The following is a 72,089-nucleotide window of genomic DNA, read 5'->3' as shown; positions in this document are numbered from 1 at the left end:
GTGAGCCACAGCTGCACAGGACACAGCAACAAGGGCAAGCCATGGACTTCTGAAGCTCCCAAGTGGAATCAGTGATCTCAGGCATTGTATTGCCCCACACAAGTGTGGAAAAGCCTCTGGTCTGCCATAGTTTGGTTATGGTCAAGGCAAGAGCAGCACAGGCCTCTACCTGGGAGAAATTTATTTTTTTTTTATGAGAGGGAAAGGGCTGGCTTCATTTCTAAGGGAAGTGCCAGGTTGTTTTGTGGGAACTCCTAAACACAAGGTTACTCTATATATGTACAGTTTGATGTCCAGGTTGCAAGTTTATCCAAATAAAAAAGCACAAACCTCTAGTTCTTACACAGTTTTATAAGGAAACTGTCCCACATGAGATTACCTTGCAGAGAGATTTCCCACTTACCTTCTTCCCTTGTGTAGGAAAGTAGGAAATAGCATTTCTGGCTTTAAGAAATTACAACACGTTTGACTAGTTTCAACTGTGACTCCCTGAGCTGCAGCTCCAGTACAAGGAGTACCCAGCCTCCAGCTTCTCAGTGACTCTGCAGCTTTGGAGCAGTACCAAGAAGCTCAGGGATGCTTTTTCAGGGAACGGTGAAATCCTCCTGCGTTCCAGCAGTGAGCTAAGAGAAGAAAGGTGTGCTTTGAAGGAGGACGTTCTGTAGAACCCTTCATAAATCATGCTTTCAGCATATTTTATTCTTCATGACTATCAAAATGAAAAAGGAAAGAAAATCTTAGTAATAATCTGGCCTTCAGACTGAGAATTGTAAACAAATTCACTGGTAAAATAGCCCACCCATGCCCTGGCACCACACATCAGCACGCTGGCTGAAAGATGTGGCCAGTATGGCCCAACAGGCAGTTTGAAACCCAGAACTTCAACTGACGTCAGTTTTGCTGCACTTGAGTACCCTTGTCTTAGTTCCTCACTAAGCAACAGTTATGCAGGCCTGACTAAACACTATGGAAACATTTTTGCTGAAGTTTTCCCCAGTGTTTTTTGCACAACACCTATCTCTAATTGCTGGCAAGCAAAATCACTTTGAGCAATGGGAAAAAAAAACAACCAAACAACCTGAATCAAATTGGAGAGAGTAATTAAAAGAATCAGAATACTCAAGAGAAAACCTTTCTTTTATTTTTATTTTCCATGGAGATAGAAAGCAGGGAAGAGATTCTCTGATCTATTTAATTATGAAATAATATTAGAAATGAGACCTTAAAGGATTCAAATTAAAAAATAAAGATATATTAAAAAAGTAAAGATTTTTTATTATTAGCAGAAACCAACACTACAAAATGCTAAGCTTCCAGTACAGGAAACCTGGACTGACGAACTGATGATGCCTGGGCAAAGCAATGGTTTAATTGCTTCATTTTTATAATGAAGGTAGTATTTTTATATTTACCTATTCATACAATAACATATTGTCTATTAAAAGCTACAATTTCATATAGATGAAAGCATGGCACAAACATGAGAGGTGTGTAAGGATCAAGATTTGTCTAGTAAGGAAAGGATGAGTGTTAGACGGTTCTGCTTCTCAAGGAGAATCAGGTCACCACTTACAGAGAAGAAAGAGAAGTAGGACTGGTGTGCTAGAGAATAGTGGCTGTCAGTGATGGTCCCATTTTACTCCTTTTCTATTTCTATATATGATGTTGAAAGTCTTTGTATCAGATGTGGCAAACTATTGATGATACAAACATCTTCCAGTGGAGTCAAGAAACTTTGGAAAGGAAGGTCCTGCTAGACTAACCTGATCTCCTCTCATGATCAGGTGACCCATCTAGTAGATGTAGTCTACCTGGACTAGAGTAAAGCCTTCAATACTGTCTTCTACATCATTCTCCTGGGGAAGCTGGCAGCCCACAGCTTGGACAAGTGCACTCTTTGCTGGGTTAAAAACTGTCTGTAACTTGGGCCCAGAGAGTGGCGGTGAATGGTGCTACCTCCAGTTGGTGGCACGTGACTAGTAGGGTTCCTCAAGGCTCAGTATTGGAGCTGTGAGATCTCAAGTCTTGAGCTACAGACTCTCTAAGGGGTTTTACTTTAAAAAACACTCAAGGCTCCAACAATATCCACCCTCCAAATATATTAGAAGAGCCCTCCATTCTTTTAAAACCTTCAGAGGGTGCAAAGGAGAAAAGCTCCACATGATTACCGAGGGTACTTTTACTGGTAAATTTTAGAAAATAAGGGAACCTGGCAGAAGTTTAAAGGGTAACATACAACCAAAGTAAAGCATTCCACAAAGCAGTGACCTAGCACATGCTGACACATACAACTTAGCAAAATCTAGTGCATCTGGTCCCAAGTTACTCAAAATACTAAGAAAGGAGATTAAGAGAAGAAGAGCAAGTAAAGAAAAAGACAGAAAAAAAAGAAATATAGCTAGCATCCCTAGATCCAGCATAGGTCCAGCTAAAGGAGTCTAGAAGATGGAGGCTTCAAACATGTAGAGACTACATGTCTTTGGTTTTATCTGCTCTGGCCCCCTGTGGCCCCAAGTGGGACTTCTGGCCCACCAGCCACTTTGGAGGCTCTAGGGGAATGGGGTGAGGGGTGGTGCTCCCACTCTACCAGCCAACCAGAGGCTAGGTTAGGGACTCCAAGAGGCTCACAGGGGCTGGGATATGGGACAGGGCATCCCCATACCTTCCTGAAATTCAACCTATCCCTTCCCCCAACCTCTCACCACCACCACCTGAGATTGTCTGAGCCCATAATTAATATAATAATCTAGTGTTTCATAGGAGTCACTCCTGTTAATGTCTTTATTGACAATCTCAATGAGGGGATCAAGTGCAACCTCAGTAAGTTCACAGATGACACCAGCTCAGATGGGGGTGTTGATCTGCTGGAGAACAGGAAGACTGTGCAGAGAGATCTGGACAGGCTGGATTGATGGGATGAAACCAACTGTATGAGGTTCAATAAGGTGAAGTGCTGCAGGTTCCTTCACCTGGGCCACAGAAACCCCATGCAGTGCTACAGGCTGGGGGAAGGGTGGCTGCAAAACTGCCTGGTGGAAAAGGACCTGGGGGTGCTGGTCAACAGTGGCTGGACATGAGTCAGCAGTGTGCCCAGGTGGCCAAGAAGACTAATAGCATCCTGGCCTGTATCAAAAATAGTGTGGCCAGCAGGACCAGAGAAGTGATTGTCTCCCTGTACTTGGGTACCTCACTTCAAGAAAGACATTGAGATGCTAGAGTGAGTCCAGAGAGGGGCAACAGAGCTGGTGAAAGGTCTAGACAGTAATTCACATGAGGAGTGGTTAAAGGAGCTGGGGTTGTTTAGCCTGGAGAGAAGGAGACTCAGGTGAGACCTTACTAGTCTCTACAACTACCTGAAAAGAGCTTGTAGCAAGGTGGAGACCAGCCTATTCTCCGAAGCAACTAGCAACAGGACAAGAGAAAATGGAATCAAGCTGCACCCAGGGAGGTTCAAGCTTAACATCAGGAAGAATTTCTTTATTGAAAGAGTGGTCACTCATTGGAATGGACTGCCCAGGGTAGTGGTGGAATCAGCATCCCTGGAGGTGCTCAGGAAATGACTGGACATGGCACTCAGTGCAATGGTTTAGTTGGCATAGTGGTGTTTGGTCAAAGGTTGAACTTGATGATCTTGGAGGTCTTTTCCAACCTAAATGATTCTATGAACACTTAAGATGAACACAAGCACTTATTCAACAAGAGGACAGATAATGAAAAAAAATTACAACTCTCCACACACACCCCTCGACCCTCTTGAAATGAGAAAAATCATAGGGCCTCTCCCTAGGACAAAATACCTTCCTTTGGCAGGCTAAGCCTTCTGGCTATTTGAGTAAATTGCACTAGAGAGTAATACTTACCAATACGACTGTCCCTCAGTTCCTTATGAAGGAAGTCCAGAAGGTAACAAAAGACAATTTCCACACCCCCTCCCAAATCTCTTACAAGGTCCTTTATGATTCATTGTTGTGTGCTTCAGCACAGGTCACAGCTGTGAGGTCACAGGCTGATTCCATACATGAAAATGTCAGGAATATTAATTTTTCTGCACAAGAAACTCAAGAGCCAGTATGTTTCATCATCAGTCACTATTGGTTCCTGTTTACATAGGAGGTTTAAAGAAACTTAACAACAAACAAGATATGATATGGGATCAGTTCCTGGTCCCTGAGTGAAAAAAAAAAAATTGGGGGAAGTTAAAAGACTTCAGAGGAAGATGTTGTACCTCTGAGAAACCACTTGCAAAGTGACTTCTGTAGCTGTCTCCAGTTTGGCTGGAGAGTGTTTCTGGCAGAAAGTTAGGATGTATTAAGAGAAAAAAAGTAGTCTTAAGGATATGGCAATGAAAAATATATTTGCTAACTGACAATTTCAAGCATATTTTGATGCCAAAATTATTGAATGCTGCCTAACCCAAGGCATTCCAAGGATAAAAAATGCCCATGACAAACAATGTTATTGTAAGTACTCACTGCCTGTGCAAATCAGAGTATTTTTTAAGCAACTGAATACCTAAACATAAACTAAATACACATGTGTAGAAAAGCTTGCAGGTCTACAGTTATGTAGAACCTAATTCTGCCAGTCTTAATGATGAGGAGTAGTAGCTGAATACATGAGTCATCTTATTAAATAATTTTTGGTTTCAGTATGAGTTATACTCTTAGGATCAGATCCAAAGATATTACAACCAAAATATCAACAAATATTTATTAAAACAGAAGAGCATACAGAGAAGCATCTAAAGCTTCTTGTGTATTTGTAAATGGACATGCAAGGCAAATGAAAACAAAACTAATCCAAGCCCAAAGGCAAAACTGGCTTTCTTATTGATACAACAAAAGTAGTGACTAACAAGCCTCTACTCTGGTCTTTCATTTCTAGAGCATTTATTTCTGAAAGCTTGGCATTACTGAATTGCTCACAAAACACTGAAAAATAGAACTTGCCAAGGAACAGTTTGCTGAAGTGGGTTTGGGTTTTTTTCTTTCTTTTCTGTATTACTGATGAAATAAGCCTACATCAATGACCCTGCTATCTTGTAATCCTAGATGTGTTACCAGGCAACCATTATAGGCAGCAGCACCTGGCTTGCCCCCCTCTAAAAATAACCCAAATCCTTTCACTCCATGCACTAATGAAAGGGGCATTTTTCTACTGCTAAATGCTTACTCAGATATTTCCCTTAAAAAAAATCAGTGAAAAAATGCTAGTTATCCTTTCCTGAAGGAATGTGATCAGTTAATAGGCTCTGACTGTATTACTTATATTTTCACTCAACTATATACTTCAAATGATGCTATAGATGGAAACTGAAGTAAATTATTTAAAAGCTAGAAACAATGTCAACAAATGTAGCAGGAGTGAAAAATGTATGAGTTCTGGATGACTATACCAGAAGATTTATCACAAGGCAAATATACTTTGGATCTTCAATGCTATACAACTCTGAAACAATAAATTAGAATCATAGAATGGTTTGGCTTGAAAGGAACCTTAAAGACCATCTAGTTCCAAACTCCCCACCATGGGCAGAGACACCTCCCACTAGACCATTTTGCTCAAAGCCACATCCAACCTGGCCTTGAATGGTTCCAGGGATGGGGCATCCACAACTACTCCGGGCAACCCATTTCTGTGTCTCACCACCCTCACAGTAAATAGTTTCTTCCAATATCTCATCTAAATCTCTCCTTTTACAGTTAAAGCCATTCCCCCATGTTCTATCACTCCAGGCCCTTGTGAAAAGTTCCTCTCCAGCTTTCTTGTAGGCCTCTTCTAGGCACTGGAAGGCTGCAGTGAGGTTTCCCTCAAGCCCTCCCTTCTCCAGGCTGAGTAGCCCTCTGATCACTACTGCGGCTGAAATTTATGTGTGGCTTTTCTGAAGTATCACCAAAAGACATATATTTACCATTTAGACAATGAAAAAAGGACAGAGTAATGTTTTCTGTGTATTTTTTTATGGCAGATGAACTACTGAATTTGGTGGATCCAGTCTAAGAGTATGCACAAGAAACTGCAAAAGTGTAACTAGTGATGGTAGAAGAAATAGCAACTAATGGTAGTCAATATTCTTTATGCCAGTGCAGGGAGTCCTACGTACAAGGAGAACTTTCCAACAAAACTGTCGTCCTGCAACTAAACACATATCATCCTAAGTTTCTAAAGATAAGCTCTAAATTTTAATGCAGAGGACAAAAAACCCATTCCATCTAGGCTTGACCATAAGACTTTATCCAGACTGGAAGATAAGGTGCAAGAGACTTCTGTGTACACTGTCGATCAAAATCTGAAACCACTGTGCAATTAGCAGCTACCAGCACAGTCTCTCTGATGGAGTCACAGCTAGTGATAAATCCAGCACAAGCAGAGAGACTGTGTGCTGGTTTAAAGATGAACCAGCAGGGGAAATGAACTCACCACGAGAGAGATTATAAGTCAGAGCTAAAATTTAATAATAATATTACAATAACAACACTGACACACAAGGGAAATTGCTTTCAACTCACAAAAACCCAGCAGTATAACCCAGTGTCCTGGGGCGCAAACCCAAGGGGGTTTGTTTACCCTTGTGCTGAGACCCCTGTGGTTCCCCCAAGTCCAGAGCAAAAGGAAAAGAAAAACCTGTTGGTGCAGGTGAGGGCTGTGGTCTGGGTGAGAGCGGTGATCTCCTCCTGTCAAGGTCCTGCTGCTGCTCTGGATCCAACAAGAAGTTCCTGAGGTCTTCTTACCCACCACTTATGTACCCTCAGGGAGCACTCAGTCCCTCCCCCTGGGTGGGGACTCACACAATGGGTGATTAACTCTGGGAGCCAGGGGGTGTTGAACTGTTGATGGCCCCTTAGCAGCTCCGCCCCCCTCAGGCTGGGTGTGAAGGTGATAATGGCTCCCTGGGCAGCTGCTGCTAATGGCCCATTGTCCTTGGGGAATGAATAGAGGGGGTAGAATACACAGCTTTGATCACCCCCACACAGGGTTAGCTGGTCCCTCCTGCTGAACTAGGACAGACTGCCATCTATGCTGGGCAAAAAAATTTCATAAGAGGAGAGCAGCATTGCCATACATCATGGTTTTTGCACCCTGAGTTGAGCTTTTCCCATGGAAGAGTTTCTGGTTCCTGTGCCGCTAGGAACTCTTTACCTGCTTAATTTAGGGTTTGCGACTATAAGTTTCTAAATTGTATATGAATATGGATTTGCACAGACTTCTGCAAGCCTGAGCGGGGTGTCTTATCACACTAGAGAATGGTCTCAATTCTTGATCAGTCATTCCTCTTGATTCTTCCTCCAGCCAGTACCTGAAAGCATCAGTGGAATTTTGCAAAGCCAAAGAAGTTCAAAGCAACAAATGTCCTGCAGCAGCAGCTGCACTCCAGAGCAAGGAATAGCAATGCAATAAGCAGAGTACAGGCTTTACAAAAATCTTCAAGACAGCTAGCAATGATACTTCAGAGGCAAGTAAACATGTCAGTGGAATGGCAAGAGGGAGCTAAATGAATGACAGTGTACACTTGGAAGCCAATCTGCTTTATGTTAAGTTTAAACTCCAGGGTAGATTATCCAACAAAGAATAAAATTTTCGTTCTCTGAAGAAACTGCACAGAAAAAAAAACAACAACAACAAAAAAAAACCAACAAAAAACCAACAAAATGAATCACTAGGCACTCGAAGCTCTGCCACTTTTTTCCCCTGGTCAGTATTGCTCCATTTCTTTCCCTCATTAGCACATCTGTTAAGTGGATGGGCTTCTCAGGCAGGCATAAACATGAGCAAACTGGGACATTCACAGACTGGACTAAGCTTGGGTAAAAAGAAAAAAAAGAATGCTCTAGGAAACAGAGCTCTACTGCTGGGGTACCCTGAAAGATTACAGCTGGCTAAGGGAAGAGGAGTTCTGATTGGAAGAACCTGACATCTGGAAAAACACTGAATCCACTGTGTAGTACCGGAAGTGGAAAAAATGAAAAATAAGAAAATATGTCTTTCTGTAGAACAATCCCCCCCCCTCTGCCAAACCCTAAAAGCGTATCTAAAGTGAGTATTTTTTTCAACACCAGATCCTGTATTTCCTAAGATATGATTTGCAGTCTCTGAGCTCAGTGACTGCTCCTGATCCTTTTTAAATGAGTAAACAACCCTTTGAACGACTTTACTGCTCTGATTTTCTATGAATTTATGACAATATTTGGCATGACTAAGCATGTTGAGATTGGTTAGATTTCTAGCAGCTTAAAATATCCTCAGTTAAGCCCTTTTGCCCTGAATTTTGAGGTAAGAAGTTATTGAAATTACAGAATGATGAAGACAATAGCAAGGGGTTTTATTCATGGTAATACCTCCCTAAAAAGTGGAATTAATGTATGCCAATTGTTATTTAAACAACCTTTTATAAGAGAGTTTTTTAATTGTCTAATGGGAACACATTCATAAGATCTAATTGAGACAATGATAGAATTCTTCACTGTGACATTTTAATCTATGATAAAAAGCAGAACCTTAATTTTAAGTGTATTTGGGCTGAACTGGAGATAAAGAATTATGTGAACCAGAGGCATAAAATCTAACATGCAATTATCCATTAAATTTCTCAGTGGTAAAACATAGAAAAAGAAAGCATTTAAAATACTGACAACAGATTATGTCAGATCACACTAGCAGTTATCATATTGCAATTTAAGTAGCATAGCTGAACAAAAAGCTGGGCAATGAGGGCCCTGTCACATCAGGTTGAACTAAACTTTCTTAGCCTGTTACATGAATGTTTTACAGTAAGCCCAGGAAGCACAATTTGATGTTAGCTAAATAACAAATTATATCCAAGATATACTCAAGATCAAGCAGTGCCTTGCTAATAATGGTATGACCCAGCCAATTCCAGAAGTCAGCACAAAATATATAGTTTCTTATGCTATTGTCTACCACAGTTTGGATTTCCCCCTGAGAAAGGAGGATATAGGTGATTTCAGTAATGGAAAGCCTCTTGTATCCTTCATCTGATATACTGCCTCTAAGAACAGTAACTAATTTACAGTTTGAAGAAACTAAGTGCGTGATATGGAAGGGTGCATGAGTAGCCTATACATACATATACATAAAACATGTGCCATGGATCCTCCTTTGCTGATCTAATATCTACCTAATTATCAAGTTGAAGATCATCAGCATTGTTACAAGAGTATACATTCAATGGCTTAGCAAATACACCATCTAATTGTAAATGTTTCTCTAATTTGTAAATTGATAATATTATTTAGAGAAAAATATATACACTGTATATATGGCATAGCAGAAGAAATGTATTTGAGAATTTTCTTGATATTACTTTTTTCTTCTATGGCATCTTTTTTTTTTGTCTCCTTGAGACTTTTTCTAATGCCAAAATTTTTCAGATGGCTTTCTATTATATATACATATATATATTTATTATTTTACCATTTAAAAAGCCTTTGCAGATGGATGACAACCTGTATTCTTTTTTGTCTTCTCATTTGTTATCACCAGAGCTGGTCAAATTCCATTTTTTGACAAATTCTCAGCCATTCTCTTTTATTAAGCTTCAGTAGCTGCATCTTACACAATCAACTCTTCCGTTCATGGTAAATGACAAAGAGAAGAAATCACTTCTCTCTCATTTGAATCAACTCTGAATATTTCTTGTGGAATTGCTATGTATATAGATACAAAACTCTTCCAAAAGCATTAGCTAGAGTCTGACTCTCTAAGCTTCTGTATGAAATACTCTGATAAATAGGTGTTAATAGTTTCCAGTCAACTTTCAGTACTTACAACAAGTAGTGTAAATTGTAAAAAGCATATAAGTGGAATCCTCTAAATTGCTGTGAGTGCTATGGAAGACTGCAGATACATTTAAAATAAAAATTATTATAAAGTAAACCTACTGATGTTCCTCACACAGAATTTCCACTTTGTTGCTGTGATACGTGTTCAAATGTGAAACTTTCAGTGTTTACGCCTCTGTATCTAGTGCACATAGGTAAACATGTCTTCTCTTGTGTTCTTCCAAATAAAATGTCTTAGTATTTATAACCCTGTATAATACATAATGTGTGTTCATTTTGCTTCTTTTTGTCACTGTAAATCCAGTCTTTTTTAGTGAAGATCTGCTTTCTAATGAAATACACAACTGGAGCTTGTTAAACCCAAGGCATGGTTTAATTATGCCCAGTCACCAGGCAAAGACAGGGCAGATGCTGAGGAGAGACCATGCCAGTTCAGAAGCAAAAGCCACACAGAAGTGTCAATACAATGTGTGACCATCGCTAAGAAGTCCACATAGATTGGGAGACTGAGCTTATCTCCCTACTAAATGTTCTTTGTGTTAGGCTGGGTTTCAGTGTGAGCATACTCTAAGGAACCTGTTTGCCCTTAGCTTAAAGACAATTTTGCTCAATTAAGCAGAGGCCCCCATAACGCACAAAAGAATAACATTCCACAGATCCACCACAAGTTTTGTACTTTCATCATATAAGCCATCACCTAGCACAACCAGACTGATACTCTGGTATTTCTTAGATGCCCTGTATTCTTCTAAAAGAAGAAAAACTAAAAGAGAATGCAAAAAATGTGCACTTCTGAAATACCACATGGACATTAGGTCACATTTTGCTCTGGAACAATCTCACTGGTTTTGGTTCCCCAGATAATACTCTCAGAGTCTCTCTAGGGAGAGATTAAACATATTTGTCTGCTTTCCGGAGATGAGGGAATCTCTGGCAATAAAGCAGCACCCAAAAATGGAAAGCAGCATCCTCCTTGCTTCCAGGCCCACACTCTTCCTGTGGAGGCACACAGAATGATAGAGTTGAATTTATTAATGGTAATTGTCCAAAAATAGACATATGACAAGTTTATCAATATCTGAAAACCACAATGTGTCTTGACCAGGAGAAGAAGGGAGAAAAAAAACAAAGTGAGGGCAAGAAATTGGGCATAAGGAACAGCCAAGTTCACGGTTTCTAAAAGATTAGAGTGTAAATTGAAAGAGAAAAGAATGGATCGAATTGCTGGATCAAAGAACAAAAAGTTAAACAATAAATTAAAGAGATGACAAAGAAGTAAAAATGGCAGTGGTGTTAATCATGTGCAGTTATATGTGATAGTATGAACCTAAGTGAGTGAAAATGAACAGTGAAGTGGGACAAACTGAGAAGCCCTGAGGAATCCAGGATAAAACAAACACAAAAAAACAGGTTTTAATGTTATTTTTATATCTTTTATTGCACAGATGCTAGTTACAAATGAATACAGCTGGCTTGTGCATATCAAATCGATTAGAAGTGCTTTGCTGATCTGTTCCTCTCTAACCTCAGACTACTTAAACTTGTACTTCAAAATTATTAAGTACAGCTACATCCTGACTTTCTCCTCCTGCCAAAGTCCAAGTCAGAACAATTCATGTGCCATATTTGGCTCTGGTGTTGCAGAGTTCAAAAAACTGAAATCAGAAATGGGATAAATATCATGATGTGATAAAAATGGTCATCCTAAGAGAGGGAAGATTTCTGGAGACTGGACGACTGGCACTGGCTGTGACAGGTCTATTCTATTTCTATGTGGCAAAATCTATTCAATTTCTATTCTGAAACAGTCAGATATACAGATGGGACCTATACATTCTCCCCTATCTTAATAACAGCCATCAATTTTTTGCAGAGCTGTCACATCAGTAAAAGCAGGAAGCACTCATAAAGTAGCACATCAAGAGCCCTTAAAAATGGAGATGAAGAAGTTGAGGACAAACACACATTTAGAAAATTGTTTTTCACTTTCTGACTCCAATAAATAAATAAAATATTTCTAAACAGGCACAGATTGCCTAAAACCCATTCACTTTCAAACACCTATTTCTAAGTTCAAAACATTTCATTAACTGAAATGTTGTCACCATCAAGTTTATATTTTCCTCATTCTACTGGTCTTGTGAAATTATTTATAACTGTCATTAGTCTGAAACTGAATTAAGCCCTGATATTAAATCATGCTTTCTATCACACAGATGAAGCACACATGAGCTATCATGTAAAGAGTCCTCAATTAGGAATGAAAGCTTGCAGTGAATGGAAGCCACATGTAACTGTTCATTGCCAATGTGATTTGCTGCTTATCTGCACAACTGGTTGAAGAATTTGTGGTGACTTTCCTGAAGTAGCCTGCTGTTCTGGTTTTTTCCCTGTATGGGCTAATTTCTCTCTAACTTGTCATGCACCAGCCCTGGACCTTGTATGAATAAACAAGCAGACAAACAGAAAAAAACAAATCCATAAAAAAAGCATCCGACTCAAGAATTGTCTGCCCCCAGAACCTCCCTCAGGTCTTCCCCTTGGCTCGCCTCCCCAGAATTGGGTCAGAGGTCTCAAGATCCCTTACTTCTTCACCATCATCACCCTCACATCACATGCCTTCCTCGGAGCTTCTCCAAGGTTTCAGGGCCTTCTGCTTTGACTACAATGATATCGTATCATGTCCTTCTATATATGCGTCCCAAACAAGATATCCTTGCTAATTTTTTTTCCCTTGGAAAGAGCATTAAAAAAAATTTCAAGAATTCCAAGAATTTTATATAAAACTTAAGAAAGGGATTTAGTAACTGTTAACTGCTATTATAAAGTGTTAAAAACTATACAAATATATTATTAAAAATCTATATGCTACAAATCTTAAGAATCTTAAGGCATCCAAAACATGAGCTTTTCAAATGGTGCCAAAGGATAATGCATGTGAGATCATCTTTCTCTGTACTGTGTTGGAGAATTATTTCTATGCTCTAGCCTACAGTTTCTTACTGCTTTAGCTGAGTGGGATATGAGGAAGAACTGACAACCTGTAAGAAGAAGAAAAAAAACCATGGAGAAATGCACCTACCTGAGACTCGGTTTGTTTTTTTTTTCCTTAGGGTATCTTGACTCATGGCGTGTGCTGTTTGCCTTGGCTCAGAGAGCACAGATTGCTCTCTCCAGGATGTCTGTGTCCTCCTTATGCCCTTCATTAACATGGATACAACAGATATGATGTCTTTCCTCTTGCTCCAAGGTTTTCAGGATGCTCCCTGTCTTTCACAAAATGGGTGTGCAGCCTTGCTCAATCTAGCATCCAGTCCCAAACAATACCACCAAATGTGGATAGACTGTCAGGTCCTCTGAAGTCTTCCTATGGCTGTGGCAAAGGAGCCTTAATTAATTCCTTTTCCTTTATCTCCTTTCAATGTTTTTTCCTAGAGGCAATTCTGAGAAAGTCAGACAGATACTGGACACCCAGGAAACATTTCCCAAATAAGGCGATTGCAGCAAGATGCTCCCATAAGAGTTGGACTCAATGATCTTTGTGGGTCCCTGTCCTGGGTTGAGCTGGCAAAACGCCAACTGTCCAGGACAGAGTGAAAAGGGTTCCTCCTCCCCCCAACCAGCCAAGGGAAAAAGAAGAGGGAGAGAGGAAAAAAAACTCCAAAGCCAGGTCTATGCTAAAACTAACTACATGTATTTATACAGAAAAGAGAAAATTAAGAGGAAACTACAATGTAACACACACTTACACAAGTCATGTATAACAAGAAATAACTTCCCACTTCCCAGTAAACACAAATTCTACCATTTTAACTACAAATCATTCTAGAGAAGTTGGTTCTTCAGAGACAGACTTAAGCAGAGAGAAAAGCTAGGAACAAATATTTTACTTCCCTCAGATAACATGATGTTAAGCCGGCGCTCTGGGCTTGGGCCTCCCCATTCCTCCTGGGACAGCAGAGTGTCTTGCTGGGACCACAGCTGTGAAGCAACTGCCCAAGCCACACCCACACACCAGCTCTTACCCCTTTTGAGATGATGCAATATGGTATGGAATACAATATTATTGGCTAGAAGAAGTCAGCTGTTAGCTAGCTCAGCCCAGCTCAAGTCAGCTGACAATTCCCAGGTCTAGCTGAACTTTAAAACCTAAATTTAGGCCCACCTGGATAAACCCATAACATATTCCACCCCTTATTCCATACCATATTACATCACTCATATCTTCAATTTATCTATTCCCACGCTTAAACAGTCTTCGTTCTTTTCAGGGCTGTCTTCCACCCCTCCATATTGTAGGCAATAGTCCATTAGGATGGGGTAGGCACTTAAGGCAGGAAAAAACAGTTCATCATTGGACACCAACACCAGTTCAGCTCAGGTCTTCTTCATCTCATGGTTCATGTCCTACAACACAAAACTCAAAATCCAAGTTACCTTTTTCCTCAAGGTTAAATGTCCTTGAGGCACACATTGGGATTATCCCATCCCCTTCTTAGGGGTCACTATAACTTCATTAGGGTCACCATCCCCACACTGGGGGCACTATCCCCTTTTCAGGGGTCACTATCATCACACTGGGGTCTCCATCCCCTTTTCAGGGGTTTCACAATAGCGGATAACCTGGGAAATAATGTCCATGGTTAAATCCACCCCTCGGCCTCAACCACCTACAGGTGGTCTGAGGCATCATGGGCCCATTGAGCCAGGAACAACTCTCCCTTATGCTAGTCCAGGTGTGATGTTCCTTCATTAGCTCAGCCTTTGGGCACATGAGCATCCACATGATGAATCTTTACAGATTCTACTCAAGCAGCAGTGTCCTGCCACACACCAACAGCCCACATGGGCCTCTCTGTGATTCAATTAATCTTCTTTTATCGGTCCAGCCACCCTCAGAGGGGCACTGGCTGTCATCTACAAGTCAGTGTAGAGGTACAGTCTTGGCTAGTTTTCTGGTTCACCAATGTCCAGTAGACTTGGTCGTTCTCCTCCTCCTCTCGGCTGGAGGCAGGGTGGCTTAATTGTGGTTCTTGGCTCTGTTCTGGGATCTCTGCTTCAACATGTAGACAGCTTTATACCAGCTTTCTTACGTTTTGATTTCCATACCTGGACTTCAAGCACAGAAGTAGATGCACTGTCCCACCTCCTCATGCCTTTCCCCTGGTCACACAGGCAGGACGACAGTTCACCATGTGACTCACGCTTGGGGTTTGCTCTCTGGTGAGGTGAGGCAGGAGAGAAAGACAGCTTGCTGTGGCTGTAAGGCCTCTCCTTGCAGTGGCTGCATTCACAGCAGCTACGAGTTGAGCTGTCTGAACTCACAAAAACAGTCAGTACAAGGAATAAAACGAGTATCCAGTAGCAAGAGGACATTCTTATCTTAGTTGTTCTAGATGTACCATAACAAAGCAGAAATCAAGGAATGTTTCTACAACAAAGCTCCCGGGAACCCTGCCAACTCTCTGGGACACTTGCTAGTGGCCTTCGTTTCCCGGCCAATGCACCAATTATCTGTCCTGGGTTGAGCTGGCAAAACGCCAACTGTCCAGGACAGAGTGAAAAGGGTTCCTCCTCCCCCCAACCAGCCAAGGGAAAAAGAAGAGGGAGAGAGGAAAAAAAACTCCAAAGCCAGGTCTATGCTGAAACTAACTACATGTATTTATACAGAAAAGAGAAAATTAAGAGGAAACTACAATGTAACACACACTTACACAAGTCATGTATAACAAGAAATAACTTCCCACTTCCCAGTAAACACAAATTCTACCATTTTAACTACAAATCATTCTAGAGAAGTTGGTTCTTCAGAGACAGACTTAAGCAGAGAGAAAAGCTAGGAACAAATATTTTACTTCCCTCAGATAACATGATGTTAAGCCGGCGCTCTGGGCTTGGGCCTCCCCATTCCTCCTGGGACAGCAGAGTGTCTTGCTGGGACCACAGCTGTGAAGCAACTGCCCAAGCCACACCCACACACCAGCTCTTACCCCTTTTGAGATGATGCAATATGGTATGGAATACAATATTATTGGCTAGAAGAAGTCAGCTGTTAGCTAGCTCAGCCCAGCTCAAGTCAGCTGACAATTCCCAGGTCTAGCTGAACTTTAAAACCTAAATTTAGGCCCACCTGGCTAAACCCATAACAGTCCCTTCCAACTTAGAATAGTCTGTGATTCTTTGAAATATTTGCATTTGTATTCTGGGTGAGCAGTATCTTGGATCAGGCCGGGGATGGAAATAGGAACATACGAGATGCCCTCCTTGGACAGACTAGTGGTCTGTCTATTCCTGTTTCTGATCCTGACAGTGGCTTGTCAATTCCTCTTTCTATTTCTGACAGTGGCAATAGGGAAGGCTCTCTAAGAAGAACATGAGATGCTGACCCCTTTTTGCAGTCTATTCTAGTGTACACTTTGAGACACCTCCACATGCTCCTAATCCAAGCAGCAGACAGGCTCAAAATTACTGTTACCTCAGGGGAATGAAATTCAAGATTGAGAGCAAAGCACCATGGCACACCTGGAGCCACAGAAACATGGTAGGATTACCAGTGCCTCTGATCTCAGATAGCTGACTTGTCCCAGGGAACTGGAGACCACACTTGGCCACCCACAACTCACCATTCAGCTGCATGCAGCAGACATCTGTTTCTGCTTCCATTTGCAGTATTACACAGTTTGTAAGCTATAGTTAATCATTCATCAGTGTGGCAAATATAAGTAAGGCTGTATAACAACACGGCCATGTCCCAGTGGTTTCCCAGAGTGGCTGACTGAGAGAGCCACAAGTGAAGAAGGAAACACTTTTCTCTAGACACAACCAGGAAAGACACATACTAGGCATGCTCTCCAAGCTCCTCTCTGCTGTCACAGCACATCCATATTTTTGATGTAGGCCACCACTCATGTGTCACTAATTAGCTACCCTGGCTGAGCTGGAGAGTGCTCAAGTGATGTCAATTTGGTTTACACTGCAAAGGGCCACATATAACTATGACTCCCAGAGCTGACACATCTGTAGGAGGATTCCCTCCTGAGGAGCTAGATGAAGCTTTCCAGTACTTCACCTCTCTGTAGGTATTGGATACATTTGGCATACACTTGGCTGGATCTTTTCAGTCCCTTGAAAAGCAGTATCACGTTTCTGAACTCTTGATAGGGCCAAAGTGGCGTAAAGGAGCAAGGCTGAAGGCAGAAGGTGACTTTGGCTGCTGTTACTTATAAACACCTTTATGCCATGCCCTTGTAAAGTTTACTCCAACATGCTGACTTGTTAGATTGAATTAGGAACTTTTCCTTCCCAAAGGACAAGCATAGACACTAGGATTAGTACAGGAATTATTGTCATTGTCTTTCATCTGAAAAAAAGGAACAAAACTTCCTTTTTTGGACAACTGCTTTTTAACACATCTGTTTTGCTCTATGTCAAAACTAATGTGCAACCCTTATGCCTTACAACAATAGCTGTGTGTTCAACTACCTCTGTTCGTTAAGAGACTGACCTGTGTTCTATTAATATTTATAGATTTAAATTTTTAATACACAACAATTCTGCATTTTTGAATAGGTGACTTCCTGCATTTTAATGGTTATGGAGTAGGAATGGGCTTTTTGTAGTTAACACTGCAATAAAATTTTCATGATTAAATAAAAAGTTCTTACCTCTAACTTCCTCAAACAAAATCCTCTTGGACAACCTGTTGGTGCAATGGGGAAGAATTCTTTTCAGAGTTATATATTTGTGGCAATATTTCTTAAGGAATCTAGATTTATGGCAGATAAGGATTTTCTAATCTGGAATTTATTTTTTTGCTGAATTATTCAAACATCAATTTGGAGTTACTTATTCAATTTTTGAGACAACTGGATTCGTATTTGTAAAACTGATCGTCAGGTTTTAGTAGATGCATATTGACAAAATAGGAGATTAAAAATGTTCCCTTGAGTTGGCATCTTGTACTGGGGCGTAGATTCAGGTATTTTGAAAAGACTTTGATAGCTGCATTGTAAAAAACTTCTATTTTGAAGAACCATGTCGGATTTCAAGACTGTTGTGAATGTGTGTCTTAAGTTGCTCAACGGATCACTGGCAAAGGTATCAGCAAAAGCAGATTTAATATAGAATTGAAGGCATTACAAAGTTTATTGGCAAAGTTTTCTTTATTACTTATAGATGGTAAAACATAAAGAGAAAAATCAGATTTATTAAGGTAAAAATCAGTTTATTAAGGTAAAGCAAAGCAAAACCTTGTGCATGCAAACAGCAAAGTGAAAAATAACAAGGTTTATTCTTCACTTCCCATCAGCAACGATGCCCACCCAATTCCCAAGAAGTGACACTTCAGCATATGTAATGGTTTCTTAGCAGACAGCCATTGGAAACAACGAATACCCCCATCCTGCTCCTTTCCTTAGCTTTTATAGCTGAGCTGATGTCATAGGGTATGGAATATCCCATTGGTTAGTTTGGGTCAGCTGGCCTACTGGTGTCCCCTCCCAGAGTCTTGCTCTTGATTGGGGAAGGAATGTTACAGTACTGATGCTGTGCTCAGCAGTGGCCAAAACATTGATGTGTTATCAGCACCCTTTTAGCTACCAGTGCAAAGCACAGCACTGCGAAGGCTGCTCTGGGGAAATAAACTCCATCTCACCCAGACCCAATACAGGTCACAAGACAGTTGGCTTTTTTCATAGTAATTTTCCATCCTGGGAGCAATACGGGTTGGTAACTTTTTTTGGAAAGTTCAATAACAAAAATGTTTCTCCATGTCAGTGGTACTCAGACATGAAAAGTAACTTTTCAAGCCTGTTGGTTAAAAAACAGGACCTTGTTAGACAGCACTAGTTTTGGGGAGCAGACAGTGTTTCTGATAAGCTCAAGAGGAACTCAGCCCAGATGCTGTTTGTCACAGCCAAGGGGCTCATGAGCATTTCTGCAATCATAGTGCAGCCTGAGAGAAGGGGAAAGGGAGGATGCACCACCACAAAGACCTTGTAGGTGTTACATAAAAATATGAACCATTTGGAATAAAATGAAGTCAGGTAATTTCTTAGAAAAAAAACTGCATTCAATCACTACAGTCACTGAAATTTTTCTTCTTCTTGATTGACTGAACATTTTCAAGGTCTGGTTTTTGTGTTGATGTGGTAATAGCACCTTCAGTAGTGGCAGAACACAAAAACAGTGAGGAAGAGTTTCTCTGGAATAGTAAACCTGGATCTGCTTCATCTCCATGTGGGGTCAAGATTTTCACAGTGTCAGTCAAGTGAGCTGTTCTTGCGTTAAGAAGTACTTTGCTCTTTCAGTAACAGAGTGAATCAAATGAATTTTCATTTAAGATGAAAAGGATATGCAATTAGAATACAGGAATCACAGTCTAGTCTATAATCATCTAGTATAATTTTCTCACATTGGCTTTTTTTAATGTAAAATTTTATACTGCCAAAGACTTAGTCACGTGAAGGGTTTTGGTCTCAAAGATGTGAATATGATTTTGATTAGGGCTATTTGGACTATTTTAACAGTGCAATCCTCAACCTGCAAAAGCTGGACAAAACCAAAACCTGTTTCCATTATCTGCTTTTTTTTTAATATCTATTTCTTATGTGTAACTTTTGAGTAGAAAGAAGTCTAGCTCTGTTTATATTATTGTTGGAATACAGTTATGCCTGTGAGCCAAGCATTCAGCTGATGGATTTGCCACCATAATTCTTTATCTGCAGGATATTATGGCTTTATTTGCCCAAAATGAATGTAAAGAAAGATATAATTCTTGCAATCTGTGAAGAGGAGGTTGTGTTGCTTTGATAGTATCTTATACTAGCTGAGGGCGGTCCCGTGGTGTAATGGTGAGCACTCCGGACTCTGATCACAAGGTCGTGAGTTCGAGTCTCAGTGGAGACCTTACCGGGCAGTTCAATGCCTCCCTGCCATCCAATCCCGTCACATCTCGGATGCTCAGCAGGGTCAGCCCCGGTTAGTACCGGGTGCTGTAGTCAGTCCTCAGTCCTGAGGACTTCACTGTCACTGTCCAAGCTTGCTCGGCCGTGGCAGATGGACCTCAGGACTTAAAAACGGTGGAGCCAGTTCTGCGCACGCTGTGCCTCACCTAAAAAATCTACTGCGCAGGCTCGAAAGGCACACCCCCACCTGGGGAGAGCCCTTCCCAAATCTTCGTTCGCGAAGTTTGGCCATATGCATGCACTAGCTGAAGAAATTTGAGCACATATAAGCCCTATGAGCTATATTTCAATATTCAGGATGATCAGGAATGGTCAGTAATTCATTATCATGTATTCTGAATTTGGATCATGGTACCAAGCACACAAGGTGCATCACAGAAGATTTCTCCAGTTTTACAGAAAAACATGTTTACTCGTGAATTTGGAAGCAGGGTAACTCAAACAGTCATTTTCTATCCTGTGGTGTATCTACATCCTCATGACAGTCAGATGAATGTACTTGCACACAGTAGTTGAAACAGCCAATAAACATTTCATAGCCTTCAATGAAAGGGATTGTATTATTTTTGATTCCTTCCTGATTGTATTCTCATGTTGACTTCACTGAAAGCAATGTTTGTCAATAGACAATTCAGAAATTAAACATGTTCCTAAGGTAAAACAACAATATCACTCCTCCTAAGGTAAAACAACAATATCACTCCTCCAGCTCTGCTATACTTAAAGCAAATATAATTATTAATAAAATATTCAGTATGCAATGTTTCATTTTAAGCTCTGATTTCACAGCCCCTGAAATCCATCCCGTCCCATGAAGCTCAGTTTAATTTCAATTTTTTATCTTCACTTGTAAATATCTTGTTTTCCTTTTGCACGTGAGTCAATTTAATAACCTAATCAAAATCAGAGCTTTCTGCATATATGGAATATAATAAATGCATGCCATTTTCCTGAAATTTGTACCAAACCAGAGTAACACTTCAAGATACTGCTAAACTTCATATCTGAAATATAAAATAGTAAGACATCCATTCTGATTACATTGGTTAAAACTTGGTTGTAATAATGCCAAGGTCATGGGTTCAATCCCCTATGTGGGCCATTGACTTAAGAGTTGGACTCGATGATCCTTGTGGGTCCCTTCCAACTCAGAATAGTCTGTGATTATCTGTGATAAAGCAAATACCAGGCAATAACGTTATCTCCTTGCATCCTCAAAAATGCAAGCTGGCAAGCTCTCCTGGGATGTGATTAACAACTTGTCAGCTGGGGTTACTTACAAATGAAATTATTTCTTTCACCATTAACCTTTGACAACATCAGTAATTCCCATATTTAGGACAAAGCAGGGTTTGATATTGGACATGGAGGAGTAACATGCACTCACTCACATTGCAAACAGCCACACCAAAACAGAGTCTTTTGGGTGGGTTTAGCTTCCATGTCAACAGCTAAGCAAAAGCCAAGTTTTCAGTAGCAGTCAGGAGCTTATGGCTCCCATAGTCATGCTATGGGGAGATTTTCAGAAATATTCAGGCACCAGCTCCTCTGAAAAATCTACTTATTGCTTTAGGTGCTGGAAACAGCTTCGGTTTCTAATAAGTTGCCCCTTACAGACATTTCTCAGCCTCAGGGAACTGCAGTTCAGAGGCTCTGCCTTACTCTCCCATTTCTCTGCCGTTATTTTCATTTACTCCTTCCCTCACAAGGCTTCACTGCATGTGTTTTACTTCTGTCACAGCTTGTTCCTGTTTCAACAGTAACAGTAAATGTGGACTATTTTATTTTGTGGTTGCCCAGCAGAGTGGCATTCCCATCCTGCTAAAACCCTCTGGACATGACTACTACACAAGGGATGTCTGTCTGCAAATTACCCTAGCACTGGGAGACAATGATAGATGACCTTTTACAATATTGGATGAAGTATTGATGAAAATCATTGATCCCATTTTTGAGTGACTGTCTCACCCAGGTAGACAAGTGAAATGAAAGATCTGACAGAGCCTGCAAAAGCCTGGGCATTTTCTGAGACATCAGAAATTTTATAGGGTTTTTTGTTGACCTTTTGTGTTCAACGGGGTTAAGAGATATCACAACATTGTTCATTTGTGGGTTGAGGGTTTTTTTTTTTTATTTAAGAGGCTTCTTCTATGCAAATAACTTATTTGTTTTCTTCTTTTGGTTTCAGATAGACAAGAGACAATTAGATATCACACAGCCCTTTACTTGTGAACAGCACTCAGTGAAGGGCTACAGGTAGAAAATCCTGTTCAGATGAGTCAATAGGACTGTGAGCTTGTTTTCTAAGGTGAGGTTTACATATTACATACACAGTTTTCTGTCTTGGAAGAAGCTTTTCTAGGTTTTTTTAAATGTATGATGTATAGAAATCAGCTATTGTTTCTTTGTGCTATTTTACTGGGACATCATTAGTGCCTTGTTTTCTTAACAGACAACTAAGACTGGATCCCAAAGAGTAAGTGATAAAAACATATCAACTTGTTAGTCTGCTTCTAATAATTTCAGAATCATAACTGTAACATATGGTGTTACATGAAAATAAATGTTCCATAAAAGGGTTTTCATTTCTTTTTAAGCTGCAATGTATACACGTACTGAGAGTATTATTGCTGGTTAGGTGAGGTTATGAAATGACAATCTATTTCTGAGGAAGCACATAGACAGATTTCTGCCAATGACATACAAATAGTCATGAGAAATTTGCCTATAAACGATGGACTTAGCATCCGTGCATGATAAAGTGGGGTAATGAAGATGCTGGTCTTGGCAACTGAATTTGTGATAAAATGGAAAAGAACTCTATATTTCATTCTTGGATCTGTAAAAGCCATGCACATCTTGTATCATCTGGGCAGGAAGATACCCATCAGCATAGGTTGCTGTGAGGACACAACAAAGAGTTTAAATAGACATTTTCAGTCAGAGAACACAGCAGTTAAGGAGACGGCTAAGAAATTTAAGTATCAATTCTGCAAAAAATGTGAATTTTGAGAAAATGTTTTCATACTGAAACCAAACCAACCAATCAATACTGACTGTGCAAGAGGTTTCCCATGTAAAAGATGCTCAGGTGCCCAGAATACTCCTTCTCCCAAAGGAAAATTCTGCATTCCCTCTCATTCACAGTGCTTAGTGAGACTTGGTATACTGCTTACAAGACATGCTGTACAGTAGGTCCCCATTAGCAAATCAAAAGATACTATATTTCACTTTTTGTTGTCCAATATATTTCATTTTACACATTTAATATGGTGTAAAAAGTTCTTTGGCGGGGTCAGCAACTCCACAGTCAGCCTTCAGAAAACACTTCCCTTAGCCTTACTAGATACCACTGTGCCTCATTGTTCCCCTCACCAATAATTCAGACTGCAAAACACCACTTAGGTTACCTGAGGCAAACCCATCCCATCTTTGTGTCCAGTCAGCATTTCCCTTTTAACCTCATCACTAGGCTCCCTACTTCTAAATATTCTTGATTAGTTGATAACAACTGACAAATATTTTAAGGCCTGCAGCATATCTCATTACTTTTTTTAAAGGAAGTCTTACTTTCTTTATAATTCTCCACCAAGCACATCTCCCACTGCAGTCCCACAGTTTGAACACTCACATGTCTGGAAGTTAGCCATGAACAAGCACAGCCAGCACAGCCAGGTCTATTCAGGTTAGAATCTACATTCTCTCCTCTCTCCTGCTATAGTCCCCTAATTCTTGACAAAACAGACACAACAGAAGTGCAGAAACTGTGAAGTAAGTTTCTCTGATTTAGTAAATGGCGAGTCAGAGTTTTACTTACCACATAGTTAACAAAATGTTAAACAGAAATCTGGGACTCCTATATCCCTGAAATCCCTGATTCTTAGCCCTGTTGATAAAAAGACTGAAATGTGGCACAAGGCATAGTTCAGGCTGAGCCTCCCCAGCTGGGACATGGCAGTTTTCTCATCTCAGAGCTCTGGCTCCAGAGTAAAGCCTGGACGCACCCATTCTGCCTCCTGCAATGCTTAAGCATTAATGCCAGCTCATGCAACCTGGAGACTTCATAAAAACGGAGCACTCTGTCAACCCATCCTCCTTGGGAGCAACTGCAGACTTGCACTCACCTCTGCTGAAGAAGATGACAAGAGATTCCGTTGTGTAGACATCTCCAGGGTCAACAAACTCATCCTGGTCATCTCTCACATCACTGTCAGGGAAATATGCTGGCACCAAATGAAAGCAAAAGCCTTTCCTGATGAGACCAATAAAGTCTGACAATTGTCTTGTTGTGGATGCCATAGAGATTATGAATATTTTGGCAGAAATAACAGCTTTTTCTAGGTGAGAATCTGCCTACATTTCCTCACTTGGTCTGTAACCACCCCTTCGCAGCAAAGCAGTTCAGCGTTATCGGCAATTCTTTACATAGTTCTGAGTTTAAAATACTACCACTGCCTAAATTAAAAGGAATTTTAATCACAGTGCTCTGTTAAATGAAAGAGGTGGATGCCAGTTTGACAATTTAAGCTGATAGCTGAGATACTGCCTCTCCAGCATTTTTGGCACCTGGCCTAGGGAGGAAGTAATGAGAGGAAGGGAAGGGACAAAGAAGGAATAAAGGAGGATGACAGTGATCCAGTCCATTTAATATAATGACAGAAAGCCCTGGAGGGGACACTGATTTACACCTACTCAGAACAGGGCCAGTCTTAATAACAGGTACACAGTTGTACAAGTGATACAGCCACTGAGAGAGAGAATGTGATCAAAAGAACTATATCTCGCATAATAAAAATAATCAAGCCTGCAGGTCAGAAATGTAATGAAGGATAGTAACTTCTGAGGCCAAAATTACTACCTTGGCTAGCAGCCAAGTTAAAGAGTGAGTCCTAAGTCTATTTGCAGGTGAGGTAAAAGTCAGGTAGGAAATAGGCATTTCTGCATTCACACCTGAACTGAAAGCACCAGTGGGTGAAAATTGATTAGGTATCCAGGCAGGTATACCAAAGGCCTAAAAAAAAGTTTCCTGAGCCCTCTGCAAGAACAAGATCAGGCAAACCACCTCTTGTGGGTGCAGGTACAATTCCTGATTTAGGCACTGGAGAGAACTTTTTAAAACTCAAAACATTACCTTAAACTGAAGCAAGACTGTGCTTTTAGACTGAATGAAGGATACTGCTGCAGGGAAGGCAGTCAAGGGGTATCAAGCATTCAGAAAGTTACTCAGGCACAAAACTTGTAGGCACTGCTGGGCTGCCCAAGCACCATGTGAATACAGTTGGAGCAAGAACATTGCAAAAGCTGAGATACATGGGAAGTATATGAAAGTCAGCACACTTCAAATCAGTATTTAGCTCACAGTTACACCAAATCTAGCAACGCATTATGGAAAATCTAGAAGGCCAGGCAGCATTACCATTCACAACAAGGAGATTTGCCTTAGCATACTGGATACTGCAAGCTCTTCCCTCAGTGCAAACAGCCCTGTGGAATCAAATGGAAAAGCAGCAAAATATACTGAGGCAAGATCATATTTGTAAATGCATCAAGCAATATGTCTGAAGCTGAGGGAAACATTTTGCCACTGAACCCAAACTGGCCAATATAAAGAACTATCAATAACTGCGAAATACATAATTCAGAAAGATAAGTAAGAATTCCTCATGGATTATACTACCAAGACCAACATATTCAGGGCCAAGATGGCAAACAGGAATCATTTGCAAGTGATTTGGAGGATGAGGAGGAGGGGCAAAGCTCAGCAGCGGTTCCAGATTTATTTCCCTGCATTGACATAGACTTTTCATTTCCTATATGTAAGAATTAGAGAGGAAACAGAAGGCACTGCAGCAACTTTGGCCAAGCTATAAAAATTGCCAAGCACCAGCTGTGGTCTGGTCTTTCAGTTCTTAGAACAAATGGTGGCATCTAATACAACAAGTCATCCTGGTATTCAGGGCTTTCTTTGTGACCAAGTAGTGATGTCTCCCTTCTGGAATTAAAATGGCTTAAGAGAAACTGAGCTGTGGAAGAAAGGCTCATATGTAATCTCTAAGTAAAGAGGTTTTCCTTCTCAGCTACTTTAGATGTCATATATTCAGACAAGGTGTGCATTAACAAAGAGAGAGAATATCTTTCAAGCCATCAGTTTCCTCCAGAAATGCCCAGGTTTCCCCCTGTGATATCAGACATGCTGCAGTTGCTGAGCAGGAGGTGTGATTGCACTTGATTGACAGGGACATGATGGGTAAACACTTGATTCTTCTGGAACAGCCATGGCAGTCTCTCTATGTTCTTCACCCTCACATTCTGGGAAATTCAGGTAAACAGCTATCTTTGCTTTCTTAAAAATGTAATCTGTACATCTGTTACACACCGTGCACATCAGGGCAATTACAAAAACCCCCTCAAAATGTAAATTCAGTGAATGCAGCTGCTGCAGGACACGATGCCTCTGCAGACTAGAGCAAGCTATGCCATTTTCAATGACTTCCCCTTCTCTATTTGCTGTTATTTTGTCTTCTGGTAATTTCGCTATGACATTTTTTAAGAAGAATTAATCTCCCTGAACACCTTCCCTTGTTTTTACAAATGCAGATCTTCAGATTCAGTTTAAGCAAGCTGTCTGTGTGCCATGCAGAAGACAGATGATAAATTCTGTATCGTTACCATAATCTGAATCACTGTACACTAGTGATTTAATATTTTAATGTAATCTTCTACACACCTACAATCAGTAAATGCATTTAGAAATAAAAATTGTTTCAAAGTGCCACCAACTGTTGTTTTTGCAAATTGCAGTTCAAAGAATGTGTTTTTAAATGCTTCTACAGGATGTTAGAGCATTTCCTGGTGAAGCACACGAGTTACATTATACACGAGTTTACATTATACTTTTCCCAAGCTAGACAAACAGTGCATCCCATTACAATATCTCCCCTATAGCTGGGTTTCAAAGGCAACACAACACACCATACCAGACACACTTTATCTGTTGTTCACAGAATATTTTTTTCAAATCTGTTTTAATGACCAATCGATTTCCAAAAATTTCAAGAAAGCTCCAAAATTATGTGAGAGAGCCAAGCACTAAAAGTTTACTTTGCTTTTTAAATATGTCTGTTATTAATGATGTGTGAGTTCCTGAGCATTATGATTGTGCTGAAAACACCACGCTCCAGTGCTTTGCTTTCACTCCTCCAGAATTTAATTTTGACTTTTCTCAAACTTTGCTTTCCCCAGTTCCCTCACGCCCCATATTTTGATTTCTCCTGATTCAAGATGAACTTCCCACAAGAAGAAACTCTTCTATGATCTGCTGACAGTAAGCGAAAAAACAGGATCATAAAGTTTACCAAAAAGGCATAGAGGTACTAATCTCCTGGTGCCATAAACAGGGTAAATAATCACAGAAGTGTGTCAGTCTGCATTGCACATTAGTAATACAGCATAAGATAGCCTTCCAGGAGACTGAATGGTTACAATTTCTGAGCTGATCTCCATAAATAGCATCTCTAAATCAATTCTGTTTGCTTGCTGTGATCATATGAAATGCATCAACTGTTAAACAAGTCAGTGTGACCCCAAAGATTCTTTGGCTTGATATTTTATTATTTTGGGGCTACACACTGATTAGGCATTTAAATAATTTTCTGTGCTAGCATCTGCATTATTTGAACATGCCAGATTGTGAACACAAACCTTTAGATTTCTCCAGTGCTTTATTTGCCAGCAATAATGATAATAAAATTAACAGCTTTCCCTTGCTTTTGTTAGTACCATTTAACTTTTTTCAGAGAGGTCAAAGTAGGCATTTTACTAGTTTGAAATGAAACATGTTGTGCAAGGTCTGAGTTATTCAGCTATCGACTGGTGGGAGCATTAATTTCAGTGAACAGTAAGTTACTCCAATGTTCTCAGTCCAAATTGATCCTACAGAACGAGACCCCCTTTGAAGTCTGAATTCCTCCACAATTTTTCTATCGAAACTGCATTTCTGACCCCCCTGTAGATGTAGTGGGTAATTGGTGCTGATTGATTTCTGAATGTGCAGATGGAAGAATAGGGAGAGGAATGGTTCAGTGACATGAGAGGATGCAAAGTTCAGGATCATCATAGGCATGGGGCAACAAGACTTTTCATAAAAGCAATAGAATGACTGGATAAAAGCCAAAGAGGAAGAAAGAATTAAAGATACCGCTTTAAAGTGCAGCAAGGAGATTGTAGCCTGGAGGAAACTGTGGGTGAGATGGCTGGAGGAGGGAGTAAAACAGCATATGCTCAAATGGAGACAAAAGAGGGTGCAGAAGTGTAGAAGTTCCTAATCACATTGAAAAAAAATCTGCTCATTTTCCCATTCTGAGAGAGAAGGATCCCAAAGCAGCACATATTGACAAAACAGGCGATGTCTGAGCTGTGTGCCAATTCCTTTTTCTTAAAATAAATTTCAGAGGAACAAAATAATAGTTTCACTAAAAAAAACCCACTGCTTGCAATTTTCCTTACAACAGGAGTTCAGGTTTTTTTAGATTATTTCAAAGATTTGAAATATTTTCTGACTGTTTCAAATGAATAGCAATATCCAGATCCACAAAGCTGCCACTGCCTTATTGGTAGCCAGCTTTATCACTGAACTTCCTGGTATAAGAAAACCAAGAGAAACCAAACCAAACCACAATAAGAAATGCCTTTATTTCCATTCACTATTTTAAAAGTAACTGCACTATTATCAGCTACATAAATAAGTGCAGTGCATATGACTTTTTACCTTTGGCTGTTCTTACGCAAGCATAGTTCTGACTACATAAAATCCATGTTTGCCATCACCATATAAAAGTATTACATTAAACAAAAATAAGGCTGGATTTTGCAACTGGCATTGCAAAACCAATTGAGAACAGGATGACAATTGGGAAACAGAACAAATCTTGAAAATTTGCAGGGTAAAGTATCAGGTTTCTATGGCCCACACTATTGAAGTTGTACAGTTTTGTTTTCCCTTCCAGTTTGGATCTAAGAAAACCTAATTATGATTCCTTAAATGACTCTTCTGCTGTCAACTCAGGCAACAACAATTAAAATTATATCCTTTTCCTTAATAAGGAGTAAATCTGAATTTTGTAGAGCTGCAGCCAAAGCATACTGTACATATTTAACACTGCTTTATAAAAATTATGTCTTTTCAATGTGTCTTGTTTCCTAGTCAATTGCTTTGGCATCCTTTCCCCATTTCAAGATGAATACATCTCACCATTTCATTAACACAGTGTGGAATAGCAGCACTTCCTTTGTAACAAATGAACATTACTGGAATTGCAATATGGGTTTGTGTCTTATTTACATTAGGCTCCTTCATACTACTCTGACAAGAGAGACATTTTTATAGGGCAAATCTAATGTACACTGCAAATAGTTTGTTGTAGAGGCAACTAGGCTAAGCCAGCCTCCCTGGTTTTTGCTGCTGCAGCATAGACTGGCATATAGCACCAAATCCTGTCCTTCTCCGGCACAGGCTGTAATGCTTTTAACAGCATTCATCAGCACAGACCAGGCTTTCCACATGTATCGCTGGCTAAAAGTTGACCCCCACATTCCACTTACCAGAGGGAGATTTTGAGCCTTTTATTCTCACTAATGACGCCCAAGACAAGGTGAACGGGTTTGGGATTTTGCTGAGACTCCTATATGACAAAAATGCATTTTGCACCATGCAGTCACATCACCTGTCAAGGAGGTAGTTATCAGAAAGAAGCTGAACTCAAATGTGTTACTTCAAGCTAATTTCTAAGCTTACCAAAGACTCAAATTTCTGACTTGTCTTCAACAAATTACCTCATCACGCTGATTGTTACAAACCCACTTCTGCTGAAGTGGTCATGTGTCCTCTAAACCCAGTATTAATCTCATACTATAAACATCTTCATTTAACATTCCTCATGGTTATTTGAGGAGCAAATAAATATCCTTCTGCTTTTCAGAAAACTGCCTCTGCAATTAAACCTCTTATTAAATCCTTAGATTAGTAAGAGCTGTACTGTCATACAAATACTGTATGAGCATAAAAAAAAAGGCAGAAAAGAAGGCACAGAATGTTCCCACTAAATAAAAATTCTTATGAAGATCATAGAATCCACAGGGCTTGCCTAGCACAAAAGAAATCTTTATCGAATTGTATTGGATAAATAGGAACAATAATAACAGTAACAAAATTGTAACACCTTGCTTTCATACATGGGAAAGCAAAACTCTGCCTTGATCAATAATCTAAACATATTTGTTTTAGTCCATCAATTTTGCTTTCCAGCACTTTGTAGCCCTCCTTTAACTGCATTTGGACCAGTGAAAAGCTTGCTGTTTCCTTGTTTCCACTGAGCTTTTCCACGTTCCTGTCAATCCCTCTTATCTCTTACTTCATTAGCCCAACCCCTATTTTCTTGAATGCCCGTGATTTTACAGTAATTTGTTCTGAAAACCAAACAGCAGAATGCCAGAATCAGGTCACCCTTATTTTGTTAAAGTGGTGCTGGCCAGTGGCATGACAAGACAGGATCCAAATCCTGCTGGGATTTTAACACAAACAGTGATTCTCCCTGCTCCTGCTTATACACAATACTTAAAAGGGCAAGTCTATGTCTTCATTGCCTTGATAGCTAAAGCTACCTTTCCAAAATTCTTCACCATTATTTATTAATCCCTTGTGGCTATGTCCAGAAATCCTGCTGCATTAATGCAAAGAAGTATAGAAGTGCTGGTTGGATCCTCTGGAAGTCATCCAGCCTGACATCCTCTGGGGAGCAGACCTGTGCCAGCACTGGGTCAGGTCAGCCCGTGGCTTTGCCTTGTCAACGCAGCAAAGGTAGATGCAGCTTCTCTTTGAAATTGCCCCCCAACTTGCTTCCATGGATTAGTGTATAAAATGATAAGAGTACATCTGCAATTTCCTAGTGAGCAGCTGTGCTCTCTCTATATATATTTTAAAATAAAATATGCAGCTCTGATTTTAAATGAGTTCAGTTTTTTGGTTGCTGAGAAGTAAGACAGTTTAAGAGCTTTGCTATTCTCAAGGTAAACCAAAAAGTTTTCCTGACTGCAATTTCACATTACTTCTTCTATTGACCATCATGATCATCAACAACAGATTCTTCACTTCCATTTTGAGATTGCATTTCACATATATTTATATATGTCACATATACATATTTATATACGTAATTACATATTGTATCATATATATAATCATATTATATATGTATCTATATATAATTATATAAATGCATACCATATATCTGATATCTATCTATATTTGTATCTTTTGGTCTTCTTACACAAACTTCCATTAATATAAGAGAAACAATTTAGGAGAATGGTGTAGAAAGAACTAATGAGATAAGAAAAATATCACAAAAAGTAGGAATAGAAATACAAAGACTTTAAGACAGCAAGTCTGTTTAACCACTAAAAAGAGATTAAGAATGAAGTTTGATTGCAGGCAATCTGATTGAAAGCTATCAAGAATTATATTGGCAGAAGTCATTTGATACCAGGTACTGTTTAATTTAACAGACAAAAGCATGGAAGGATCAGCTGTTGAACACCAAAGTCATACAAGTTCATGTTAAAGAAAAGATGTAACTTTTTACTAGAAGAAGCATTTTACCAGTGGAATAGACTAAAGGGGGTTATGGAAGAATGAGTTGGGGTGGATCAGCATTTGAATGGGTCTCCTGACGAAGACATCTCTCTTGTGTTCCTGAGGATTTTTCTTTTCTTCCAGCTATCTCAGCTGGGCTGATAAAATACATTGCTTGTCTGCCTCCTCTATTGCCTGATTCTTGCTCCAGTCACGAATTCTTGAGTCAGAGTATGATTGGTAAAATTGTGTGGCCTGTGGTTATGGTAGGGACCCCTAAAACTCTTTGGGTCTTTAAAATCTGTTACTTTTTTCTGCCTTCAATAGGTGGATGCTCAAATTCTTTAACAAGTTTCAAATATTCAAAAAAAGCTATCCAGTATGTAAGTAGTGTGGGTGGAATTTAACCGTAGATGTACATAGTTACATTACTTAAATGACAGCAGGGTTTAGTTCTTATTTTGTCAAAATTTGGTCTTGGTCCCTGAGATCATTTGATGTTAACTTTCTATATTATCACATTTCTGGCTTTTAGAATAACCCACACAAACTTTTCCGACAGAGATACATCCATTTTCAAATCACCTCCATCTGAATATTATATAATTCATGAAGCTACTGCTTGTATAAGCTACTATTATCAAGATGCAAAGACTGAAATTATATAAAACTATTGAATAAATATCCTAAAATTTCTCTATTGCTTTCCTTCATCTGGCTGTGCCCACCAAGTGTTCTTTAAATTACCTAAAGTAAAATTGTGCCCTTTAGCTTCAAGTGTATCAAAATGTAGAAACTTGACTAAAAGAGCCCTAGAACCATTTAATTCAATCCTCCTGTTTCATGGTCATAATAAACACACTTATGATTAGACATCCAAGTAATTTGTTTCTTCATTTCTCTGGTCTTTCATAAATCTGATAGACAATTCATTGGAAACTGCTGAAACATCACTGGAAGTCAGAGGGGTTGAAAATAGTTTGACCTGATGATCTTAACAGCCTTTTCCAGCCTAAATGACTCTTTGATAAGCAGCCGTCTGACCCTTTTAAATGGAAGTAGAATTGAGTACAGAAGAGGGAGTTGAGGTACTGAGAAGACAGCAGATGATTTTAAAGCATACTTCAAATCTCCAAAACAAGCTTAAAGGGCTCCCTTCATGCTGTAATAATTTTCATGTAACCAATCCAAGAAATGGAGTGCACACAACCATCAGCTTTCAGGAATACCTCTCCTCATACTGTTTTAGCCAGATAATAATAGGCTGTCATCAAGTGACTGACCAATGTTTAATGACTCCTCAGAGGATGATGTCCCAGAGCACTTTGTGTACTTACTGGCAATCAAAAATGTCAAAGACTGAACAATGCTACCAAAATGCTGCTTTTTGAAAAGGGAACTACTGAACTCTTGCAGGGCTGTTTGAGAACATGAAACTAAAAATTCTTTTTTTTTTTTTTTGAATTTACAAAGTGTCCCTGATGTAGGAAGTGAGAGCATTGCTGAGGTCTTATCGAATTCGTATTGAATCACAGAGAAGAGCAATCTATATTACTGGGTTTATCACCACTGGTTCAAAGGCCATTGATAGGCCCCACAGGGGAAGATGAACACCTATATGTAACATTGTTACATATGTATGTATGGCCAAACTTCGCGAACGAAGATTTGGGAAGGGCTGTCCCCACGTGGGTGTGCCCTTCCAGCCTGTGCAGTGCATTTTAGGTGAGGCTCAGCGTGCGCAGAACTGGCCCCACTGTTTAAGTCCTGAGGTTCATCTGCCATGGCCGAATTGTTACATATAGTACTAAGACAATATGAAAGACTGCAGAGGTAAGAAACACACCCCTCTGAAAGAGATCTCCTAGAATAAATGCAAATATTTGCACTACAGCCAAATGAAAGAGGAAGAGTCTTGGAAAGTCACTGATAGTAGAGATCCTGTCTGCCATGACAAGGTGTCTAAAGCTTTATTGTAAGTGTGTACCCTTTAGGCAGAGGTTAGGCACAATCCCTTAAGATGAGACCCCCAATTCTTATAACCAAAGTTTGAACAAGATATTGTCCTTTGGGGTGTCTGGAGAACTTGATCTTTTAGGGCAGATAAGGAGCAGATGCAGAACGGAAAAGGTAATCAAGTTCCCCGCTTCTCAAACTTCAAGTCTTTAAGAACATAATTTGTACCACGTTTGGGTTTTTTCCCCCCCTTTTACCTCTGTGGCTCAGAATTCAGAGCTGCAATAGAAGCAAGCAACCACATGCATGTTACATTTTAATAGTCTGCTCTTTTACTTTCTTTTACTTCTGGTTAGTTGCATAAGGGAAATAAGGGACAGTTCTTGTAAATATAGCAAAGCTTATAGCAAAACTGCTTTTCTCAAATAGAAAATTAGGAATCTTTGCATTTTGTAGGTTCTAGTTGATCAGATTTCAAACTCTTTGCAGTGCTGATCAGGTCAGTTTATGTGTATAAATTGTATGTTTCTGTATCTGGTTTGCATGACAAGGTTTTGGTAGTGGGGAGACCACAGGGGGAACTTCTATGAGAAGCTGTTAGAAGCTTATCCTATGCCCCCCACCAAGAGAGGCCATGCAAGCTGGCTCCAAGACAGACCCACTGCTGGCCTGGTCAGAGCCCAACAGCAATGGCGGTAGCACCTCTCAAGATAAGGTGTTTTAGAAGGAAATAAAAACAAACTCTTGTATATACAACTAAAGCAGAGGAGAGTGGTGAGAATACACCAAGGTTAGTGAAGAAGGAGTCGGAGGAGGGGGAAAGGGGAGGGGTGCTCCAGGTACCAGAGTAGAGATTGCCTGGAGTGCCATGATGGAGCAGATATCCAGCTGCAGCCCCTGGAGGACCCCACGTGGATGCTGCCAAAGGAGGCTGTGACACCATGGGAAGGCCATGCAGGACCAGGCTCCTGGCAGGACCTGAGGACATGTGGAGAGAGAAGGCCATGCTGCCTCAGGTTTTCTGGCAGGAGTTGTGACCCTGTGAGGGACTCATGCTGGAGCAGCCTGTTCCTGAAGAACTGCACCCCATGGAAGGGACCCATGCTGGAGCTGTTCATGAAGAACAGCAGCCCATAGAAAGAACTCACATTGGAGAAGTTCATGGAGGACTGTGTCCCATGGGAGGAACCCCACACCAGATCAAGGAAAGATAGTGAGTAGTCCTCCCCCGAGGAGGAAGCAGTGGCAGAGGCAATGTGTGATGTACAAACCACAGCCCCCATTTCCCATCGCCCTGAGTCACTTACAGAGAAGAGGTGGAGAAATCAAGAGTAAAGCTGAGCCCAGGAAGAAGGGAGGGGTGGTGGGGAGGACTTTTAAAATTTGTGTCTATTTCTTATTAACCTACTCTGATTTGATTTGCAATAAATTTCCTCAAGTTGAGTCTATTTTGCCTGTGATGGTAACTGGGAAGTGATCTCTCTCTGCCTTTATCTCGAACCACAAGCTTTGTATTGTATTTTCTCTCCCCTGCCCAGCCAAGGAGGAGGGTGATGCAGCAGCTTTGGTGGACAACTGGCATCCAGATGCGAGGGGTATGCTTCTCATCATTCTTGGGTCTTGACAGTGATTTTTGAACTGTACAGATGAAAAAAACCACAAGAGAAGATGTTGTTAACAGTTACTATTGATACAGAAAGATTTTATAGCAAGCCACTCAAAGCCCAGAATCAAGAGACTCAAGGCTATTTTCATAGTTCTGTAAGAACTTGAGGCAAATACAAGGTCTCTGTTCTGAAAAATTGCAGTCTGAAATTAGCACTAGCAGAGGCACACAGGTGGAAAAACATCAGCAAACAAAATACTACCAGGAAGAATAATAGGTAGCAGTCATAGTTTAATCAACAGCCTGACTCTTGTAAATTATGTTTTGTAGGCACCGCAGCAAGAGAAGATTTTAGGTAACCTAATGAGGATATCTGTGCCTGCTACAGGAAGCTTGTCTCAAGCCTGGGAAGGCTGAAGAGGTCTGATTAAAATCAAGTAATACTCTAGTAGGGGCCAGCATCAGAGGCTAGTGGGAGGCAGTAATTAACCTCAATATGTGATGAGAAATGGATAAACTACCAGAGGCTTTGAAAGTCATGTAAAGAAATTTTGCCTGTTAGTGAGGTATTAATGGAGGAGTGAAATAAGGAAAGGGGTGCACAAAAAAGGGATGAAGAGAGAAGAGGGTCATGACCACAACAGCAGGCTATGGAATTCTGTGGTAGCATTTAGGTAGGTATAGTGCAACTTCCAAGGCCAGAAAAAAGTAAATGAAACATTATAGAAACCAGAATGGTAGTTTTAGCTACTAAACTTTCCTAGCTCCATGCCACTCTAAAGTAGGGGTGACTTGGGCAATAAGGTAACTTCACCCAAATGTTTTCTAGACTCCCAGATGGGGCTTAGGATTTTGGAATGTAGAAATCTTCTAGTATTTAGTGCTCTGTTTTAAACATGAAAGAGGCTGTAGGTCTTGAAGGATGTTCTCCCTTCTTCCCAAGGACAGGAGTGTGAGAAGGGTGGGAGAATAGAAGGTCAGGCTCCCATGCAGATGCAGGAGCAAGACATGGAGAAGGCATCCTGAAAGTGAGGGGGAGACAGTTCATCACTAGGATGAAAAGTCATGAACTAAGGGGATGCAAGGACAGATATGGGCCAAGTCCCAAGAATGTTTTAGATTTATGAGAAAGCCAAGGAAACCCTGAGAAAGCTGCAGATTTTTATTTTTTTAAAAAATAATATCTGCCTATTTTTATAGCAGTTGGTAAGAAGACTGCTTAGGCTTCAAAGTCTTGGCTTCCTCTTAAAGAGGTGAACTGTGCACTCAATATACCTTTGCAAAGCTCCTGGAGTGTAGAGATGGAACTATGAGGAGAGTAAGTATTGGCAAAGGGACATAGCAAGATTTTCCCAGGGAAAGAAAGTGATGCTCAAAGGTTTTAGCGTGTATTTTGTAGATTTTTAGAACTTCTAGGATTATGTAGGTTTTACTGGATTGATCACATATTAGAGATCAATGGGCACTTTCTCACAGATTCTTAAGCTATGCCAAGGACACTCTGTTTTGAAGAAACCACCTGCAATATAGCTTTGAGACAAAACAGTGGAGAGGCCCTAGAGCCCTTGAAGCTCCTCCAAGGGGCAGTTCTGAGGACCTCTATGGGTGGGGCAAGAGGGGAATTGGTACCCTGGGTTGACTATAGATATCGTATATGCTAATAGCTGGAAGATTATAAAAACTGTAGCATCCCTGATCATGTGAAAGGGTACCTCTGGTGTGCACCGTAGAAGCTTCTAATAAGTACTTATCTATCTTTCTCCACTAATGTTGTTTTGAGTGCTTTTTTGCAGAAATTTTGGGCATCAAAAGGGAAATCCATGAAATTCACAACTGAAATATAAAAGCTACAAATTACAATTATCTGATTCTGCTTCCACAAAGACACAATCATCTGGCAAAAACCGAAAAAGTCCCTATCTCAATTTTTTAAATCCACTAACATTTTAAAGGCTACACCCAGAAGCCAAGATACTTTTAAGATCATCTGAAAACCTCTATCTGGCCTCATTCTACCTGAGATCTGAATTCTTTAAGACTGACTTCTTCCTGTAATGAAAAGTAAAACATACCCTTTCTAAACAGAGATCAAATCTGTTTTTTACAGCTAAGTATTTCCTTTTCCAATAAACACCGTTCTACACAAGACATGAGGACCTGCACTTTTACAAGCTTCTATTGACCTGTCAGTTAAGCAATCTTCAGATAACAAAAAGATTGGGAAACAAGAAAATAATTACTAAAATATTGACAATTGTCATCCTTCAATGTCATTGACTATATCTACCCCAAATAATTGGGTCAGTGATGATCCAGGCTGCTGATCTGGCTCTGCAGTTCTACTTGGTTACTTTGAGAAAGTGAGACAAGACATATTCTGCTTCCAAGTAGTGGCACACATGACTGTCTTGTGTTTGGCAGAAGCTGCACATAGAGAACTGGTTGATATTGATGGCCTGTGCTGGCTTGATTATTCTTTAGTAGAGTGGATTTCACACTTTGCAACATCTAGACCAACAGTTTCATAACAGCCTCACTCCAAGACCAGATTATGTTGAATTTAATTGGTTTACAGAAATGGTCCCTTGTCACCAGAATTTCTTCAGCTGTGCACTGCTTTGAAAAGTGCTGCTGAGAATAACTGTATGTATCTCAAATCCCTCAAAGGGCTTCCTGACCTTGCAGAGGTCTGGTATTTGGATGATGCCACAGCCATTCACTTTTGCTTTAGTCTTGGCGCACCATGCTGCTGATGAAAGTAGGCCTACAAGATCTTTGTGGCTCTCAAAATTGCTTCTGTTCCTGAATTTCTGCATGTAGTAAGAAGCATGTGTCTCTGAGCCTCTTGCTAAGCAGAACAGACAACTAAATTTTGTAATTAAGTCTCAAACTGCAAAAGAAACTGTCAACTGGTAAACATCCTAAAAGGACTCAAATTAATGGATGATGCACTTTATTAAATTATCAGCGCAAATCTGCATGGCAGCAAAAGCTTCTAGCTTCTGATTACCTCTGGGAACAAAGAAGACTCTAGTCTTATAAATAGTGGCAGTGGGCTTAGCATATGCTACCTTCTTTCCTAGATAAATATTAATTAGCCATGCAGAAAAAAAGATCTTTAGTAGGAAGAAATATTTGCAGTTCCCCTTAAATCAATGTTGACATGCTGATTTCACAAGTAAAATATTTGATTCCTAATTTTCAGCAGTTTTACTTCTTTACAGTGATTCACTGCATTGCTTTTTTCATTTGTAGCTTGTTGCTTTAAAATGTATTCAGACTTTTTTTTTTAACCACAACATTCAGTGTTTCATTTCTGAAAACTTGATATTTGGGACGTCTTTGAAATTAACCCTGGATCCTGAAAGGAGACCCTTACAGATTTTATCCTCTAAAGCAGACAAAGATTTGAACATATTGAAGTGGGACAAAGCTTTAAACCTGATATAGGTCCATATTTGGAAGTGGAGAATTTATCTTCTGGCAGATCTAAACACAGAACATGAGACCTTTTTTTCATTTGAATCCCTATGGAGCCTAAATGGAGTGTCCTTTGCCTTCATGCTGAACAGGTGCTAAAGGTTATGCCATTGACTTTAGTCATGGTAGTTCTACCTTTCTATTATACACTCATGGCTATTTCCTAGAGATCATTCCCCAGTGGCTCTGCATATATTTTATAGTAGACATGGGTGGTTTTATAATCCACCTGTATTATGGCAGGTAGGTTAAAATCCATTCAAGTATATAACTGAGGACCGTCTGAACTAGAGGGATGGTCATTGAGCCAGATCCTGTGGCAGCAAAACAGGCAATTGCACTGATTTTAGTGTAAATTAGAAGTTTGAGGAACCTCAGACAGAAACCACAAAAACAAGAAGCCAATAGCCCTTTTCATACAAGCAATCAATTCTTCTGCTTTGTAATGAAGCTTTGAAATGGGCAGCATGTAAGGAGAGGAGACGGCAGCAGTTTCCTCTAGAGTATCTCCAAGAACATCATCAACAAGAAAACACCATGTAGATGAATGAGAAACAGTCACCAACTTCAACTTCTGCCTCTGTGAACTGAAATGTGTGAGGATGTGTGCAGTGTCTGGAGATTAAATGCTAGAGACAGTGTAAGGAAGAACTGGAAGGGTTTATTTTTGCTTGACCTCAGTTGCCTACTTAGGGTAATTGAATGCTCCTTGAAGGGTATCAGCAACAGTGCCTGACCAGTATGGGTTTAGAAACTTGATGTGTATTTGTGCCTATTGAGCCCATGTGCTTGTTTCTTCTTCTGGGTCCTTAGCATAAAAATCAAAAGTAGGCCCAGCTGTTCCTTATAATTAAATTTCAGTAACTCAAGCTGGGTGATTTTATTTTGACTAGTGACTTGAAAGTGATGGCATTTAAATGGCCTTAGCTGTATTTCAAAGTTAACATTGAGAAACTTCACACATAAATTAGTGTTATTTGTCTGTTGGCAAACTCAACAAAATACCACTGCGTTGATTTACATAGTGAAGGTTATCTTTGCTAACAGAAGGACTCAGAATTTCATTATTTAAAATATGAGTATGAATCTCATCACAGTGCAGGAGGCTACAGTTTCATTACACACAACTTACCACCTGAGTCAAGAGCAGAAGTGAAGTTTATATTGTGCACTGAGCCCCATGTTCAAATATACCAAAACCCAGAGAGCACTATCTGTGGCCAGGACAGATCCGATTGTATGACGAAGACTTTTCCTTTCTGTTACTTAGATTTGTTTCTATGTGTCTGTCTTCTCTGTAATTTATTTATAAGACATTTATGCCATACATGGGCAGTTTGTGAAGCAATAAACCAGTAATAGGCTCAGTTTTCATTGCAGTTTCTATATTTGGGTATTTTAGTACATCAAAATCTGGATATAAGAAGTATTAACAGTCTTATGCCAGCAGAAAGAAATTAATTTTATGCCTGCCTCTGCACAGAAGCCAAAAGCTACAGGAAATAGGATCTCTTCTCATAAGCATCTTTTCAGATCCAGTTAGAAGAGGGGAAAATAACCAATGAAATACAAGCTTCCAGGTGCCAGCACAACAGTGTGATATGATCGTCCATGTGATAATGCATATGATTTACAGTATGTGTCTGAGTAGCACTACAAGACTTCAGTACTTATTGATGATCTAGGTGGGACCTGGTACTTCTTTCATCAAGCTTTAGCCTGTGGAAGCCCAGTCATGAGAGGGAGCTACATGCAGTCTGGCAGATCAGAGAGGAAGAGCAATGTTTTAAAACCTGAGCACCTCTTGTTCTGACACTAATCCTGGCAACCAGCATGCACAGCCTAAAGAAAGCAGCAGTCCCAGTGCCTGGGTGAAGACATGTCTTCTGTATGCCCCCCCAGCAGTGATATGTGGCACTGTTAGGAAGCTGGCTTTACTTTCTTGCTGCAGCTGTTCCTAATCCAAGACTGAAGCTTTGGAGAGCAGCATGGGTAATGCTTACTGAACCTGCCCATGAAGATCATGTAGTCCTTGCAGGAAGTCAAGTGAAGTCACCACAGCTAGACCTGGTGTGCCCTGGATGAATATTTTGCTGACCACTTGCAGCAGTACTACACAAATGAGTAAGAAACCAGTGAGCACAATGGGAAGAAAACAAATGAGTCAGGAAAAAAGCATCTTCTTGGTAAGACAGGGAAGCAATGAATGATGATTACTGATGAATAATATCCCAGAATTAATGATGGGCAACAGCAAAGAGTGCACAGAACATAAACATTTTATCATGAGGATAAACAGTGACATTAGTAGGGTGGCCAGAACTCATCACCCATTCACAAAATACTTGTTTACATTACACAACACGGCTGATGGCAGTGGCTAAGGCTAGAACATTGCCCTTGGAGGCTCTATAATTTTATCAGAAGAGCCTTTCCACAAGCAGAAGTCTGTTCCAACACTGAATGAAGGGCCAGGTTTTCCTCTTGTTATTACTGATGTTTTAAATTTAAATCACTCTCAGATACATAGCCCTGTTTGGGAAGAATGTTGAGCTACAGAGGCTTGAGGGCAGTTGCCAACTTAAGCACAACTAAATTAAGCCAGAAATGTCGAGCAGAAGTGAAAACAATATCACAGTGTATTAGAAGCCAGGATTATAAAATCTTTGCCTATCAAAGAGATGTGAAGAATGTAGATAGAATTATTATTTTTAATGCAGTAAAGCCTAGAGGATCCAACCAATTACCATGCACCACAAGGAGGTGGTGCCTGCTTGAACACAAGGAGTCACCACAAAATAAAAACATGGAAACGGATCAAACACTCTTCGAGGCGCTTTTGGGAAAACAGAAAGGCTCATTGACATTTTATTATCCTGTCAGTTCAGTGAATGTAGGCAAACCTTGACTGCCACACTTTCATTAATCCAAGGCAATCCTCCCCCTACCTCACTTCTTGCAAGAGTCTAACTGAAGATCTGGGACTGATTTTACAATATCTCAAGAACTGTCACTGCTTTTTGATCTCAGGAGACCCGTGGGTGCTTAGCATATCCCAAGATCAGGGCACCTTGCCCTGTACTGAAATAGGGAGAGAAAGGGCTGTTCCTGCAGGGCTCCAGCTTTCCCATGCTACTGTGCATTCCTGGCTCTTCTTCAGTTCCATGCTTCTCTTCCTAGAGTTTCCTCACCCCTCTGGGCCACGATGGATCCTCTCCAGCCTCCTTTTGCTGTCTTTCCTTAAACTGTATCCTCTCAGGTGTGCAAGTCCCTCTTGCTCAAGGAAGACCAATATGGCACTGAGATTTCTCACCCTACCCATGAGCTCGATGTGCCAGGCAGAACAAGGCAGTACATGGCCCTGGATGATGCTGAGCACAACCCAGGAAGAACGGGGCCTCACAGAAACTGTTTGCCTTTCCACAACAGAGGAAACCAGCCAGGAGGAGATGTTCAAGACCGAAGCTCTGGGAGTTTACATGAAGTTTAGGCAGGTAGCAGCGTATGCAGCCCAAAAAGCCTTGCCTGCTCTTTACTGGGTTTGTCGTGGCATCTTTGGAAGATTTGCTCGGGCTGGAACACAGACGTTTCACCAAGCTTGGAATTACCCTGATCCAGCAAAAAGCAAGCTCGCACTTCCCTTTGTGTGCAAAACTTTCCTGCGGCTGCGGAGAACAAACGCTGGCAGGAGCTGCGGGACCTGGACAAACGTGTGCTCCCGGTGCTCCTCCTGCCCTCGCCTCCCGAGCGCTGGAAGAGCCTGCGGGGCACGTCAGGGGTGCTCAACCGCATGAACACTTACAAGCCCAAGTCAAATATTTTTTAAAAAGGGAGCGGAGGTGGGGGGGGGGGGTGCGGCGCGAGGAATAGCCAGAGCTCAGAAGACACAGGATTACTATAAAACAGGCGCGTGATGCGGTGGCACACGCACCGCAGTAGCGGGACTGGCCGCGCTGCGCAGCCCCTCGCCCACCGGGCAGGGCGGGCGGCTCCGATCTGTCTGTCCGCTCCGGCTGCGCCCGTCCCGCACCGTCTTGGTCCCCCCTAACCTTCCCGCACGCCCAGCTCCGGCACCGAGCGGCACCTGCAACGCCGCCGAGGGACAAGGTGGCGGGCGCTACAGCCCGCGGGCTCTGTGGGGAGCCTGCCATCACCCAGCCTCGCGGCGTAGCGGGCACGGTTCAAGACGGGATGGGGAAAACCGTAGGACCAGGGATGACAGGCAAAACCCGACACGGTAACACCGCGCCTTAGGCGGGAAGAAAGGCTGCCCCCTCGCTGGGGCGGGAAGCGAGTCCGAGCTCCTCCCGACGCCTGCAGGGACAGGGGCGGGGGACAGCGGTGGGGCGGTGCGCGGGACGGGGCGGGCCCCTCCGGCCGGACGGCTAGTGAGTGCGGGAGGGAGGGCCGAGGGAGGCGGTAGCAGCTCCTCCTCCGCGGACAGGCGGACAGCCCGCCCGGGAGAGGCACCGGTTGCTCGGTGCCGCGGAGCCGCGCCGGCCGCTATATAAGGGGCGGCGGCTGCTCGCCGTTCCCTCACACCGGCCTCTGTCCGCGGCTGCCGGTGGTGGGCGGAGGCTGGACCCCGACAGCATGGCCTGCGGCGGGGCGCAATGGGAGGTGGTCTCCCCCCCTGCCTCCCGCGGACCCTCCTCTTCCTCCTCCTACTTCTGCTCCTCCCGTACCCGCGGCGGCGGCTGCAAACTTGCTGCGGCGGGCTGCGTGTGAAGGCACGGCCCGGCGGGGCGGCTCCGCTGCCCTCGCAGCCCCCGCCGCCGCGCCGTCGCGCCCGCAGCCCAGGGGCGAGGCCGCCGCCCGCGGGCATGCGGCGCCGCCGCTGCGCCCGTCGAGACTCGGTGTGGAGCCGCGGGCGGCCGGGCTGCGCTTAGGAGTGGCCGGGGCGGGAGCCCCATGTCCGGGGCTCGCCGCGCTCCGCGGGCAGGCGGCGGGGCGATGAGCTGGCGGGGCGAGCGGGCACGCCTGGCCCCCGCTTTGCCCTGCTCCCTCGCCCGTGGCGAGTGAGCCTCCGCGGAGCCCGCTCGGTGCTCCCGGAAGGGCGGGCAAGCGGGCGGGAGGTGGTGCCGGCGCGGGGATGCTGCAGCCCTCCCCCGGCGCCGACGGGGTCCTGCCGGGGTAGCGGCCCCGCCGTGCCGCGCCGAGTCCCGCCGTCTGCGGGGGCGGCGGCCGCGGAGGGATGGAGCCGGCCGGCCCCTGCCGGGCGCAGCTGGTCCCCGCCAACGGCTCTTACCAAAACTGTAGCGCCGAGGAAGTGATCTACCAAGATGCCACCCCGCTCTCCGGGAAGATCGTGCTCGCCGTCGTCCTGGCGCTGCTCACCCTGGCCACGGTGCTCTCCAACGCCTTTGTCATCGCCACGGTCTACCAGACGAGGAAACTCCACACGCCGGCCAACTATCTGATCGCCTCGTTGGCCGTCACCGACCTCCTCGTCTCCATTCTCGTCATGCCCATCAGCACCGTGTACACTGTGACCGGCAAGTGGAAGCTGGGTCAGATTGTCTGCGATATCTGGCTGTCCTCGGACATCACCTGTTGCACGGCGTCCATCCTGCACCTCTGTGTCATCGCCCTGGACCGCTACTGGGCCATCACTGACGCCGTCGAGTACTCCACGAAACGGACTCCCAAGCGGGCAGCGGGCATGATCGCACTGGTATGGATCTTCTCCATCTGCATCTCCATGCCCCCTTTGTTTTGGCGGCAGGCGAAGGCTGAGGAAGTCTCTCACTGTGTGGTGAACACGGACCACGTCCTCTACACCGTGTACTCCACGGTAGGAGCCTTTTACTTCCCCACTCTGCTGCTGATAGCTCTCTACGGGAGGATCTACGTGGAAGCCAGGTCGCGGATTTTGAAGCAGACGCCAAAGAAAGCAGGTAAAAGACTAACGCGGGCTCAGTTAATCACAGACTCCCCGGGGTCGACCTCCTCCGTCACGTCCATAAACTCCAAGGCTCCCGAGGGATCCAGCGAAACGGGCTCCCCCGTGTACATGAACCAGGTGAAGGTGAAGGTCTCAGACGCCCTGCTGGAGAAAAAGAAGCTAACGGCCGCTAGAGAGCGGAAAGCTACAAAGACTTTAGGGATTATTTTAGGAGCCTTCATCGTCTGTTGGCTGCCCTTTTTCATCATCAGCCTGGTGTTGCCTATTTGCAAGGACGCTTGCTGGTTCCACATGGCCATCTTTGACTTTTTCACGTGGCTTGGATATCTCAACTCCCTTATCAACCCCGTCATCTATACAATGTCTAACGAAGACTTCAAACAAGCTTTCCACAAACTCATACGTTTCCGATGCACAGGCTGAAATGTTGAATGCGATGTGTTCTCCGGGGCAGTCCCCATGCACGCCCGCGCCCGGCGCCACAGGTAGGTCTGCGCTCCGTCGCCCCCTCCCCGGAGGTGCTCGGGACGCGAGGGGCTGGGGGGGCCGGGAAGCGGGGGGAGAGGGGATGCGACTTCACAAATTGCTGGTGTTCAGGCCCTTCGCAGGTGGCGGCGAGCAGCGGGGATGCTGCATGCTCCTGACATTTTACAGTGTGTGTGTGCGTTGTGTGTGCCCCCTCTCCAGCTCACAGGGAGTGACTCAACGGCAGTCTGCTTTTTACTCCTCCTTTTAAACCAGTCTGCCGCCATTTCGCATGCTAATGCCCATGGTTTGGCCAATTAGTGCTAAACGGCACTTGCTTTTCGAGCCCGCAGCGGAGCTCCCCGCAGAGGGCAGGGGCCGGGCCGTTGCCCGCGGCCGCGGCGGCGTTCCCGGTGCCGCCTCCCGGCACTCATCGGCAGGTGCGAGCACCGCTGGGCAGCGGGAGGTGCTGCTCCCTTGGCTGGCAGCCAGTGCAGCCCCGGTGCCAGCGGCGTGGCATTTTCTGTTTTGGTGGGGTTTTTGTTGTCCTTTTTTTTTTTTCTTTCCTTCGAGGAAGGGAGTTAGTACAGACCCCAGACCAAGGCTTCTGGCGAAGTCGAGCCCTACTTTCCGGCCTCCTCACGGCCCCGTCTGCTCCTGCGGGAGCGGATCCGGCAAGGAGCAGGCGTCCCGGGGGGAAAGCTGCCCCTTAGCCCCCGCGAGATGCTGGATATCTCGCTGTGTCTCTTCACACACGGAGGGACTCTGCCTTTCTGCGCCGCTGATAGCAGTGGCCGCCAGCTCGTCGTTAAACTCGGCGCCACGTTCTGCAAAATGCATACATGCCTTTATTGTGACACTTTAATAATTTTGCCAATCTTTTGCTTTTTGTCTGCAGAATCAAGTTGCTATTGTAAAGACCCACTGCTTGAAACTTCCCCAAGCCCAGTTGCCAGATTCATGATGCTGCAAAAACGTCAATACATACTGCCACCAAACTGCTCAGCTCTGCGTTTCAGTGTAATGACTCTGGCAGAGATGCTGTTCCAATAGGCACGCAGATCAGTTGCAAAAAAAGAGGGCAGCCTCGAATCAAGGTCTATAATTCATCTGGAATGAAGAAAAAAGTTTGAGAGTAAACTCCATTTATTTTGCAGGCTTAACTTCTTAATTTGTTCTCCGACCGGTTGTAGGGGTGTGCACAAGAGCACAGTTGTCTCTGTCCGTGTTGGTAGCATAGTTGTACTTCTGCACACCTGTAATTTATTTCTTTCAGTAGAAAGAGTTGCTCCCGTGACTTAGGAGGCCAAGAGGAGAAAAAAGCAGCTTTTAAAATAGGAGCATTGCAGTAATTTCTGTAAATGACTCCTTCAGCTGAACATGTGAGAGAAGTGACAGTGTGCAAAAGTTATATTTGTATTTCAAAACGATAGCAAATGCTCTAGAAACAAGAGTTGTAGACCTGTTCAACTGCACTGCATATCTGTAGTCTGTCCTCATAGTTGCCTTTATAAAGTAAAGACTTCTTGCTTCTGCTCCATAACTCAGGAGCAGAAATCAAGAAGTCCTGTGACCTTTCCCATAAACCAGCTGGGAATAAAAGTAGCAGTTTGATGTTGTAACCATGTTTCCATTTTCTGTCGGTTGCACACCCTTACCGCATGAACCACTGCAAAATTTATAATTCTCTAAATACTTACATTATTTAGTGTATTTTGTAAAGAAGTGAAGCAGTTTGCCCTTTCAGAAGAGCAATTTCACCTGCAAAATAAATACCCATGAATCATGAATTAACTGATGTTAGTGAAATTTCTTGCCTTCCTCCTTCTCCCATTTTCTTTTTTTTTTCCCCTTCCTCCTGATTGGACCTTAAGACAAGTCTACACATACTCAGCGGAGTTTCAGGATATGGTCCACCTGCTGTGATAGAACTGCATCGATTGTTTCTCTTATGTGTAAATGAAAAAGTATAAACAATAAAACGCTTGACTGTGTTCTCAAGAGTGGTAGCAATTGTGTGACTGAAAGGAGTATTTATTGGTTTACCTAGTTTCTCAATATTGACTTTTTAGGTAACACTGATTTGATGAGTCACCCAAGAAAGCAATTGATAGAGGTTGAAATTGTGAGCTTCAATCAGTAGTCAGTTTTTTAACAGACAGCTATACTTTCATCATAGCTAGTACTGTTAGGTATAATTCTTAATCTTTTCATGTTATGTTAGAATAAAATTTTTAGGTTTTTTAAATGTTTTTCTTACTCCTTTAAAACCAAACAACTTATTTTAGCACTTGGTGGATACTGTAATCAATGTTCTTTTAAAACTGTATGTGTGTATTCTAGATGAGGGCTGTTACAAGATTGAAAAAATCTTACATAATATATCTACCTGCTATTCTTTAGAGAATCTTTCAAGCAGCAAGGATTTATTTACCTAATTGAATAGTAAAGAAAGAACCTCACCTCTGTGTTTCTGAACTGTTCAGTGGCAGAAAGAAGTCTGCAAGATACAAATTAAAGCAGTGGAAAGTAAACATTTTCAATAACTTGAAGAAATAAAAAAAGCTTGCCTTGAAATTGCATACCTCTAAAAAATGCTATATTATGCTTCCAGAAAGTACCCTCTTAAATTATTGACAAATTTGATTAGAGAAATTTTTAAAAACACTATCTTATTTGCTTGAAATGCTTATATTCCTTTTAAATTTATATTTTTTTTTGCATATATGGGATAAAAAACCCAAGGAAGATAGCATAAAACTGTGCTTAACCTATTCTCATTTGTCATTTTCCAGTCATAGAATGAATTTTGTTAACTCCAAATTCTTTCTCAACAGGCTTCTTGCATGTGTAAAAAGTGGAAAATAAGACTGTAAAATGAGTATTTTCTGCATTTCCAGAGAGTTGAGTCTTCTGCCAGTTTTACGAAGTTATGGGACATGGAGATAAGGGAGGTTCAGGACGTGGACTTTGCATTCCTCATGCTTTTGGAATATACCTTTAGCAACTGGCAGCAAATACTCCCAGCTCCCTGTTGGGATGTAAGGATTTTGCTGAGAAGCTAATTTGTCGAGAACTTATTCTTCTAAGTTTATGCCGAGGCTCTGAACTTTCTGAACAAGCAAGCATTTTAGACAGCCATGCTCACTGTTAGGAAGACAGTCAGCATGGAAGCGACACTGAGTGACTTGGGGCCAGAGGAGAGGAGGCTGACTGGAGCCCTGCTGAGATACCTGCCTGTTAAGGGCCTTGTGCTACTGAAGCAGCAGCATCTAGTTCAGAAAACCATTCCCACAGGGAGATAGGTAGAGTGAGGACATGCATTTGTTTGCAGTGTAAGAGAAGAAATGTAGGGCAAACATTGCTCAGTGCTGGAAAATATAAATATGTAAAATGTGTTGCAAGATTCACGTAGAGGGTTTTAGGGCGGGTAGAGTGTTCCGTGTGAGTCTCAGTTCTCTGTGACTGGCAGAGTGTGTCCTGGTTGAACCTAGGTTTTAGAAGATGCTCAGGAATGTGGCAGAAAAGTTAAGATTGTCTCTTCTCTGAAGAGCTCTGAGGATATTGCTGTCCTGCTTCTTGCTCCCTTCCTGTGCCTGGTCACAGTGCTCTGCCTTTTGAAGTGTTTTTATTAGGAGAGACTGTTCTTTCTGTACACCCAATGTCTGTATTCCGATGGAAATGGCTCAGAGGACCCTGCCTCTTGTTTTTGTCACAGGAACCTCTTCATGACCCTGCAGGTAAACTCTAAAAGGTGCTTAAGCCCATGCTGTTTGTCTTTCATTACAGAAGCAGCATAACTTTCTCTTACTATTTCTCACCTTGAGTTCACACACTCAAATGATGCTTTTGAGACAAATCTCTCCTGGGCACTGAGGTTTGAAGTTGAATACACGTTTGCAAACCTTGTGCTTCCCACGTTTCATGGTAAGGGATATGTGCATGATACTGTTGCCGACTGCAAGTACTGTGAGGCATGTGACAGTTCAACAGTAGCTGTCCTTGTGGGAGCAGCAGTTTGCTGCCCCATAGCTGCAATATTTTCCTAGTATTCTTCAATTCTGTTTAAGAGGCATTTCTCACTCTTCCAATTAACAAAATGCAGATGTAGACTATAGGAATTGAGAGGGGAAATCCCTCACAATGAACCTGCCTACAGCTGTGTAGCAGGCTACAAAGTTCTCCCTTTTCTGTATGCATAAGAAAAAAATGCCTTGACTAACATGCCAAGGCTCCATGGGAAAAAAGAGATTCAGCTAATTGTCTGCACATTTCTGCTATTATTTATTCACTGCCACAGTGTTTGAGGAAACTGGCCTGGCCTTCAGCCTCCAGCAGGTCCATGTAGAGTAGGGATAACTCCATTTGAAGCAGCTGATTTCCACACTCCTTTGCCCCTTCCTGCAAAAAGCCATTTATCTTCCATTAGCAGAGCACTCCAAGTGCTTTCTGATTCAAAGGTGCTACTCCTCTGTTCTCTTGGTCCCTAAGACTAGATATTGTCAGAACTTTCACATGAAAATCCAGATCAATCTACAGCTATTCTTTCAGGGAACAAAGTGAAAAAAGTAGCAGTAACATTGCAGAACAAGCATTGTGATTTGTAGCAGCAACTATGGCTGAGCAGCATGGCTGAGAGCAATTCTGTAGTCAAATGGTAATATTCCATTTAAATTGAAATGTTAGTAGAGATTGAAGAACAGATTTCTCCATCAGAGAGCCTGTAGCAAAGAAAGAGGTCAAGGAAGTCATCCAAAATCTCCAAACCTTGACTAGGCTGTAAGGAAAAGACCCCAAAGCTACTGCTTCTGTGTCTTAGAAGTCCAATAGACAGGTGAGCACGCAGTTTCAGAGAAAAGGACTACACACACCCAGAGACATGTAGGAAAATAACAGGTGTGCATTTATGCAATAAAATACATACCAACTCCTCTTTGTGCATTGGGAACCACACATATCTGAGATATATCCTTAAAAAACCTGTCTACATTAGGACAGAAAGATTAGTGGCTTGTATTAAGAGTTTTTTTACACTCCAGTGGTTAGTACCTAAGACAAAACAGAAGCAGTTTAAGTGAACTCTCCTACACCAATGAGTCTGACTGATAATGACTTTGAAATATTTAAGTGAAGAATAATCATTGAAAAGCAAGAAGAAATGAAGCTTTTTAATCAATCATGTATTAAGCTTGAAAGATATAATATAATAGGCAACTCAATAGGTGAGGTGAAGAGGAGATCCACAGGATATCAAATTTACAATATAGAGATCAAAATCTCTTACTGAGTCATTTTCTAGAGCCAGAGAAAGAAAATCTTTGCTGTTCTTTTCACAGATCAAACTCTTTACAGTCATCCATATAAAGGAAAAAGTATTTTTTATTGTCTTTATACAAATAATACTTTGAAGGCTACAAATCAGATGGAGTTTGTGGCTGCAGGGCTTTCACTGAATAATCATATGTTCTTTTAGGCTGAATGGTTGTAGAAAAATAGGAAAGATGAGAACAGGTGATGATTATGTAAAACAACCCCTTTTTGTATTTCTTTCCTTATATGGAACCAAGGCAAAAATTAGAACAACAAGAAAAAACACGGTCTGGAAAATTAAGGCATTAATGATGTGACATCAGATTGCAGGAACATATTTATAGTAAAACAGAAAAAACCCAACCAACCAACCAAAAATCTCTAGAATTCAGAGACATAAAAATTAAATTAGAAGTTTCCTTCCATCCAGATACCTCAGGGGTCCCACTATCCTAATATTAGTTGTATAATACCATTTCTAAAAATCTTTATAATTCCCCAATATGTTCAAATTAACATTTTTTAATACATTCACATCCACTTTTGTTTTAAGGCATAAGCTTCCCAAGCGCATTCACTCTTTTTTCTGTAGATTTCAAATTTCCATTTGTGCTCTTTCCTACCTGTGTGGTGTGTTTAGAACATAAATCTCATTTGGACCCAGCCTTCTAAAATCCAGTCTCTATGAGAAATACTGTTTTCAAAAATTATTTAGGATCAGTACTTTAAGGAGAATTATTGCAAAAGCAAGCAAGGTTCCTCTTTCTTATCCACAGGAGAAGGCTGTCCTTACCTTAACTTGGTTCCTAGAAAAATCTATGTATTTGAAGGATGCAGATATGACAGAATCTGGACCATAAACCAGTGCAGGCACAGAGAACAGCCAGGTGTTTGGGCAGCAGAAGAAAAGCATCAGTGCTAACTTTGTAGTGGAATGGGTCTCTCTGACCCAAAAGGGACGTACCAAAACTCTGCATTTAGTTGAGTCCAGAAAGATTCAAAGGAGTGGTATGTATAGTTGAGTGATGGTGAATGAACACATTTTCCCTAGAGGTTCCACAGGCTCTGTCTCCTGTGGGTCTGTTTGGCCTTGGCTCAGAGCTGCTCTGACACAGGAGCTACATGGCCATGGAACAGTCTACTGGGAGGACTATGTTAGGGGAGGAGCCAAATCCGATAACCTCGTAGAAGTGAGGCTTCACAGCTCCATGCCCAAGGTCCAATTAGCAGTGAGGCTGAGCATCTTTCCCAACTATATGCATACATGTGTATATGTGCAACACAGCTATATATATTCACATTGCAAGCCACGTACATCAGCACAGAGATGCTTAGTACTCACACCAACACAAACAGTACCGATGGCCTCATAGAAGATTCTCACCTCTTTGGCTAATCAGGTTGGAGGTCCACTAGTAATAATTTTATACATATGTATGTATGTATGTGTATCTATATATATGCATATATATAAGCTGGATCCCTCCAGCAGCTGGGCTCAAACACTGGATCCCAGTGTCCAGTATTTTGCACCAAGACGTATGAGTCCATCATACTGTAGCCCCTCTCCAGCTGCCGGTACAGATCCTTACATATACACACACATGCACACATCCAGGCATGCATGCACATACAACCCATTAAGGATGCCACAATGACACACGTGCACACACGCATGCACCTGACACCCAGGGCACTTCACCCACTCTCCAACTACTCTGGCTTGATCTTTATAAGTCATCACATGCTCGCTCATGCTGGTCTTGCCAGTTTTTGCACTGCAGACAATGCAACTCCTCCCAATCACGAGCCCACTGCGGTTACTGGCTTTTAGACCTCCAGCCGCACATGTGCACATGAGATAGAGGCAATCACCCAGGAAAAGAGAAACAGAGTTTAATAAGAAGATGTGACAGACTTCACTGGTCAGGAAGAGGGTTATGACCAAGCAATCAGTACCAACCTGTCCTGGTTTACACAGGGCCAGTCCTTTTCATCTTCTTACAACTCATCCATTTTCACTTATACTTCCTCCCCAAATGTTCTTGAGCCTTCCCTTTCCCCACCTTTAGTTTCTTCACCAAACATCCCATTCTAAATCTTGTGCTGTGCCCAAGTGCTCTTCCCTTGTCTCTTACAATGCATCCTATATACCCTTAGGTAGTAATCTCCTACAGTCCTAAAGGTGCTCCTGTTGACTCATTTTGAAGGGGTTTTTGTCTGGACACAGGGGCTTGTTTCCCCCAGGACCACCTGTCATTGTGCCCCTGTGCTCTTCTGGGCATGTGGAGGTGGCCCTTTGATGGCCCTTTGGCCCCTCCATGATGGGTCTGGGAGGAGCTGAGGAAGCATATTATTTGGTTTCCCCACCTGCCATTGTCTTCATGCTCCTTTGTATGCAGGCAGATGAGCTTTTTAACATACAGCCTAACATTTTATCTCTTTCAGGAAAAAGTGAGAAGGGAAATAGCTGGCAGCCATGGTTCCAGATGTCAGAAGACTAAATGTCTAATTTAATTTGAACTAATTAGGATGTCAGAAACTACCTACCAAAAGATAGCAAGAGTGTCAAAAAAATCTTATGAACTCTTCATGCTGAATGAATGTACAGACACCATAGGCAAAGTGTGATTATTTAGATGACCACTAAGCAATCTTCAACAGCTCAAAAATGAGTATTTCAGACCTATTCTCTGTTTTGGGACCTTGAAGAATAATGTGTGTCAGGTCAGAATCAGATTTTTCATATCCCAAGTTTAGATCTTGCATTTCAGACAACTAGACCTGAAGCACTGTTTTGCAAGCATTCTGTACCTTGATGAATTCCACACTAATGGAAAAGATGATTGAAGGAGTCATCATTATAAGTTAATCAGTGTATTTCATTTATATATATTTGTGCTTTGGCTAAAATTTTAACAGGAACTACCCTTAGTTTCTTATGAGATAACCAGTAAGGCACTGGACAAGTATTGGTGCTTGGGCAATGTACTCATGTACTTAAATATACTTCTGAACAGTATATTTATATGTAACTAAATCAAAACACCAATAACTTCTGTGTTTTCAAATAAGAGTAAGATATGATCTCTCAGGTATGTGATTTGGGGCCTCAAGGAACCTAAGGGAGAGGCACTGTCCTGTTCTTGGACAACAGCCAAGGCTGACAGATGCATATAAGACATATAGTATTCAACATTTTCACTAGAGAGGCTTGGAAAATCAGCGAGCAAAGGCAAGTAATGCTGAGAAGGCAAAATAATGTAATATGGGGAAAAAAGATTCCCTTTATGAATACACAATGAAATCACAAAAAGACTTCTTTTAGATATGCTGGGAACACTTTTCTGCAAGAACAACTGCAGTCAAAAGAGCAAACAAAAGATTGCATTTAGAAAACAAGGGAGAAGACAGCATTGCTTCATCTTGTAAATTTCTGCGTGCCGCATCCTGCATGCTACAAGAAGGTCAAACCTGCCTCTGGAATAATGTAGTAGAAAACATTCAGGAGAACAAATAGTATCATCAGGGTGTGTCTGAAGCCTCATTTGGACACAAGCAATTCTGCACTCTAGCTACTGAGACAACTGCAATGATGGTGCTTGGAGGCTTCCTCTGTACTATGCAAGGAGAACTCAATAGCAAGGCAAAGGAAAGCACATTCAGAGCACAACCATTATTATAGGAAACAACAAATTTCTAAGTGCAATTCTGCTTGGTCTGATTCTGCCGTGCCTGAAAATCCCCAGAGCACATTTCTGATGCTTTTCTTGTCTCAAGATGTACTGATAAGTGCTGATTCCCCAGCCCATCCTGCCTTGCTTCTGTGTTAGGTGAAGAGGAATTAAGACACTTGACTATTCTGACATGTTTCTGGCCATGACTCCTCTATTATATTTAAAGTTGCAGCTAAAAATAGACAGTGGATGGTACAATAGTGATTGCATTCAAAGGAAGCATCACCTCAGGTTTTTCAGAGTGGCATCCAATGAATGAGGTTTGCAGAGCTGGGAGACTACTTTGAAAATTCAAGCCCCAGTTCCTGATGCTCTGGATTATTAAGTGGGTCTCTACACATACACAAGAATCAAATATTTGAAAGAAAAATAATCATCATGCCATTTCCCAGAACTTGAGACTCCAGGGTATTGTAAGGAAAGAAAGCTCACACATGCTCCTCTGTACTCTTCCTCAGCTATACACAATTAGGGGGCATTAGCTTTCATTTATGAAGGGGTTTATCTCTTCTGTTTTTAATTAAATCACAGACATTCTCAATAGTTCATAAATTGGCACTGCTATAACTCAGCTTCCACAGAAAGAAGTTGGATGTCAACACCCTGTAGGATACTCTTGCCCAACCAATTTTTAAAATTGTGGTTATTTCAATTAAATTAGAATTACTAGGAATGGGAGTTTTACATTTTGCTATAGGAACACTGAATTGATTTCTGCCTGAATGATAAGTTTCAGTCACACTTCAGTTACAGTTCACAAAATATTCTGAGAGGTTTGTCAGCAGATATAATTGAATTCCTTTAATCAGGCTTAGGGTAAGACCCTAAAGGAATTCCTCCAGGCTTTTTCCAAGCTACATGGCTACTAGTTCATTTAATAAAAGGTTCTTCATATTCTTTCAACTTCCTTTACATATGTGATTTTTGCCTGGGTAATATAAGTGGATTAAATCCTCAAATTGTCTGGAGACAATACTCCTGCTTAAAAGATAAGAATCCAGGACCATCATTAAAAAGACAGTAGAAAGAATGGTGCAGTGTTTCCCCTTGTGTTTAATGGAGCAGCTGTTCCTAAATAGAGTAACACTGGGGTTTGTATAGGTGCAGATAGTTTATAAGAAAAAAAATGGAAAATTTTAATTCATTTAAAGTAATCCTAAGTGTTATTTTCAGTTGTCTGAAAAGCTGATGGTTTTGAACCTACATTTTTCAAACCCAAGCTTCATGTCCTTCCCTTTCCAAATGTCTTCTGTAATCCTAAAAAAAAAATTATAAAACTGAAAATTATGAGAAAGGAATATAAAAAAGGAGTATCGATACTGGCAAGGAAAACACTATCTTCTCTAAAAGATTGCCTGAATGTTTAAGCAGCTCTTTATTTGAGGGACTTACATTTATCAACATGAGTGCTTCTAATTCCCACAGAAAACTTCCAGGGCTAAAAGACTAATTTAGCTCAAAACTTCATATTTTCTGATCCACAGTATTAGAAAAGTACAGTTGTTCAATACTGCTGTGGAGTTCATGCTGGCATGTATTTATTTCCTTTAACGTCTGAGATTACTGCAGTTTTACTTCCATGTACTGCATGAAAGGCTGCTGGAGGCATTGGAGGATATACCACTCCCTTTGACTGAGGGAGCATGGCCTCCATTAGTGACCAAGCATTGCCACTTGGGAAGGATTTTAGACCTCTGACTGCCAGAAGACAGTGATATTACAGCTGTAAATCAGTCAGCTCTCTGCCCAGAAAGCTGGGGCTTTCAGGAGTAAAAGCATTCATACCCTCCAGTCAGCTGCTCTTGGGCTGTATGTTACACATCATGGAGGGGCTGATGTGGCTGCTCGGCCGGCCACCTCACTTTGCTGAGCGGAGCTAGTGGAGTCCAGCATCTGGTCCTCAGAGCCAGGCAGCTCCACACAAGGCTGGGAAGGTCCTATGAGATGCTGACAGGAGCAGGACTGGTACTGATGGGGCTGCCCTCGTGCCCCCTGCCACAGCAGCCCATCTTAGAATCGTAAAATCATAGAATCCATTGGGTTGGAAAAGACCTTCGAGATCATCAAGTCCAACCGTTGGTCTAACTCCAGTCCATTTACTAGATCATGGCACTCAGTGCCACGGCCAATCTCAGTTTAAAAACCTCTAGGGATGGTGAATCCACCACCTCTCTGGGCAGGCCATTCCAATGCCTGGTTACTCTCTCTGGAAAGAATTTTTTTCTGATATGCAACTTAAATTTCCCCTGGCAGAGCTTGAGCCCGTGCCCCCTTGTCCTGTTGCTGAGTGCCTGAGAGAAGAGACCAACTCCCACCTGGCTATAACTTCCCTTCAGGTAGTTCTAGACAGTGATGAGGTCACCTCTGAACTTCCTCTTCTCCAGGCTAAACAACCCCAGCTCCCTCAGCCTCTTCCCATAGGACTTGTGCTCCAGTCCCTTCACCAGCCTTGCTGCTCTTCTCTGGACCTGCTCCAGCACCTCAATATCTTTCCTGAACTGAGGGGCCCAGAAATGAACACAATACTCAAGGTGTGGCCTCACTAATGCAGAGTACAGGAGAAGGATCACTTCCCTGGTCCTGCTGGCCATGCTATTTTTGATCCAGGACAGGATCCCATTGGCCTGTCTTGAGTCAGCAGGGATGCATGAGATGGCTCCTACTGCTTTTGGGAAAGAGGTACAACCAGCTCCCGTTTCTCGAGAGGCAGTCACGAGCATTTGGAAAAGGACCTGGCAAGCAGCCCAGGAATAAGGAAGGTAGAGAAAAATGCTTTCTCCTTCATTTAGTCAGCTTCTGGCAGAGTCAGGACAGAGGGTGTGTCTGGACATCTGATGTTTAGTACAAACAAGCTTTGTGTTTGAGTATCTGGACACTTCACAATGTTATGATCAAAAGAAACAATAGATAGATTATACTTTTATATTGCCTGACTTATATGAGCAGCTTAACAGTTCACTTTCCCATCTTTGCTGCATCTACAAAGGTTCTTAATGAATTTAATTTTTCCATGAAATGCTGAAATTTAGTGTGAGAGAATCTCTCAGCATAACTGCTGACACTGCCTACCCCAGGGAAAATAATTTTTGTTCTGTTCCCCATGTTTTGCCACTCTTCACCTTTCCAAGCAGACCCAAGTCTTTGCTAGCCAAGCTGTATTTTGCAGTGCTCTTCCCCTGCACCAAGGCAACATCACCCACCACAGCACCCATTTCATGGGCACTGATGCCATGTACCAGTGTGCTGCCCAAGAGTGACTTTCAAGTAGACATGGAAACAGAAGAAAGACTGGGTTGGTTTTGATGTGCTAAGTGTCCCTGAGTAACTATGCCTTAGATCTCTTCTGTTAAGGAAATCAGTGATACCAATCATCCTTTGGTGAAATAAGCATTATTATCATCCTATACTTTAAAGAACATGTTTGTGTCAGTCCTAGTAAAGCTGTTTTCCAAAGGAGTATGAATTCATCAGAGTGCTCACATGATTTGGCCCTTGGTGTTTCAGAAACAAAAATGATGAGTTGCAGCCTCCCACCCCACCCACAGTTCCAGAAAATGTGATATAAGATGACAGATGAGTTTTTTAATCAGATGATGTTGTTTTCTGGCCTGTTTCAGGGCAAACCTGAAGGTTCAGAACCCACAGTGCTCTTTTAAGTTCCCGTCCCACCCCTCTGTACCTCAAAGCAAGTTCCCTGTCCTGAGCTACCTTTTTTCATATTTCAGGATGCAATGCAAAATGATCCTGAGAGTAGCTGGTGATTTACCTACAATCTGACAGAGAAATAGCAAAATACAGGTGATATCAAAACTCAAACCTGAACAGAAATATCTGTCTTTAATGCAGAACGTGATGTATACAACGCTGGGGGGAGTGGAATGGTTCCCACCTGTCCTCGCACTGAGACAGAGGTCTTCTCAGTCCAGGGGTGAGTGGCGAAAATGTGGTTGTTGTGAAATCATGCGGCTTTTATGGTGTCCCAAGGGGAATACTGGAACTGGGAAAGGATTGGGCAAGGGCTCCAGAAGGGGAAGTGACTTCCATGCTCAGTTAGCGAATGGGAAAATGGGAGTATCAAAGCCAATAGAAAACTAGGGATTGGGGATAGACGAGTGAGACAACCAATAGGGTTAGGACAGGGGCAGAAGCCATCAGGAACTCCAGCCATGCAGCCATGGGCTGCACTGGGTACAGGGCAGGGGGTTCCTGGGGATTGTGCAGCCCCTGCTGGGACAGGATTGGTGGAGGCATGCCTGGGCATGTTCTGGCAGCTGCCACCATCCCAGTCCCAGGGAGAGACAATGCTTGTGCTTAATTACCACCATGACTCATCAGTGACAAAGTCTCTGGGGAACACAGGGGAAGGGGTAAAAAACAATGCAAGGAGGGATACAGAAACTTTCTGAACTAAAACATGGTACAAGTAAAATGCATAATTTTAAAACTCCAACAAGTCTCTCATGTATATAGCTGGTCATATCTGCTGCTTGCTTCCCAGTTCTGTCCTCCTCAGGAGTGCATTTCAGTGTTTTCCCACAGTGATGAAAAGTTCAGCCTGACCCCATTAGAAGGTAGAGCAGTCTACTAGTTGTCTAGCTTGCAACTTCATAGCAATGTTCCTGATCTTCAGGTGTGAGTGCCACGTGCTTCTTAGAGCTCCTGGGGTCTGTGCATATTCTCCTCTATCTTGTTGGATGCTACAAAGATTTCTTAACTCATCGCTAAAGTATCCTAGGAGTGTGATTTTGAGGAATCATAGAATCATAGAACACACTGAGTTGAAAGGGACCCACAAGGATCACTGAGTCCAACACTTAGCCCTGCACAGGACCATACCCAAGAGTCACATCATATGCCTTAAGAGTATCATCCAAATGCTTCTTGAACCCTGTCAGGCTTAGTGCTGTCACCACTTCCCTAGGGAGCCTCTTCCAGTGCCCAACCACCCTCAGGGTGAAGACCTTTTTCTAATATCCAACCTAAACCTTTCCTGACACAACTTCAGGCCATTCCCTTGAGTCCTGTCACTGGTTACCACAATGACAGCCCCTCCTCTTCCTCTCGCAAGGAAGTTGTAACTGCAATGAGGTCTCCCTTCAGTCTCCTCTTCAAGCTGAACACAGCACGTGATCTCAGCCACTCCTCATGCGGCTTCCCCTCAAGGCCCTTCACCAACTTTATTGCCTTCCTTTGGATACTCTTGAGGAGTTTAACATCTTTCTTATACTGTGGTGGCCAAAACTGCACACAATTTTCAAGGTGAGGCCACCCCATTGCAGAGCAGAGTGGGACAATCCCCTCCCTCACCTGGCTGGTGATGCTGTGCCTCATGGCTCCCAGGACACAGTTGGCCCTCCTGGCTGCCAGGGCGCTGATGACTCATGTTCAACTTGCCATCCACCAGGACCCCCAGATGCCTTTACGTGTCACTGCTTTCCAGCATCTCATTCCCTAGTCTGTACATACATCCAGGGTTGCCCCATCCCAGGTGCAGATACAGCACTTCCCCTTGTTGAACTTCATATGGTTAGTGATTTCCCAGTTCTCTGATTTTCTGAGGCCTGATATTACCCCATTCACTATGATCCATGAGACAATTGCTTACCCACTGCATGATGTGTTTATCCAGCTGTGTGATGGACATTTTGTTCAGAAGGATCCTGTGAGAGACAGTATGGAAAGCTTTACTGAAATCCAGAATGATGACATCAACTGGCTTCCCTTGATCAGCCAGGTGGGTTACCTTGTCATAACAGGAAATCAAGTTTAATAAGCAGAACTTTCCTCTCATGAAGCCGTGCTGGCTGTGACCAGACTGTGTAGTCTTTCAAGTGTTTTTCGATACCTCCCAGCATAATCTTCTCCATAAATTTGCCAGGCACTGAAGTGAGACTGACGGGCCTATAGTTTCCAGGCTCCTCTGACTAGCCTTTCTTGAAAATATGGGCATCACCAGCTTCCAGCCATCTGGGACCTGTCCAGATTCCCAAGACTACTTTAAAATCATTGAGAGAGGTTTTGCAATGACATCAGCCAGCCCTTTGGGGATTCTGGGATGAATCCCATCAGGCCCCATAGATTTGTAGGGATCCAGCTGGAGCAGCAGATTCCGCACCATTTCAAGTTCGACTGGGAATTGATCATTCTGGAAGTCATGGTCCTACAGCTCAGGGCACTGAGACCCCCTTGGTCCATCATTCATGTTGAAGAGAGAGGCAAAGAAAGCTTTAAACACCTCTGCCTTGTCTCTGTCCCTGTTTGTGAGGTGAACATCCTCATCCTGTATGTAATGGGCCAATGATATTTCTCTATTGCTTATTGCCATTAGTGTATTTGAAAAAACTCTATTTATTGTCCCCCACTTTTCTGGCAGCTTCGGCTCCCATTGAGCTTTGGCCATATGAATTTTCTCCCTGGAGTGGCACACAGCATCTCTGAATTTGTCCCATGTCACTTAACCTTTCTTCCACTGGGCATACACCTTCCTTTTTTTTGCCTTATTCCCAAAGCCTTCTGCGTCACCTGCTTGACTTCCAACATTTGGGAATTACCTGCTCCCATATCCTTGAGAGGTGATGTTTGAAAAGTGACCAGCACTGATGGACCTCAGCACCTGCAAAAACATTTTCCCAGGGGACCTTATTTACTGATTCCCTGAGCAGCCTGAAGTCTGCTCTCCTCATGTCCAGAGTTGAGGTTTCACTGGCACTTTTCCTCCTATCAACAGAGACTTTAAGCTCCATCACTTCATGCTGGCTGTGGCCAAGATGGCCACCAATCTCCATCTCGCTTATGAGATCTGCTCTATTGACAAGCAGTAGATTAGGGAGTGCATCTTTCTGAGTGGGCTTTCTTAGGACCTGTTTCATAACATTGTCATCCAGGTTTTTTAGTAATCTTGTCTGGGTTTTATCAGATCTGTGATCCTCACAATTAAAGCTGGAGGGATAAAATGTGTTGCCATCGAAGCTACATTTTAAAACCTGTACGTACAATTTATTTTTGTAGAAGTATTTTTATACCTATGTCAACATTAAACAAGAGAGTGAAAGAAGTTTTGCAAAAGTGCATGTGTGCAGAAGTGCAAGGAAATAACTCCACACTATTGGTCCCTTTCATTAGTTTTAACACTCTTTCTTACCCTGTGTGTTTCTGCCTGGAGTCTCATAACTATCCCTGCTGTGGGCTGGAATCCACTTGCCTTTTGTCAGACTCCAGAAGTATCAGATCCCACTTTTTCTTTGTATTCCAGACACAGACCTGGACTCTGCAGTCAGATCTAACTCTGAGTTAGGCAAATGCGTGTCATTCCCAACAATTGCTTCATTCTCAGCTTAGCCAGGAAAGAGTCCTAACTCTTGTTATTCCTGACAAAGCTGTTGTCTGTTCCCTCTAGCTTTGGAAATTTTACTCTCCTTTAGGTGTTGAGCTGGTGTAGTTCTTTGCTTGATCTAGACAGTAAGTAAAGAGAGTTCACTGGTATTTCTCTGCTTTGGCTAAACTGCTAGTGCATCATTAATCCACTAAGAGTACTCCTATTCAGTAGGGTAGTCTAGAGAACAAAGCCTTTTCATACATTGATCCTTACTTTTCTTGTCCATACATATTAACCATCATACTGTACATAGCAATACAAATACAATTTATATGGTAGAAGAAAATTTATGCAACCTAAAGCATGAGACTGGATCTCTGTTACTCAGAATGTTACCTACTTTTATTCATTTAGAATAAGACTAATAGAGCTGAAAATAAATAGTATCTATAGATATTTTCTGCATTCATTGGTTTACATATGTGTTTAAAAATGGTTATTAAACAGAGAGGCGGAATGTGCTAATTGAGAGATACGGTGACTATTTTCATGGAAGCTTTGGGAGAAGAGGTCAGGAGACAGGAAAATAACTCCTTGTTCCTCAGTGTTGTGTGGCATCACTCACAAGCAAAGAGAAGAAAAACTTTCAGAGATGAGACATTCGGCTTTGAGATGAGACAGGGATTCTCAGCCTTTTACCCTGTGCTCTTTCATGTCCAAGTGGATGTGAGTGTGGGGAAAGAAGGTCTGTGGCAGATGCAAGAGCCATCATGACAAAATCATCCCATCTTAACTCAATAGCACTAGGTAAGTTTTCAATTAAACCCAAGAGAAAATGAGGTACAGCATAGTTGCTGTTGAATTGAGTCAGGACAAATGTTTTATGTAATCCTAGTGGTACCATTGTCATTTTATCTTTTGTAACTTAATTTCATGACTGAAACCGTAGGTTTCTCAAATAACTTTTAATCTGTAATTATGTCTAACAATAAATCTAGCTAGTCATCTGACACATAGCAGAGCTTTCCTTACCCTAGCTGGTTACAAATCTGAAAACTGGCATTGGGCACCTTCAAAATTGCTGAGTTATCCGGTACATTATATTTCTCTTATCTAAAGAGCAGTAGGATAAATCCCTATAGATGTTCTGTGGCAATTTTTCACAAGATTTAGGAGAGGAAGAAATGTTGTCTTGGGACCAGAGATGACTAGTGAAATTCTTCAACCAGCAGTAAAAATAGTATGACTGATGGACTCCTTAATGGTTTTTAACTGAGACCAGACATGACAGTAACCTGTAACTTTGGGGCAATGGTGCACTTGGGGTTAACTTTGCACCTAGTCACACCTTTGAGAATACTCTAAGTCAATGTTGGTTTTGATCTCTATATGACTTCTTTCTCTTCACTTTATTTATTATGACTGCAGAATCTTTTGATGTGTCCAGTCCTCTTCTGTACAATATCACAGAGATTACCCCAGCTGGAGACCAAATCTCAAGTGGAGATTTTTAAGGGCCATATTAGGATAAGGTCAAAGGTCTGTCCATTGAAATGTTGTTGATCTGGTGTGCCAGTTTTTGCAGTGAGTAGTGATGACACAGTATTATCCCAGAATCATAATTAGATACCCTTGACTGCACAACTTGCATGGCCACATGTCTGTTGTCAGCTGGGCGCTCACTGTCCATTCTTGGAAAGAGACAAAGTGATGAATCTGGAACCACAGAAAGTCTAGAGGCCCTTACCTTTTAATTGATAGAAGAGCAGTGTTAATAACAATCTGTGCAAAGTAATAGGGTTGAAAGAAATAAAAAAGACAATATTTAATATCTTTTGGTAAAGAAAAAGAATAAATGACAGCTTAAAAATCATTCAGGATGTTATCTGAAAGTTATTACTTGAACAACAACATATTGCAGCCAGACTGCAGACAAACCAAAGAGGAAATATTTTATTAGTGACTAAAACATCTTGTTTTAGTGTTACCATTGATAGCACTCAGATTTTGCTAGCTGCTACACTCCCCTCAAAAGCTACTATAGAAGGTCTGTGAAAGATAAAAAAATCTATAGTGAAGAATTCATGTTTTAGAAGACCATGATACAGAGAGGAAAGAGTGACAACATTTATCTGAATGTACCTCTCTCCATGAGTCAAACTCTGAGTAGGTGCAAGCAACAGGTGGCTTATACAATTTTGTTGGGGATTTTTTAGGATTGATACCTACGGTTTGCTTTTTTCTCTGATCTGTCTTTGATTGCATTTAGCCCTAGCCAGTCCTTTCTTTCTATCTTTGTGCAGTCCTTAAATTAAATCTTCCCTTATTTCAATTTTGTTCTAAACCATACCAGTTAATAAATAGTCCTGTTTCAGTTGATCTCTTGTTTTTCTTATACTTGTTCCACCTAGTAATAAGATTAACTTTTTTTTCTCATGTTTGCATTCACCATTTGGTTTTGTGATTATCTGCTAGAGAATCAGATGTTCCCACGGAGTCAATGGAAGGCTTGATTTTTATCACTGGAAAGACACCATGTGCTTAGACCAGAGAAAATACTGAAAACTGATAGCTGGTGGAGAGGAGTAGAATTCTGATTACTGGAATGAATTTGTTTCAGTGAAGACAAATAATAAGAGGAAGTGTTGGACAAGCTGATGGTTATTGTCTCTGGGAGAGGTCAAGGCCTCTATACCCCAAGGAGTTGAATGTGACAGTTGTCATGTGTCATACAATAGAAAATGTCACTAAAAGGGTGATCAAGACTTATCACTGTCAGGCAGTCCCAGTTCTAACAGAAAGGCTGCCCCTTCTTACACAGTGTTCTTTAGTATTCATATGAATCACAGACTAAGTTTAAAATACATAAATCCATCATAGTCCTATTGAGGTCAAAGGTGAAACTCTCACTCACTTGCATGGTACAAAGCAGGTTCCTCAGGTAAGAATATGTCTGACTTTATTTAGCCAACAACTAGAAAGTATGTGCCACAGCTGGAAATGTCAAGAATATGTGTGGTTTGTTCTTTTGGGGTTTTTGTTTTGTTTTTGTTTTTGGGGGGGTTTTGATGTTTTTGTTTGTTTGTTTGTTTGTTTTTTGGTGTTTTTTTTTTTGAGATAAGCTGTGACTGACCTTCTGAATTCGTAACTTTCATTAATAAACCTCATTGCAGCCTTTGGCTTGATCGGTCTGATAGCAAGTGGCTTGTAGTTGATATGGAAAAGATGGTTCCACAGTTCAGCCTGCAGCAAAGACCAAAGAAGCAAGCTGGGGTTTGACGTTTGGTTGTCAGCATTCTGGCTGTAGTTGCCAGTGGATAATTGAAATTGATCTGTTTAGGTGTGGCAGGGTGGGAAATCTGAGGGAAGGTTATTTACATGAATGTGGCCTTTAAGTGTGACAATACAGTAAATGAGAGAGGATAGATCAGTCGCAAAGCCTTAAAAGCACCCTGAGCAGCTTCTGTTTGTTGTTACAGAATACAAGAAGAATGGCACAGTCAAAACAATGAGCTAAGAAAACTAACTTTGCTGCTGACAGGCTAGAAGCAAGGCAAGATGGTATTTGTCAAAGCCAAAGAAAAGGATATTGTGGGAAGCAAGTAATAAGATAGTGAGTGATGTGGTTGTAAGTTTCAGCTGTAGAGAAGTGTTGTGCAGTAAGAATTGAAAAGTAGACGTGGATAAGGAGGTCATATCTAAGATTATTCCTGATCATAAGTCTTCATGGTATTTTCCAGGGGTAAATCTAAAGGTAATGGGAAGAAAGACAGGATGTGGCTTTGAACATTTGGCACTTAAGCTTAAAGTTTTAAGTCAGAGCACTAAGAGGAAATGTCAGTGCAGCAGACTATTAGTTCAGTTTGAGTTAAATGATACATGTCTATGGATGGGTAATAAATCTATTGGTTACTGACCTAAAATCATAGAGAATTTTTTATTTACTGGTATGGCTTATTTATGGGCAAAAAGCATAGAGGGAATAAGACTGCAAAGTTTCTGCTGAGTGCTGGGTCATGGAGAAGATGAATAATCACCTTCAGAGTTCTGCTACAGGAGCAATTGCAGAGGGAGAAGGTTAACTGGGTGAAGATCAAGTTACAGAAGTGAGAATATTCTGCTGCTGCTGAGAAGACAGTAATAGGATGAGTTAAACACTAGGTTTTTTAATTTGATCAAGAAAATTGTTAGAGGTTGTCCTAAAGGAATTTGAAGGGAGTGCAAAAGACACAAATTAATTTATAGGGAAGAGGAATCTCATATGGATATTGCAGACAGCACTGAAAGATATGAGCCTCTAGTGATGAAAATGTTGGAGTAAAAAGTGTGTTTCCCTAGGATGAAGGAGACTAAAGCATGGAAACAATAGCACTTTTCTTTATCTATTCTGTCTTTGTTACACATATGCTTGTTTGAAAAAGGTCTCTTTCCTTATGCATGTATGTCTCTTAAAGGGAGATCTTAGAAACTGCTTTAATACACCTAATAGCAAAAATCTGCTTTGTACTTCCAAAAACTGTTTACCTTATATCCATATATGCTGCCATCTGCACAGAGCAGCCTCAAAATTAAAAGATTACAAAGACATTTCACTGTTCTTTTCAAAATGCATATTCAGTCTCTGAAGTTCTGTTATATCATGTCACAAGTGTCGTCTAGGTTGGCCTCAGTGATGGGTGATGGAGATATCATAATAACACCATAGTATCAAAGGCATGAAACTTCAAATGATACCAGAGCTGTGAGGCAACACCGCTGTGTATTTTGGTATCTGCAATGACAGCCTTTTGCACTGTTCTTTGCCACTTTGCTACACTGTCAGAGCTAGGTCAGCAGTATCTGGAAGGCCTCTCTATTCCACAAGGCTTGTGAGCAAAGGCTACAAACTGGCCATGCTTTCCTTTGCTCCCTGTCTGAAGGTACACTCCTCCTTTGCAGACAGCCAGAGGGATTACAGAGGACCAGTGTGCAGAAGGGAACCAACTTGTGCTGGGGTAAGGAATGCTCTGGAAATGAGAAAAACAGACTCAATCGTCATGCTCTGGAACTTCAGCAGAGATTCAAAGGCCTGTGGGAACAGCAGTTCCTCCTCAGATTGGCAGGGAAGCTCTGTGAAACCCTATTGATTGCTTGTTCAGAAAGTTCAATAGTGTCAGGAAAGTTGCAATACCTTTTCTTATTTTTTTAATTGAAGTCATGAAAGAATGAGATGCTTTTCTGCTCTAAGAGGAGTACTAGCTGAGTGATTCTTGAATGGTTTTTTGTTGGTTTTTTTTGGGTGGAGACAATACTATTTTTTTTTTTCTGTATGTAATATGTATGGCTAGGCTTTGCAAATGAAGATTCTGGAAGGGCTCTCCCCAAATGGGTGTGCCCTTCCAGCCTGCACAGTGCATTTTTCAGGTGAGGCACAGCGTGTGCAGAACTGGTTTCACCCTTTAAATCCTAAGGTTCATCTGCCACAGCTGAGCGAGCTTGGATGATGCCAGTGAAGTCCTCAGGACTAGAACGTACAGCCCCCGCTATTGCCAGGAGGGCTCCCATCCAAATACTAAGCAGGGCTGAACCTGCTTAGCTTCTGAGATCTGATAGGATTGGGCATCGTGGTGGCATTTAACTGCCTTTTTGTTTGTGCATACCAAGTTTAAATGTATTGGCAGCAAGTTTGCCTTTCTTAAATATTGTTTTGTGAAATCTTTAGAAGTAATCACCACAGCTACAGGGATCTCCAGCTTAATGAGCGATCAGCCCTAGCCTATACTGAGAGGTGGTGTTCCTCTTGCTGTTTCTGCATACTGAGAAGGTGAACACACTGTTGTGCTTTCTCTTTGGGGATGGCTTGCATTGCCTGCCAACTGCATCTGCTATGACTGGCAACACAGAACTACAACATGGTCATCGGGGCCACAGCATCAGGGGAAAGATGATGCCTATTCCTGTGCAGTCCCCATAGAGGACTGCAACCTGAACTGCTGTTTTGTTTGACTCTTTATGGGGATTTCTTGCACATCTTCACCACTATTTCTAAACACAATCTGGCATCCCATCTGACATCCAAATGTGCTGTGAGTGCATAAGGAGGAGCAATGAAGTGAATTGGAAACTGGACGTTGACTCCATATGCTACATTAATTCTGACTCAACATAAACCACAAAGGGCAACTGGCATCCTAAATCAATCTGTTACCCATGTAATAATCAATTGCCTGCATATCTGCATAGAATCATGCCTATAGAGAAAAAGATGACCCAATCCTCTTTCTGATTTAAGGGAACAAGAGCAATTGTGTGTCTGTTTTAGTGGAACAAAGCAAGTTTATAGAGGAAGTTGATAATATTTAAAGCATCCTTAACAAAGACAATAGAGCTATAAACCAGATTTAGAGGTATTAAATACAGTTCTTGAGGAACCCGCCTTTCAGGCCAAATATTTTACAAGTACAGATTTTGAATTACTAGGTTGTCTGATCCTATTTTTGCTTTTGGCTCTTATGTCCTATGTTTCAGGATCTAGACACAAGACTTTTCAGAGTTTTTTGTTTGCTTGTTTGTTTGCTTGCTTGTTTTTGTTTTTTTTTCTTTAAAACTGTAATTTTTCATTTAAACAGTGGCTGATTGTGAAAAGGTTATGTCTTGTGTCAGAACACTCAGTGAGGCATTTCTCTTGGGGATCTTTTTGAAGAACTGTAGGAAATACTGCCTTCAGGTAAAGTAGACTCCCCTAAAGTCAAGATGCCAGAATGGACAATGCGAGTAACTATTTCAGCAGAAAGTCATCTCGGTCAATTTAAATCACCAAGGAAGGTTATTATTAAACCAGTTCTGTAGGAGTACACCTGCCCAGGCCCCAGGGTACATGTTTAGGCTCATTTTTAATTTAAATTGTTTTGAAGGAAAGCTAATCAGAATATGAAAATATTTGATGGTGATTAAATTCAGAATTCATGGATAGTTTGCTGTGCGGGGAAAAAAACTATCTGCATATGCTGAATTCATCACATGTCAGTAGAGCTCCAAAAGCATGTCCTTCCTATAGTCTTCAGAGATAGTTTTCTGGAGCTGTCATGCAGTGTTTTGAGAAGACACTGCATGAGCACAAAGTACAGTAAGTAAAGATAAGACAGGACATCAGTGCTTTCCTTAGAGATATCTCTTATTCCTCTGACCTTGTGAAGCCACCTTTACATAGCTATTCAACTTTTCAGAAATCCATTTCCAGCTAGAAAAGAGCAGTTCCTGCTGGGAGTTTTGCTGTGCTCTAAGAAACTTTTGTCAAGTTCCAGAATAGTGGGGAAGTTCCTAATTGCTTTTAAACATCTCTGTCCTCCCTCCTGCTTTGTTACCTTTTCTGTGCTTTTGACTCCTAGGATATTCTGGAGCATCTCTCAGCTCTCAGAGGAAGCATTGAAGCTGATACAAAGATCTCCATGGACAGCACTATTTGCAGTGTACAGGCTTTATTGATCTTAACGCTAAGAACCATATTCTCAAACTCTACCTCCTAGTATATCTCTTAGCTATTTATGTAACTACAAATAAAGAGAATTCCTGACACAGTTCATATTCTTGCCCCCACTATAACTGCTTGTATTTTTGTTTGGATGGGATGCAGTTCTTGACCATACTGTAGTTAGCAAGCGGCATTACAGTGGGTGGACTGTTGTTCCAACAGACTCTGTAACTATCTCTGTAGCAGGTATAGTTGTGAAACCAGCCAGCCCCACTTTGAAGCCTTTGCACTGCTTTTGTCTTCCCTCTGCAATCTGCTTCTTTGCCTCTCTGGTAAGAGGGATTGACAGCATTATAGCCTCACCAGAGGAAAACAAATACAAAAGATTTTTTAAATAGGACACATCCATGCACAGATTGAGGTGGCACTTAAGAACATGACCTATCAATAAATTATCAAAGTAAGCATGACTGCCTGGTCTGAATCCAGACAAAATGGGGTTAATACTCTTTTAAGGTGAAGGCAAAGTCTCTTTGTTATGTGGTCAGAGGAGGGACAGAGGGGCAGTAAGGACCCTGCCTGCAGAATTAGTGATGCTGCTACTGGAAGACTGCCTGTGCTTAAAAAGCAAGGTGGAGAACTGAAGAAAATTCCGACAAGAGTTGCATAAACAGTTTGAGTCTGCAAAAGCAGATTTTTTAATGAGAAACTAAGTATGCCAATACGTTTTCAATCACCAGCTCAAGGCTCATTAGTGGAGTAGGCAGATGTTAATTTTGACATCCCAAGGCTGAGCAAGCAGAGCAAGCAGAGCCTGGTTTCTTCATCTGTGGAAGTCAGGTGGAGCCTGAGCAGCCGTCGCAAGACAGCTCTGGGGTTTGTGCATGTTGCTGCTCCTAGTCCTGGGGGACAGGAGGAATGGGGCTGGTGACTGCTGCTCAGGAAGTGGGCCTCTTCTCATCCCAACAGTATTTGTTATCCCACAAATTATTTCTTTTTCTCAGGAAAGGCAGAAATCTGATGGTTTTACATGGTCCTAGACATGTGAATTCAAATGTCTATGATGCTATTGCTTTTTTGGTGACCTTTTCTGTGCTGCCTCCAGAAACAATCTGTCTGAGCCTAAGGGAACATTCCCACAACTCCCAAGGGGAACAGGGCAGTACCTAGGTCTCCCAACACAGAGCTGGAACATTGCCAGGGCATACCCAGCAGAGTAGGCTGGTAGCATACCCTAAGGAGTGAGCTAGTCCTGTGGTGTATACTTGCATTTTTCCTCCCTTAGGACAAAATTTTCTCTCTTATAGAAAATTTCCCCTTAGAACTATTATAGGGAGCCCAAATAGATGTAATCTTCCTGAAACTCATTCTTTTGCTTGATTATCTGAGAGACCATCTGATCATTCTCAATTAAAATAAGTATTTTTACTTCAGGTCCTTGGAGATGCAAATGTCTCTTGCTCTAGCAAAGTCCTTGACTAGCTAATTAATAACTCCTATGAGTGGGGAAAATTCTCTCTATTCCTCTTCCCTTTTTGACTCTGACCTGGTGGAATTATTGTAAACTTACTTCATATTTTCTAACCCTAGGTATATGTACAACATGTCCAAAGAAAATACCTAACCATGATAAATAGACTCATGACTGAAAGCAGACACAGTGGTGATTAATCACTTTGGGGTGATGTGACATGTGTCACATGTGCATGTGTAGCAGTCTCCCGTTGCACAGTTACTTCCAAGGAAGATAGAGAGTGGTAATGGACTCCGAAGTTTTTGATACTTTAGTGACTCTGTGAAGGCAGATAATTAGCTATTGTGACACCATAAACAGACTGGAAATTCAGAATAAGGTTATATCATTATGTAAGTAATAACTAGTCTCAGAAACCAGTATTACAGCATCTTGATAAGCTTTGTTAACTGAGACAATTTCAGGCAAGCATAGAAGCATCTAGTCCTCTGCAAAAGCTTTGGAATAAACTGTGTGCTTTATGTTATGTCTTTTTCTTGTCTCAGATGGAGATGTTTTTCATAATTAGAAGGCATGCAATTCAGTAAATGTGTTACTGGAACTATTGCACTGAGTAGTGCTTATTGTTAATGGAGTTGCTGGGATGTTTTGTGCTGGTAGTTTCGTGACATTATTAAGAGCTTTGTATGATCATCTATGTGCTGTTCTGGTCCATGTGGGATTGTCATACTGAAGTTCAGATTATTAAAGAAATATTAAGATTCAAGGGGGTTTTCTCCAGATTTTTTTTCTAACATCAATGGAAAAAATAGATCTTTTCTGAAAAAAATGTGTACCCTAGCACATCAGTATTCACACGCGCTCTTTATGGATAACTACCATCACCTCAGTTTTCTCTGTATCTTTCCTGAGCCAAAGCTTCTTAGATTATTTCTTTATAGTCTTACCAATTTCTGCAATATAAGTAGCACAACAATAGAATATTTTCCTCTTTTCTTTACAAAGTACTGAAGCAATTTCTGCAGGAAGTAGCACAACCATGTAGCAAGATATCTGGAGTCCCCATTTGGTAGCAGGGACCACTTCAACTATAGGCAGAGTAGCCAGTGCCAGGTTAGCCAAATAGCCATGGCCCATCTGCCCCTTTCACCTGTTTCTAAGCTTTGAAAAACCAACTTGGGAAGGGCAGGTGGTGATTTCATGGAACCTTCTTCCTAGATCAGTGGGAAACATGGCTCCTTGTTTTCTGCTTCTTGCAGCAAGGGTGGATCCATGCCCCACTTTCAAAGGGACTAAGTTCTGGGTGCTGAAAAAGTAGAGAAGGCACACAGAAAAATTATATGCATACACAGATCATCTTTAAGCTCACTTGTGCCTATCAGCATACAAACAATATAAAAAGGTATGATATAACTGCCTAATTATTAAACAAGATGCATATTTTTAAAGGCTGTGTCTTGTGAAGGTATAAAAGACCCATTGACATTTTTTGTCCTTTTTTGTAAAGGGCAGCTAAATTCTGTTGACCTTTTTATGTGAATGAATTAAAAAGTTTTAAAGTCCCAGAATTATTTTTTTTAGTCAATTAAAATTTTGGCATTTCAGTATACCTGGCATTTCAGTATCCTAATTTTCATCACCATAAAGATCAATACTACCATCCTTCTCTGTTTATGGTATTTTATTTCCTCCAAAAGCTGAGTGTCATAGAAGATCTCTAGATCTCTGTCGAGCAAGATTTCAATAAGAAATAGTGGAAAATATTTGTTGTGATGGATTATTAGATATCACTGATTTTTGTGTGACATCCTGACTTCATTTCCTTTAAACTTTTCACAGTAATAGGTATGGGAGCTTGTGGTCCTAGTAGCAAACATAAATTCTGTAGCAGACAAGTAACTGAGTTATTGAGCTTTTAGATGACATGATTCTGCGAGCTGGTTTTCTGACATAAAATGCCATCTGCTTCTACTTAATTTTCCTTAGTTTCTTCCCTA

At 41.7% G+C, this 72,089-nt stretch overlaps 1 protein-coding gene across 1 annotated transcript; it reads left to right on the top strand.

Moving 5' to 3' along the window:
- The first annotated feature begins 42,879 nt into the window (after positions 1-42,879).
- On the top strand, positions 42,880-46,811 carry HTR1B (5-hydroxytryptamine receptor 1B). Its single transcript, XM_071547833.1, has 2 exons — positions 42,880-44,826; positions 45,705-46,811. Exon 1 carries the CDS (start codon positions 43,631-43,633, stop codon positions 44,762-44,764), a length of 1,134 nt encoding a protein of 377 aa, XP_071403934.1. The 5' UTR covers positions 42,880-43,630; the 3' UTR covers positions 44,765-44,826; positions 45,705-46,811.
- The last annotated feature ends 25,278 nt before the right edge of the window (positions 46,812-72,089 follow it).

This window comes from Pithys albifrons, chromosome 2 (genome assembly GCF_047495875.1).
Source record: "Pithys albifrons albifrons isolate INPA30051 chromosome 2, PitAlb_v1, whole genome shotgun sequence".
Lineage (NCBI taxonomy): Eukaryota > Metazoa > Chordata > Aves > Passeriformes > Thamnophilidae > Pithys > Pithys albifrons.
Note: the sequence above shows the minus strand (reverse complement) of the source record. Positions and strands in the feature narration are given on the sequence as shown.

What these genes read in the sequence shown, in the direction of transcription:
- HTR1B (XM_071547833.1), top strand. Translation starts at nt 43,631, where the DNA reads ATGGAGCCGGCCGGCCCCTGCCGGGCGCAGCTGGTCCCCGCCAACGGC.